The sequence below is a fragment of the Nomascus leucogenys genome, chromosome 18 (assembly GCF_006542625.1).
Source record: "Nomascus leucogenys isolate Asia chromosome 18, Asia_NLE_v1, whole genome shotgun sequence".
Lineage (NCBI taxonomy): Eukaryota > Metazoa > Chordata > Mammalia > Primates > Hylobatidae > Nomascus > Nomascus leucogenys.
Window position 1 is genome coordinate 40,925,091 of NC_044398.1, and position 71,523 is coordinate 40,996,613.

Sequence of the window (71,523 nt, forward strand, 5' to 3'; positions counted from 1 at the left end):
ACTGGGCGAAAAGTAGTTGTCCCAGTGACTGTTCAAGCAGTGCCTTGAGTGACCACTCTCAGTTCTATTTATGCAAGAATTCAGAAAGCTAGACAAGAGGGTGATTTAGAGGCTTGGCAGTTCCCTATTAGCATATACCCCCCAGACCAACAGGGGAATGTAGTGGCTACATTTGAGCCTTTTTCCTTTAAATTACTCAAAGAGTTTAAACAGGCTATCAATCAGTATGGACTAGGTCTATGCCCAAAGTGTAAAAAAGGGAAACATTGGGCTAATCATTGTCACTCTAAGTTTGATAAAAATGGGAACCTGATTTCAGGAAATGCCATGAGGGGCCCGTCTCAGGCCCCATTCCAAACTGGGGCATTTCCAGCTCAGGCCACTCCCTCACCCCTGTACAATATCTGTCCCTCACCACAGCTGGTAGTGCTGCAGTAGATTTATGCTGCACACAAGCTTCTGCCTGGGGAACCCCCGCAAAAAGTTCCAACAGGGGTCTGTGGACCCTTGCCAGCGGGGATGATAGGATTACTTCTAGGTAGATCTAGTTTAAATTTAAAAGGAATGCAAGTATATACAGGAGTCATTGATTCAAATTACAATGGGGAAATTCAAATTGTTATATCTACTTCTGTTCCCTGGAAAGCAGAGCCAGGAAAGCATATAGCACAGCTCCTGATTGTGCTATACGTGGAAATGGGGAAAAGTGAAATTAGGCAAACAGGAGGATTTGGAAGCACAAATAAACAAGGCAAAGCAGCTTATTGGGTGAATCAAATTATTGATAAACATCCTACCTGTGAAATAACTATTCAGGGAAAGAAATTTAAAGGTTTGGTAGATACAGGAATGGACAATTCAATCATTTCTTTACAGCACTGGCTATCCATGTGGCCAATTCAGCCTGCTCAATTTAACATGGTTGGAGTTGATAAAGCCCCTGAAAGATATCAAAGTAGTTATATTTTGCATTATGAAGGGCCCGATGGACAACCTGGGGCTATTGAACCAATTATAACTTCTCTACCTATAAATTTATGGGGAAGAGACTTATTACAACAATGGGGAGCACAAGTTCTAATTCCAGAGCAATTATATAGCCCTCAAAGTCAACATATGATGCATGAAATGGGGTATGTCCTTGGTATGGGACTAGAAAAAAAATTGCAAGCTTTGAAGGAACCACTTCACGAGGAAAGACAAAGTTCCTGCCAAGGTTTAGGATATCATTTTTTATGGTGGCCATTGTTAAGCCTCCAGAACCTATACCTTTAAAATGGTTAACAGATAAGCCAATTTGGATAGAATAATGGCCCCCGAGTAAAGATAAACTGGAGTCTTTAGAGGACTTAGTTACTGAACAATTAGAAAAAGGACACATAGCTCCAACATTTTCCCTTGGAATTCTCCAGTTTTCATAATTAAGAAAAAATCAGGTAAATGGAGAATGTTAACTGTCTTAAGAGCCATTAATTCAGTTATACAACCTATGGGGACATTACAGCCAGGACTGCCTTCTCCTGCTATGATTCCAAAAAATTGGCCTTTAACAGTCATAGACTTAAAAGACTGTTTCTTTACTATCCTCTTAGCTGAGCAAGTCTGTGAACGGTTTGCATTTACAATTCCTGCGGTGAACAACCTGCAGCCTGCTAGCCATTTTCATTGGAAAGTGTTGCCACAAGGCATGTTAAACAGTCCAACAATTTGCCAGACTTATGTAGGGCAAGCAATTGAACCTACTGGTAAAACATTTTCACAGCATTACATTATTTATTATATGGGCGATATACTTTGTGCTGCCCCCACTCAAGAAATGTTATTCCAATGTTATGATCACTTGCAAAACTGGATTTCTCACACTGGTTTAATTATCGCTCATGACAAAATTCAGACTACTACTCCCTACTCCTACTTGGGTACCTTAGTAAATAACACTACCATTGTGCCACAGAAAGTAACCATACATAGGGATCAACTGATAACATTAAGTTACTTTCAGAAATTACTAGGGGACAGTAATTGGATGCAACATGCTCTAGGCATTCCTACCTGTGCCATGAGTAATCTATTTTCTATCCTTAGAGGAGATTCTAGTCTCACTAGCCCTTGACAATTAACAAAGGAGGCTGAGGCAAAGTTACAGTGAATTGAAAAGCAAGTCCATAAAGCCCAAATAAATAGAATAGATCCAGAGAAGACTCTAGATTTGCTAATTTTTTCAACTCAGCATTCAACTACTGGTATTGTCCAGGAGCAGGACTTAGTAGAATAGCTTTTTCTTCCACATACTAATTCACAGACTCTAACTCCTTATTTGGATCAAATTGCTACTATGATAGGAAATGGGAGAACTTGGATTGTTAAATTACATGAATATGATCCTGGAAAAATTATTGTCCCACTCATGAAGACATAAATACAACAAGCTTTTATAAAATAGTCTTACTTGGCAAATCCATTTAGCTGACTTTGTGGGTATTCTCAATAATCATTTTCCTAAAATGAAACTGTTTCAATTTTTGAAATTAACTAATTGGGTTCTCCATAAAATAACTAAATTTAAACCAATTGAAAGTGATTAGAATGTTTTTATGGAAGGGTCTAGTAATGGTAAAGCTTCTTATTCTGGCTTGAAAGGTAAAGTTTTCCAGACGCCCTATACTTCAGTTCAAAAAGCGAAGCTTGTAGCTATAATTGAGGTATTGACTACTTTTAATATGCCTGTTAATATGATTTCTGATTCTTCATACATGGTTCATTCCACATAGTTAATTGAAAATGCTCAGTTGCGATTTCATACAGATGAGCAACTGATGACTTTATTTACCCAATTACAAACAGCAGTTAGGAGTAGAATGCACGCTTTTTACATCACTCACATTAGGGCTCATACGCCTCTTCCAGGACCTTTGACTGCAGGGAATCAAATGGCTGATCACCTAGTTGCTACCGCAATGTCTAATGCCAGGCACTTTCACAATTTAACCCATGTTAATGCCTTTGGTCTCAAATGCAGATACAGCATTACCTGGAAAGAAGATAAAGCTCTTATCCAGCGATGCCCAACTCGCCAAATGGTGCATTCTTCATCTTTTATAGGAGGAGTTAATCCTTGAGGATTGGAACCTAATTCTCTTTGGCAAATGGACATCAGACGTTTCCTCGTTTTGGAGACTAGCTTATGTACATGTATGTGTGGACACCTTTTCTTACTTTGTCTGGGCTATATGCCACTCAGGAGAGTCTTCTGCCTGGGTTAAATATCACCTTTTGCAGTATTTTGCAGTGATGGGCATTCCAGCTTCTATTAAAACAGATAATGCCTCAGGCTATACTAGCCAAGCTCTAGCTACATTTTTCTCAATGTGGAATATTAAACACATTACTGGCATCCCATATAATTCTCAAGGACAAGCCATAGTAGAAATAACAAATCTCTCCCTGAAACAGCAGTTGAAAAAGCAAAAGGGGAGAAACAGGGACTACAGGACACCCCATATGCAGTTGAATCTAGCATTATTGACTTTAAATTTTTTGAGCCTGCCTAAAGGCCAGATGGTATAGGCAGCTGAACAGCATCTACAGAAACCAACTGCAAAGGCAGAAGCAGGACAACTGGTTTGGTGGAGAGATCCAATAACAAAAAGTTGGGAAATAGGTAAAATAATAACTTGGGGTAGAGGTTATGCTTGTGTTTCTCCAGGACAGAACCAGCAGCCACTTTGGACATCATCAAGACACCTGAAACCTTATCATGAGCCAGATGCTGAGAAAGAGATTCTGGGAGGATCCTGAGGACCCCCCAGTTGCAGCCATGTCGAGACTGATGTGAGGAGGACCCCAACTGTCACAAGCAACACCTGTCGAACACAGCCACCTACCTGGGGACAGATCAGGAAGCTGTCACAGATGGTGGAAGAGAACCTGAGGAAAGTGTGACAACCAGTCATAATGAGTAATTTAATGATAGCTATGATAGCGATGATCACCATTGCCATGAACATTCCTTTAGCAAGGGCTGACACAGAGAACAATTATACTTATTGGGCATATTTATCAATCTTGGCTGGCAATAATGCCTGGATGTAATCACTCTATGACACAGTTACACGTGCTTTCTGATCTCAGTATTTACCATAATAAATCTGCTCCTATAATTGAGGCATACCGCCCCCAAAAACCTATTTGTAAACAGAATTGGACCTGGTCAGAAATAATGAATGTACTTGTTTGGGAAGATTGCATTTGCAGAACAGGCAGAGGTGCTGCTGCACAATGATTTGTATGGAATCATTATTGATTGGTCCCCTAAGGGGATGTTTAGCTTGAATTGCACCTCTCAATCTGCATACCACAGCCACACTCTGTTCAGCTGGTCTAAACGAAATGGTCAGATGGTAGAAATGGTAAGAAGTACGGCAAGAGTTCCTATTATCTGGAAACATGGTGGTATAGTGGCACCTCAACCTCAAATGATATGGCCCACTGTAGGAGCTAAACATAAGGATTTGTGGAAACTATTAATGGCTCTTAATAAGATAAAAATTTGGGAAAGAATTAAAAAAAAAAACATCCAGAAGGACACTCTACAAACTTGTCTTTGGATGTTGCAAAATTAAAAGAACAAATATTTAAAGCATCCCAGGCACACCTGACCTTAATGCCAGGAAGTGGAATGCTTGAAGGAGCTGCAGACGGATTAGCAGCTAGTAACCCATTAAAATAGATAAAAACACTTGAAGGCTCTGTGATTTCAATGGTGATTGTGCTTTTAATCTGTGCTGTCTTTATATAGTCTGCAGATGTGGCTCCCAACTCCTGCAAGAAGTAGCTCAGCGTGATAAAGCTGCCTTTGCTTTTATCATCTTGCAAAAACAAAAAGGGGGAACATGTTGGGAACAGGCCCCCAAATATGGTCACAAACTGGCCCCAAAACTGTCCATAAACAAAATTTCTGCAGGCCTGTGACATATTCGTGATGGTCATGATGCCCATACTGAAGGTTGCTGGTTTACTGGAATGAGGGCAAGGAACACCTGGCCCACCCAGGGTGGAAAACCACTTAAATCCATTCCTAAACCATAAATAATAGCATGAGCTTTCTATGCCTTAAGGACATGTTCCTGCTACAGATAACTAGCCAGTGCTTATCTCTTTGTTTTGGCTCATCTCTTTGTTTCTTATAAGAAATGCTTTTAGTTAATCCATAATCTATAGAAACAATGCTTATCATTGGGTTGCTGTCAATAAATATGTGGGTAAATCCCTGTTCATGGCTCTCAGCTCTGAAGGCTATCAGCCCCCTGATTTCCCACTCCACACTCTATATTTCTGTGGGTTTGTCTTTAATTCCTCTAGTGCCGCTGGGTTATGGTTTCCACGACCGAGTTGGTCTCAGCACGAGCAGATGTTCCAGTAGGCAGAGGCTGAGTCTCTAATACTGAGTTCAATGTTACCACTGCATACCTGGCATGTTGAACCCCTTCTAGCACAAAACTACTCCCATCTGTGAAGTACTTGACATCTGGGTCTCTGAGGGGTCTGTCTGTAAGATCTTTCCAACTGGAGAATACCTGCATCTACTGTTTTGACACAGTCATGGAGGGGAGCTCCTGGTTCAACTGAGAGCAGAGTAGCTGGGTTTAGGGTGTTCACTGTTTCTAAAATAATGTAAGCATTTTTACATAGAAGCCTGTGGTACTGAGTCATCCTCTGGTTTGATAACCAATGATGCCCTCTTTGATCCCTCAAAGTTATAACTGAATGTGGCACCCAGATGGTTAGCTGCTGTCCTAAAATTTATTTGCTAGCTTCTTCTGTTAACAAGATGGTGGCAGCTAATGCCTTAAGGCAAGGAGGCAATCCCAGCACCATGGAGTCCAGTTGTTTGGATAAATATGCCACTGGGTGATGCCATGACCCTATCACTTGAATCAGAACCCCTACAGCCATTTTTTTTCATTCACGAACATATAGAAAGAAAGGCTTAGTTATGTCTGGTAGTCCTAAGGCTGGGGCCTGAGGTAAAGCTTCTTTGATCTGTTTGACTGCTATTTCCTGATTAGTTTCCAAAAGGAGGGGCTCCTTTTCTCTCCCCTTTGTGGCTTCATATAATGGCTTAGCCATCAGTGGGAAATTTGGAATCCAGATGCGGCAGAATCCTGCTGTCCCTAAAAATTCTCTTATTTGATGTTGGGTGGTTGGGGTTGGAAGCACACAAATGGCTTGCTTTCACTCATAGCCAAGCTGGCATTCCCTGTGGCTCACTATGAAACCTAGATATTTAAGCTCTTCATGGCAAATTTGGGCTTTCTTTTTAGATACTTTGTAACTTGCTTTCTACAGGAGATAGAGGAGGTCCTGGTTTCCCTAATAACAGTGCTCTCGGTTTGGGGCTGCCACAAGAAGGTCATCCAAGTACTGTAACATGGGGCAGTTATCATTTGGTGGGGTATAGGCCTTGAGGTCTGAGGCCAATGCTTCCCTAAAGATTGTGGGAGAGTTTTTAAACCCTTGTGGGAGCCTAGTCCAGGTGAACTGTGTAGCTTCTTTGTCCTATTGAAAGGCAAAGATAGGCTGACTAATTGGTGCCAAGTGGATACAAAAGAAAGTGTCTTTTAATTCTAAGACTGTAAACCAGGTAGCACTTGCTGGAATGAGTCCTATTAAAGTACACAGGTTAGGTATCACTGGATGGATGGTTACTGTGGCCCGGTTCACAACATGCAAGTCCTGCACTGGTCTGTACTCATCAGACCTTTGTCCTGGCAGCAGCTTTTGTACTGGTAAAAGTGGAGTATTTTAGGGCGACTGGCATTGGACTAAAATCCCATGTTTATAGAGCCACTGTAAGTGTTTACAGATGCCCCATACAGCCTTTTGGGGAACTGGGTACTGATGAACCCAAACAGGAGTTTCTCCTGGTTTTAATTCTATTACTACTGGTGCCTGATTTACAGCTAACCCAGATGGATTGTCTTCAGCCCAACTCCAGAAATTTCTCCAACTAACTGAAACAATAATTTCTCTTCATCCTGTGTACAAGGCTGCATTGGTACCTGTAGTTTCTTTCTATAAAGTCTCCACTCCTCAGCCTGTGGGATGGTAAAGATTAACACCATGGCCTTTGGGTGACTTAGATTTAAAGTCGTATCTCCCTGCAGGCCAAAAGTAACCTGTGCTTGCAGTTTTTGAAGTAAGACAGTTTAGGAGGTATAGGAATTCAAGCTGAACTTTTCATCCTCCTATAACACGCCTCCTTGACTGGCAGAATGGCCTCTTCTCTGAGACTCCAGTAGCCCCTGCAATAGTTGTATAGTTCTTGGATAGTGGCCCTATGGGTTGAGTTACTACAGAGTGTTCAGCCCCAGTATCTACCATAAAGTCCATCAATTGTCCTCCAACTTCTAATATGACCATAAGCTCCTGGAGGCCCAATGAGAAGGATCCTGGTCTGTCCTAGTCTTCATATCCTTCAGCCCCTGCCAGCCCAATTAGATCAGTATCTGGTTCCTCTAGGGTGCAGCAGCCCCTGGCCGATGGCCTCTTTGTCTCACAGCCTTGGCCATTTCCCTCATTGCCTTCTAGACATTCATCCTTCTAGTGTTCCTTCTTTTTACATTGTGCACATTGATCCTTCTCTAGCCTTGGTTGGCTCTTGAATCCCTGTCTAACTAGACCTCTTTCACATCCACATCCGTGTCCATGACCTCTCACATTACTAGTCTCTCTTTCTATAAGGGCTGCTGCCAACAAATTAGCCTTTTTCTTAAGCCTCTGATCTGCTTCCTTCTTTTCCTCCTGGTCACAGTTAACATACATCTTAGTGGCCACTTCTATAAGCTGGGTGGCATTCATGCCTGAGAAGCCTCCCAGTTTCTGAAGCTTTCACTTTATATCACCCTGGGCCTGTCCTATAAATGATGTATTCACCATACACTGATGCTGAACAGCCTCAGGGTCAAATGGGGTGAAAAGCTGGTATACCCCACAGAGTCTTTCATAAAACTGGCTAGGGCTCTCATCACTTCCCTGAAGCACCTCTGAGATCTTTCCTATATTGATTGCCTCTTTTCCACCATCGCTTTGCCCTTGCAGAAGTGCCTTTTCATACCTCTGCAAATGCTGAAGCTGGGTCACGTCATCCAGGTCCCAGTTGGGATCTTGGTCTGGGAACTGGCCCTGAGTGTATGCCTGAGCATTCACTGTGTCTGCTGGTGCATGGGCTTCTAGCCAGTGGAGAGCTACCTGGGTTACTCTCCTGTGTTCCTCAGTGTTAAACAGTGTGAGAAGAAGCTGCCTGCAGTTTGGCCAGGTTAGATGGTCTGTCAGAAAGATGGACTGCATCGGATCTATAAGAGCTTGGGGATTCTCCATATAGGAGGGAGTATGGTGTTTCCAGTTTAAGAGATCAGTGGTTGAAAAGGGCTGATATATGCAAGTCCATTGCCCCCCACTGGACTTGGCCTTGATCATCACAATAAATGGGTCCTCATGTCTCCCTGAGAGGCACTTGCATAGCTGGAGCATGGCCAGATCTGAGACGGCCTGCTTGACTGTCTTGACTTCCTTCCCTGGCCTCTTGAGGCTCCAGTCCTTCCCTTTGGGGTGAAACCTGGGGGGTGCTAGCTCCTGAATTTCATTCTTGGGGGGCTGTTGGCTTCAGCAAAGGGTGGAACACATGGAGGAAGAATCTCTGCTCCTTCTGGCAGCTCCTGCAAGACTGGCTTCTTTTGCTTCCTCTGGGACTTTCCCTTTAACTTTGTGTCTGCCAGCAAAGCTGCTCTTACTTTCATTTTTGGCTCAGCTCAGGCCACAAGTGTTTTCCAATAAGCTGCTAAACAGGGCTGGATCCAGGCCGGTCTTCTTTGTACTATATTTAACCATGAGTCAATATAAGAAATTGATCTGGATGCCCAGGCTGTCCTCCAACACCTGTCATCACCTTAAATACATGGCCAATTATTTCCCTGTCTGTAGTTCCTTTGGTCAGCCATCCAATACCAAAAGAAGGCCATTCTAATTCACAGAGAGTTCTCAACCTTTGGGGGGTCAGCTTAACTCCATAATCCCCTGCAAAACCTTTCTTAAAGTTCTGTAACATGCACTCCAATGGAGTGGGTTTTGATGACTTTCCTTCCATTCCTCCCTTTGTGGTGCAGTACACTCACTCTTCCTTTTGCCTCAGGCTGACCAGACTGTCTCCTATTAAGGGAGTTTTCAGATGCCACTTGGCTTTGGAGGGGTTCTTATTCCCACCACAACCCTGAGCTGTGGGGCAGCTCCTATTAGTTGCATGCAGTTTACCACTAGTCCAGGTCAGCCCCACACTTTGCTCAGAGCACACAGTGCACGCTAAGAGATTTGTGACTCCTCACATCACTCCCCACATTGGTTCCTTCTGGAACTGTCTCTTTCACACACTTTCACACACCTCCCCACTCCCAGTTCCTGTGTTCCTATTTAGGGTAGTGAGCCACTCTCACCACCTCCTGTTTCATTTTCCTAACCAACTTTGTGGGCCACTCTCATGTCCTGTGTTGGTTGGGGTGTGAGTTTAATCTAAATTGGTGAGACACTCTCACTGCCCCCTACCTCTCTGGGTCGGATTATGAGTTACACCCCAGGAGGTGATCAGGCTCCCCTTCTGTCCTTATGGGACAGGTCCTGCCTTGGGCCCCAATACCTTACCGTGGTTCCTGAAGCGTGCTGCTCCTGGTAATCATCCTGTAGCCCCTCTCAGCTTCCATTGCACTGCTGGGTAGGGGCGCTGGGTCACAGAAGAGCCTATCACCCCTCTGGGCTGAAGTTCTCCTGGCCATGCCTGGGGTCACAGTTTTCCCTTGACCCGGAGCTCCAGCCCCACAGGCAAAGGAGATAGTAAGCCTGTCGTCTCCACTCCTGGCTGGCTTGCCAAAATGTTGTGGTAAACTGAGGACCAGAGAGATCGAAATGGGGAATATAGGAGGATGTTTATTTAAGGCATGCACTGGCTCAGTGGATTCACATTCAAAAAGCTGAGCATTGAACAAAAACAGAGTTTAGCTTATATAGGCTAGCATTCAAAAGCAAAACAAAGGCAGTAAGTTTTACAGTGACTAGTCATGTAATCCATAACATAACTGCTGACCTTGGCAATAACTTGTGGCCTTGCATAGCTAGTGGCTAGCAGCTGCATCAAAAGAAAAACAGGAACTTTGCAAATCCTACTAAATACAAGCATTGGCAAACATAGTCATAACTAATAGTACAATACAGGAGAGACAGTAAAGGAATTTGTTTTTCTTCTTTTAACCTTGCTTGGGGGTGTCTGGAGTTCATTTCTGCAGGCTAGGTCACCACGACCTGTCTATAGCCTTGCCTGCAGCAGAGAAAAACTTGTGTTTCTTACTTCACCTTTAATTACTGCATTTATTCACTTTTCTTGGAGTGAATAAATGCAGCACTTATTATTATTATTATTTTTAAATTTCTGTCTCATGCCTATTGGGCTCCATACTAAAATTGTGAGTGGATTGTATGCCACAATTACAGTATTAGAGCATTCTGGGTTTTTCTATGTATTTAATTTTACTAGTGTGTTTTATACTTCCATTTTTTTCACATTAGCGATTTTTTTTTCAGACTGAAGAAGTCACTTGAGCATTTCTTGTAAGATGGGTCTGGTGGTAGTGAATTCTTTCAGGGCTTTTTTCTTTTGAGACAGGATCTCCTTTTCTTGCCCAGGTTGGAGTGCAGTGGTGCAATGTTGGCTCAATGCAGCCTCAGCCTCCTGGGCTCAAGCGACCCTCCCACCTCAGTCTCTCTAGTAGCTGAGACTACAGGCATGCACCACCACACCAGGCTAATTTTTTTTGTTTTTTGTATTTTATTTTATTTTATTTTATTTTATTTTATTTTATTTTATTTTATTTTTTTTGTAGAGATGAGGTCTCACTATGTTGCCTGGGCTGGTCTCCAACTCCTGGACTCAAGTGATCCTCCTACCTTGGCCTCCCAAAGTGTTGGGATTATAGGTGTGAGCCACTGTTCCTGGCCTGGTACGTTAGAATCATATAGGGAGCAATGACAAATAAGAAATGATGTTTAGAGCCTGGGCAACATAGTGAGACCCTTGTCTTTACAAAAAACTAAAAAATTAGCTGGGTATGGTGGCTGATGCCTGTTGTCCCAGCTACTTGGGAGGCTGATGTGGAAGGATGGTTTGAGCTTGGGAGGTGGAGGCTGCAGTGAGCAATGACTGCCACTACAGCATGGATGACAGAGAGAGACCCTGTCAAAAAAAAAAAAAAAAAAAAGAAAAAGAAAAAGAAAGAAATGTTAACTTTCTTTGATTTGTATTTGCATGAATGTATGCTTTTTTTTTTGAGAGTCTCACTCTGTCACCCAGGCTGGAGTGCAGTGGCACAGTCACGGCTCACTGCAGCCTGGACTACTGGGCTCAAGCAATCCTCCCACATCAGCCTCCCGAGTAGCTGGGACTACAGGCTCATGCCACCACACCCAGCTAGTTTTTTGTATTTGTTGTAGAGATGGGGTTTCACAGTGTTGCTCAGGCTGGTTTCAAACTCATGGCTCAAGAGATCCTCAGCTTTGAACTCCCAAAGTGCTAGGATTGCAGATGTGAACCAGCATGCCTATATTAATTTTGTTTTGGGTGGGCAGTGGTGAGAAAATCACTTTATTCTAGTTAACTCTCAAACAATAAACTTACAACAGCTCGTTTAAGGAAACCACAGAAATATTTGTCCAGCCCAAAATTCTATACCATCTCGGTGAAATTCTACACAGTGAGAACACCCTCTTCCACTGTAATTCTGAAGCAGGAAAGATATGAATGACAGAGGAGAATTTTAACTGATGGTTTTATACTTTATACCTTTACTGTCAATTATATTTTGTGCTAAATTAACTTGGTCTTGAGAGCCATTTTCATTTCTTCAGTTTGGGTTTCTTGATTAGGCTATTCCATTTGCAAATCTGCACTGTTTCAGCACCTCATTGAAACCTCACAGAGCTTTATGTCATCCTGGTTCTGGGCAGGATGATGTTTCATCTCAAAAGCAAGGCTGCTGCTGCTGTGCTGGCTGGGTTCCCTGAGGTTCTTGGTAAGTGAGGCCAGGCCTTGGAGGCTCAGCATTATTTCTTCCACTAAAGCCCCTAGTGTGTGCCCAACAGTAGAGCCTGCAGCAATGCCAGCTGCAGTGGTTGCCATTTGGGCCATCAGAGCTAGCTACGAAGGTGCAGCAGCAGGAAAGCCAGTTGCAGAGGGTGGGGCTGCTGCTGGGGGCTGAGCTGTGGTGCTGGGTTGGGTGCAGTTCTCATCTCAGGTGCCCGGCTGGCTGGAGGGGCCGTGCAAGTGATGATGTGGCTTCCATGCAGCATTATGGCTGCACAGAGGCTCAGCCTGTGAAACCCTGCAAAGAGCCCAACACCATAAATATGTTACGAATATTGTTTCAAAATTGTATGAGATTTCTAAAAAGTTGATAGATCTTGGTACATGTAGTGAATTGCTTTAATCTGATGCTTTTCTGCATAGAGCCTTTAGCTCTGTGCAAATCCTAGAGTGTTATGTCTTCAAGGATATTCATGGAAAGGACCAGGAATTATACTCTTGAATAGAGGTTTCTGATAGCTTTGTAGATCATATCATTAGACTATGTAAAAACTTACAGAACACTAATAAAAAACTGGTGCGTTCATGAAGATCACTAATTGTGTTAGTCCATTCTTGCACTGCTATAAAGAATACCTGAAAGAAAGTGTAATTTATAAAGAAAAGAGGTTTAATTGGCTCAAGGGTTCTGCAGGCTGTACAGGAAGCATGGCTGGGGAGGCCTCAAGAAACTTTCAATCATGGTAGAGGGGAAGCAGGCACATCTTACATGGCCAGAGCAGGAGGAAGAGAGAGGGAGGAGGTGTTACACACTTTTAAACAACCAGATCTCATGAGAACTCACTCACTCTCATGAGAATAGCACCAAAGGGGAAATCTGTCCCCACAACCCAATCACCTCCCACCAGGCCCCACCTCTGACATTCGGATTACAACTTGACATGCGATTTGGGACACAGATTCAAACCATATCACTAACTCAACATCAAGCAGAACAAGAATTAATTACATGGGACTGAACTGATGGAGGAGTGAAATGATTTTTATGTCTATTTGTTTGAAACATTGCTGATTCTTTTCATATTTTGTTTTGTGGAATCAAGAAAACTTTATTTCTTTTGAGCTACTTGTAAGTCACAGAAATTGGGTAAAATATACTGTTTTTTTTTTGTTTTTTTTTTGAAACAGAGTTTTGCTCTTGTTGCCCAGGCTGGAGTACAATGGTGTGATCTCGGCTCACTGCAACCACTGCCTCCCGGGTTCAAGTGATTCTCCTGCCTCAGCCTCCCAAGTAGCTGGCATTACAGGTGCCTGCCGCCATGCCCAGCTAATTTTTGTATTTTTAGCAGAGGGGTTTCACCATGTTGGCCAGGCTGGTCTCGAAATTCTGACCTCAAGTGATCCGCCCTCCTTGGCTTCCCAGAGTGCTGGGATTATAGGCATGAGCCACTGCACACAGCCTAAAATGTACTTTTTGGAGCAAATTGAGACATTTACCTTTCTCTCTACCTGATTTCTCCAGAATTCAGAAACTGTTTGTGTGTATTCTTACATTTTGGCAATGTAGTTATTTGCATAAGCTCAGTAAGAATCCATTTTTTTTTAGACAGGACACAAGTGGAGACACTGTTTTCTTTTTTCAACCACCATTTAACTGGAATGACATATTTTCTGATATGATCAGACTGCTTTAAATAACTGAAGTTGACTTATAAAGCCAATAGACATGGGGAATGTCTGGCCTGGTACCTTGTCCACACAGTTCCCTTACAAAGTTCCTGACCTTGTGGTAAGAAAAGAATATCAGTTTCTGGCCTCATGTGGTGGCTCATGCCTGTAATCCCAGCACTTTCAGAGGCTGAGGCAGGTGGATCACAAGGTCAGCAGTTCAAGACCAGCCTGGCCAAGATGGTGAAACCCTGTCTCTACTAAAAATACAAAAAATAAGCCAAGTGTGGTGGTGGGAACCTGTAATCCCAGCTAATCTGGAGGCCGAGGCAGAGAATTGCTTGAACCTGGGAGGCGGAGGTTGCAGTGAGCTGAGATTGCACCACTGCACTCCAGGCTGGGTGACAGAGCGAGACTCCGATTTAAAAAAAAAAAAAAAAAGGATATCAGTTTCTGACAGGCACAGGAACCTCAATATATTTTGAGACCTAGAGAAGAGAGGAATTTAATCTAGTTTGTACAGGTATGACAGGTACAGTCTGATGCCAAATCCTTGGCTTGGTAACTGCACTCCAGCCTGGGTAATGGAGTGAGACTCTGTCTCAAAAAAATAAAAAAATTAGCTGGGGGTGATGGCGCACAACTATAGTCCTTGTTAATCAGTGTTCTCACACACACACACCTTTGGACACTTGGCTGATTATCTCTTTAGGATGAGCCCGTGGAAGGGCACACACTCGGTCACTGGATGTGCTCACAATGTGCTCATACCTTTCTGGCTGTGAGTCCCTTCCCTTAAAGTTCTCATTACCCCAGGCCCCCCAGGGTGATCTTTTGAGAAAAAGGCCTGTTCCTGTCTTATCCTGTGTAAAACTTTCCAAGGCTTCCCATTGCCTGCAGGGAAAGGTCCAAACTTCATCCTGGCCCAGCCTCTTGCCAGCCTTGGTGCGGCCCACTGGCTAGGGCACCACATCTCCACTTGGCTTTGAGTTCATCTGAAAAATTGGGACAGATTACACCATCCCCTTCACATTGCCAACTGGCTAAAGAAGTGAGGAAGTTAAGCATTTAGCACAGAGCCTGTCTCTTTGTAAGTTTTAGCTGGTAGTGATTGAAACCGTGAACTCCCCATTGCCGAGACCAGCTCGGTTGGGGAGACCCTAACCCAGTGGCGCTAGAGGAATTAAAGACACACACACAGAAATATAGAAGTGTGAAGTGTGAAATCAGGGGTCTCACAGGCTTCAGAGCTGAGAGCCCCAAACAGAGATTTACCCACGTATTTATTAACAGCAAACCAGTCATTAGCATTTTTTTTTTTTCAGGAGCAAATGTTAGATTTATTATTTAGGGAATTTAAAATCATCATTAGTATAATCAAGAAAATTTTTTAAAAAGGTGGAGAGCTTTGCCAGAAAACTGGTAACTATAAAGAAGAGTAGAATCAAATGAAACTTCTAAAACTTAAAAATATAACATCAGATATTAATTCAGCAGATTAAAATGGAATAAGAATGGATCACTAAACTGAAATATAGGTTAGTAGAAAATATTCATTTCTGATGATACAGAGAACAAAAGGATTGGAAATACAGAATGAATGTAAGTAATATATAGTAGATGGTAAAAAGTATTGTTTCTATAGATGTTAAATTAACTAAAAGTATCCCTTATGGGAAACGAAGGGATGGGCCGAATTAAAGGAACAGGTTGCCCTAGTTAACTGCAGCAGGAGCATGTCCTAAGGCACAGGTCACTCATGCTATTGTTTGTGGCTTAAGAATGCCTTTAAGCTGTTTTCTGCCCTGGGCGGGCCAGGTATTCCTTGTCCTCATTCCCGTAAACCCACAACCTTCCAGCATGGGCATTAAGGCCATTATGAACATGTTACAGTGCTGCAGAGATCTTGTTTATGGCCAGTTTTGGGGCCAGTTTATGGCCAGATTTTGGGGGGCTTGCTCCCAACACCCCATTTTGAGTCCTTAATCTCTATTATCAGTAAATAACGTTCTTTTCAAATGATCGATGTAACTCCTGCAGGCTCTGCCTACATCTATCCACTGGCAATTGACACTTTGTTCAAGCCCCACACAGGAGCACTTACAGTGGAGTGTACTAAAAGAGGATGTCTCTTAGTCTTGGGCCACAGAAGTGAAATTGATATTTTAGTTCAGATAGGAAGGATGGAGAGGAGTTGGCCAGGACAAGAGTGGGGGCCCAAGTTAGGCAAGCAGAAGGAAGAGCCCAGGGCAGCTCCTGCATGGGTCCAGCTCCCTAGGTGGTGTGAAGCTTGGTGAGCAAGGGGCTAAGGAAGCCGCTGGGGCAGAGCCACATAAGCAGGGTTGGCCAAGGGAGAAGTGAGGATGGCAAAGCAGGCAGGAAAGGGTGGAGGGCCCCACAGGTTAGGCAAGGAGTTCAGACAGTCGAGGAATGATGGAAAGCCAATGGGGGCAACTTTGCTTTGGGATCCAACAGTGACTGTTGGTACCCAGCTCTGCTATTTACTAGGTGAGGGACCAAAGACAAGTTACGTTCTCTGAGCCAATTTCTTCATCTGCAAAATGAGAATAATAATTGTACCTTCTTTGGTGGTCAGGGCTCAGTGCAATGATGTATGTAAAAGGCTCTGCATGTCCTCTGGACTCAGCAAATGTTAGCCATATACAAATAAATGCAGATTCTGGATCCAACCCCCAAAGTAAGGAAAGACTGGTCCCTAGGTGCCCTTGCTGGAAAAAGTGGGATGGAAAAAGTGGGATGGAAAAAGTGGGATTCTTTTATTTTTTGTAGAGTCTCACTCTGTCACCTAGGATGGAGTGCAGTGGTGCGATCTCAGCTCACTGCAACCTCCGCCTCGCAGGTTCAAGCAATTCTCCTGCCTCAGCCTCCCGAGTAGCTGGAACTACAGGCGCATATTCCACGCCTAGCTAATTTCTTTTGTATTTTAGTAGAGACGGGGTTTCACTGTGTTGCCCAGGCTGGTCTTGAACTCCTGAGCTCAGGCAATCCGCCCGCCTCAGTCTCCCAAAGTCCTAGGATTACAGGTGTGAACCACCATGCCTGGCCATGATTCTTGATAAAGTGGCTTTGTAGGATTCTTGGCTAAAACTTGGCTCACCAGGCCGAGACAAGGCATAGTTGAAAGGAGGATGCAAAGGAGCCTGACTCCACTTTAGTCTAGGAGGGACACTTGTCAGCTGTTCTATCCTTAGCATCCAGAAGTGAGTAGCACACAGTGGGTCTTTGGTCAATCATTGGTAAATTGGTAAATGAACGCACCATCCTGAGGAATTTTCTTAGGGCCCTAATTGAATGAGAGAGATACATTTTCCTCCCTTAGCTTTCAAATTCCTGGAGTTAATAAATAGAAACATATTTTTTTTCCAGAAAATAATACATTTGTTAAAACAGATTCAACCTGCTTTCATTTTCTATGTCAGCAAATGGTGAGGAAATAATGTTTTTAGTGTTTTAGGTGATGTACTTTTCTAACATGCTTTTTATTTGTATGAAATAAAAACAGGATTATTTGGAAACAAATAGCTATCCAAAGTCACATAAAATATGTCTCTCATACTTTTCTTATCAGTTTCTGGTGGCAGGTGTCAACTTAAGCAGTACATTAGAACCACTTGGGGGCTTTAAAAAATCCCAATGCCAGGACCACACTTAGGGCAATTAATTCAGAATCTCTGAGGCTGGGACCCAGGCACCTTCACTTTGCTTTTTTTTTTTTTTGGTATTTATGTTATTCTATTTTCTGTATAACTTTAAGTACATAAAGATTTATTTCCACAGGCCTCAGGAAATGGGTAGAAATCACAGGACAATCTCTCTTCCCACCAAAAAAGTTGCATATTTTGGTAAGTGTTTGTCCTAGGGGGAAAAAACTGAAATTTACATTAGCAGTGCTGTGCAAGATTCTTACATAAATCAAGACCTAAACGCAGCTTGCAGTGGAGGTTTTGGTCCCCCGTTCAGGTGCTTGGACAGAAGCCATAAGCTGGTGAGCATGACAGGGAAAAGGAGGCAGTGAAGACAGGTGACAGGCACCTAGCAGAGAAGGAGGATTCAGGAATCCCAGACTCCTTGGAATGGTGTGTTTTTTCTTTTTTTTTCTTTTTTTCATCTCTGTAGGAAGGTGCTGAGCAGGGATCCCAGAGAAAGAAAGCATCGAATACTCCTTTAACTGCCCTGGATGAAGGACACTGCTACAGCAGCTAGTACCGGAGACTCTCCTATCTCATGGTTGAGGCAGACCCAGGATAGAATAGTGAATAAAAGGAATGCTTATAGGAAACAATTTTGCGTGGAATGCTAGATGGCCAAGCCTCAGCCTTTGGTCCAGTGCAATCCTTGCCTCACTTGTCAATAGTGAAAAATTAGTTTGGTTAGAAGAACCATCTGGAAACACACCAGCTTCTGCTACCTTCATGCTCATTGTTAGAAAAGATTAACCAGTATGAACATTCTGATCTGTTAATTCCTGGGACTGTTTTCTTTCCAATGGACTGTTTGTTGGTAGAATAACCCCCAAAAGCTCAAAGCTAAAATGCATCATTAGCCCTGGTCAGCAGTTCCTTAAGAATGGACTGGTGGCATGATTGAGCTGATATGGAAAAGCTGCACCTTCCTGCAGAAGATCAACTGACCTGCTATCCCACCGCAAATCTCAGCCTGAGGTATATTTCAGTGAAGGCAGGTAGCTGTGCTTTTCAGAGCAGAGAAGCAGTTTTAAGAGCAGAAAGGTAGAGGAAATCTGGAAAAGAACCATTTTGATACAGATTTATCCCATGGTGTGAAGGGAGGGCAAAGAACCCAGTGGCACTTCGCTTATCCAGCAATTTCTGTCACTGTGGTGACCAACTTCTGCCCATTCCAGAGGGTCTTGAACTGCTCAGGAACTGGGAATTCATTAAAGTCACCGCCTTCTGTAGGAATGAGGACGTTCATCTCAGAAGATTTGGCACTGACTATTTCACAATCCAGGGAATTCTTGCTCAGGTAAGCATGGCAGCCATCTGTTTTGTTGATGGAAATGGTTGGCACTTTACTCATTACCTGAACTTTGACATCCCTACTGTTGATTATCTCCACAATGCCCACCATATCATCGAATACCAGACCAAGTTTCTTACAATTATCTACTGTAATGGAGTTAATTTTGCCCTTGATTTGCAACATCGTGTTGACACACTTGTATATGTAAGCTGCCTGTTTCAGCTCTGTCATCAATCACCAGGTTGGAAACATTTTCCTGATTTTCCACTCTCCACTTCCTGCCCTCCAGTTCAAGTACAGCTAGCTCCTTCTTTGTGGCTGGTTTGGGGTTTAGGTGCAGAGAATGGCTTGGGGCCACTGAGTACTGGACCACTCTGAGCCTTCAGGGTAGGGTTCTTGTGAGTCTTCATGTCATCAGATACATGTTTCAGGGCATGTGATGCTCTCCCGCTGATTAACCTGCGCAAACAGTGCTGAGAGGGAAGCGGACTCATCTGAGCCTGAACTGACAGAGACTAGTGGAGGAGGGAGGCTTGATGGTGGGGGAGGAGTAGCTGATGCAGCAGAGGGTCCAGATGGCAGTCCACTCAGTTCTTTTGTCACAGGCCCCGTTTTGCTCCAGGCAGTCTGGTGGTATGGAACTCATTAATGTAAGCCTGCAGCTCTGTGCATATACTTAAATAAGCTTTGACTCAGTCTACATGCTTCTTATCCACATCTTTGTACTCTTTAAGGACTCAGTTTGTATAAAACACGGCAGCATGATTCATTTCTTTCACATAAGGGCCAGGATTGGGAGCCATAGCCACCCAGCCTAGGGCCTGGATACTTTCGCTGACAGCTGACAGCTGATTAATCAACTTGCTGCCTCGGTTCTTCTCCCAAAAGGTTATCACTTCTTTGATCTGCTCTGAGATAGGTGCCAACAAATTGGAAAGCTTATTACCTGCCGGCTGTTGACACTGAGAAGCTGTAACCAAGAGAGCTCACTCCAACTTCGAACCTGTGTGGACCATCTCCACATCTTTCTGCATGTCTCCCCCAATCTCTTTACTGATCTTCAAGTGCTCCGCCACAGGGCAGGCAAGCAGCGAGTCAAATGCCTGTGCATATGGAGCTGCTCCTGCTTTTGAAGGACTATCTCCATATCCACGGTGCATGTCAGAGGTATGGGATACTGCCTCCAGGCGGCCCACTGCCCTGTCCAATTTTTCTACCAGATTTTGCATGTCAGTCATAATGTACCACCTCCCGACTGCGATCAGCCGCTCTCCACTTCCCGCACCTTCACTTTTCAAACATTCCCGGGTGATGCCAACCTGCTCTGCGGATGGAGCCCCTAAGACTCCCAAGCGGCCCAGACTACGTTTCCCAGAGGCCTCCGCGGCCGCAGCCACTTCCGCTTCCAGTCCAGCCTGTCTCCGCGTGGTGCGAGCGCTGCACCAGCCCCTGGCTGGGCGCTACTGTTGAAGCAGCGTGGTGTGGTCGCTGTCTCTCTGGGCGTGCAGCTCCGCAGCCCTGCCGGCTCGGTTCGGTTCGTGAGCGGCCGCGGTCAGGCTGGGTCCCTGAAGCCTCGGGCCCCTGGCGGGTGCTCCCCGCCTTTCCCAGGGGCGGGTCGAGAGGCTAGCCGGGGTGGGAGGGGAAGGCGGCGGTGGGCAGTGCCCACCCGCAGTGGCTGCACCGTGTGGAGCGACCGCTCGAGGCTGGTGCGTCACAGAGCGCTCCAGCCTTGCGCCCCGGCCGACAGATTGGGCCACTGACAAGGCCGTCCCCCGGTGCTGCCAAAAGTGCTTGGCGTGGAGCTGGCTGCAGTACAGGCCGGATTCCAGCAGCCGTTCCCTTTCCTTTCTTCCCGAGCGTACCCACCTGGACCTGTCTGCCCACCTGTGGAGGGAACGGGCGGGCGGGGTCCTGGTTCAGAGGGCAGATTCTAGCTAGGCTAGGGCACAGAGGGACTTCCTCGTATTTCCTCTCTTCTTTCCCAGATTGACTTACGCAGGATTCTCTGCCCTTGCCTGGAGAACAGTTCAGGAGACAGATGGCCCCAAGAGCCCAGATCCAGGCAAGTTTGATTTTTCCATTTCTTGAGAAACCCCAGCGAGGTGGGGTTTATGCCTCTTGCCCAGACAATGCCCTGCCCTGTGTGTGGACCAAGCTACCCGAACCAATCTTGGATGGGTCCCGCGATTTCCGTCCTCTCTACCCATTAGTCATTCATCAAGTAGATTATTGCTACCCATGTTTTCTAGAGTGCTAGAAACAGAAAAGTGCTTTGCAAACTGGCAGACAAAAAAAATACACGTTAGCATATAAAGACGTAGGCCACAAAGACATAGGGTGATAGCAGCGTTCTCTTGACCTTTAGTGTGTGGTAGGGTGGGAGGGGTGGAGTAGTGGGCGCCTTAGTTTTTCCTGAAGAATAAATGAGATTTGCATAATCGCAGAGGATACTAGGGGAAAGCGCTGCTTGAATGAAGTCATTATGGCGGGACCATGAACAAACTGGTCTGAGAAAGTTGGAAACATTCATGGTCTAGAATCCCAGACTGGAGTTTGCTTTTATCCTGGAGAAAACTAGGTTTTGAAGGATTTTGAGAAGCTGATTAAATAGTTGGTATTTTGAAAGGAAGTGGTAAACATTTGAGTATCTATTATGCAAATAAAATTAAAAAAATTAAAGATAACCTACGTTTCTACTGCTCTAACAAGTCAAGTAATTTCATTTGAAACACCTTTTTCATTTTTTTAGGCTTACTCATTTTTTCTTTAAATATTTCATAGCCACTCCAATTTGTTTTTGTTTCATTACCACTTTTTATAGTTTCCTTTTATACTGTACCTTCAACCAGCCCTGGGACCTTGAGCAAGTTCTTCCAACTCTCTGAACCTTTGTGTCTTTAGCTACAAAATAGATTTTACTTTATATAGTTACGGCAGAAATTTAGAGAGATGATATATATCTCAGGGTTTAGCACCGTGGCTGGTATATAGTAAGTTGTTACTGTTATGAAAAGCAATTTTTTTTTCTTTTTTAAAAATATTCTGCCCCAGAGTCAGATCATACTCCCTGTAAATTCTCGGATAAAGCTAATCACTTTCCATGTCTTTTCAAAGTTTCTGCTCATTTGTTGATTGAATAAAGCCTGAACACTTCTGTGTCAGGCAGTGTTTTTGGCTGGGAGGCAGCAGTGACCCACACTGTCCCCCTGGAGCTCACATTAGAGAGGATGCTGACAGTCAGTGCAAACCTCTCCTGCCCGGTGGTGAGAAATCCTGTGAAGAAAAGTGAAGTGGATTTCAAGACAGAGTGGCAGAGGATGGGGTGGAGAAAGAGAAGACCTTTTTGATGAGGTGACATGAAGGGTGGGGTGAGCAGAGGCCAGGCCTGGAGGAGGGAGCAGGACAGGCATGCAGGAAGAACCCGCTCAAGGGAGGAGTCGCACATCCCCTCAGTCCTTAGCTTTTACTTGTTGGTTTCCATGAGCACTGTTGGAACTGTCAGAAGCTGGCTTTGACCACCTTGCTTCCTTCTCTTGGGATGCCTCCCTCAGGGGTTCCCGAATGAGCAGAATTGGGTTTGGTTTTGCAGGGACCGCTGACATTTGGGGATGTGGCCGTGGCCTTTACCTGGATTGAGTGGAGACACCTGGATGCTGCTCAGCGGGCCCTGTACAGGGATGTGATGCTGGAAAACTATGGGAATCTGGTGTCTGTGGGTGAGGATGGCTTTCTCCTTGACTCAGGATTGGTCTACTGGGAACTGTGTTTTCACAGGGTGAATGGTTTGGGGTACTGAAAACATCTTAAATGATGTGCTTTTTGTTTTGTTTTTCTCAAGTATGGGCTTAGAGGCTGGAGTTTATGCCCCTTACACCTCTCAAGAAAGGGCAGAGCCATACAGAGTTAAGATGGGTAGCTTTGTGGTGCCAACTAGCCCAGTTCTGGAACGTTTCTGTGTCATGATTCATCTGCCTCCCAAAATAGGAGTTTCTCGTCCTCCAGGAGGACCTGGTTTTCTAGTTGACTTTGCCCCCTCCATTTGCTTTACTCCATGAGTTGGACATCCTGGGTGCCACCCTCTAGGCCTCTCTGACCTGTCCATGCTCGTTGCAGATGCTCAAGTTGACACCGAGGTCTGGGGTGACTGCTTGTGCTTGTAACCGCCATTGCATTCCTTTTCATTCATTTTTGTTTTCTTCCTCTAAGATCCTTTTTCTTTATGAACAGGGCTTCTCTCTTCCAAACCAAAACTAATTACTCAGTTGGAGCAAGGGGCAGAGCCCTGGACTGAGGTGCGAGAGGCTCCATCAGGCACACATGCAGGTGAGTGGGTGGGGAACATCCCAGCAGCAGCTGAGCACACAGAACAGTACGGGGGCTCCTGAGTGGAAAGCTCATCTTTGAGTGCCCTGTTGGTGCAGAAAGGCACTGGTTTCCTCTTTTGATGTCATCCTCCTGTCAAGTGGCTGGCCACTTTTCTCCCCAGTCTTTCTGCACTTGGGAGGGCTGCTGCCTTCCTGAGGGCCTCAGGCCCATCTGTGCTATCTCCCAGCCTTCTGAAATCCTCAAGCTCTTTATGTGATTTTTCTCTCTCTCTTTCTAGGCTATCTTTTCACCAGGCTATCTTTTGTTTCTTTCTACTTCTGGTCCATTTTCTTTCTTTCTTTTATATTTTTTGAGACAGAGTCTCGCCCTGTCGCCCAGGCTGGAATGTAATCGTAGCTCACTGCAACCTCAAACTCTGGACTCAAGCCATCCTCCTGCCTCAGGCCCCTGAGTAGGAGTAGCTGGGACTATAGGCGTCCACCACAATGCTTGGCTAATTTTTAAATTTTTATTTTATGTAGAGATGGAGTCTCGCTATATTAGTCACGGCTGGTCTCGAACTCCTGGCCTCAAGTGGTCCTTCCACCTTGGCCTCTCAAAAAGTGCTGGTATTACCGATGTGAGCCACCACGCCTGGCCCATGTTCATTTTCGATTTTTTACCCACTCTCTCTCATGGAAGCTTGCTAACTCACTATATACCACTTCCTGGTGGTAGTCACAGATTCCAAACATAAGCATGGTTTTTTAGCTCTCAGGTAATTGCGATTTTTGGCAAACATATTGTTGGGGAAGCGTTTTCTTTCCTTTTCTTATGGATCTCCTTTTATTTCTCTTTTCTACTGTCCTTTGCTCTTGGCTCTCATTTTTTTCTGTGTGTACTTTGTATACGTTTCTGTGTGTCACTTTCTCTGTGCCATAGTTCATTTCTAAATCTCTAAGCCTGAATATTTCTCTCACCTAAAATATTTATCCTGCCAGTATTTCTTCTTCTAAAACTCTAATTGTCATTTTGCCTCCATCATCTTCAGGAGAATGTTTATAACTGTATTTCATGTAAAATACCAGTAATACATAGTCTTGCTTAACCTAGGTCTTTGCTGGTTGTGGGTGGGATGCTTTTGAAGTAATTCCTTTAATTCTTACTATGTTTAACATTTCCCCCCTAAATTCTTGTGTAGATTCTTTATATAGTAACAAAAGTCACTCAGTCTTCTTTATTCTTTGTTCTTTCTGTTTTAATTTTGGTTGTTATTTGAAATAGAATGTTTAAAACTTGGATGTAATGAAAACAAGCAATGTTTCCCCTAATATTTCTTTCATCTGCTTAGAGGACTAGTAAATCTTTCTACAAAGACTTCACAACCAGTCAGTATTTTATGTTTTTTTTTTTTTTGTGTGTGTGTATATTTCCCTTTCTGTTAGTTGTTAGACATGCTTGTGGTACCACATTCAGATGGTTCAAATGGTATGCAGTCTCCTTCACATACCTTTCTCATCACTCAGTTCCCCTCCCCAGAGGCATCCCTGTGTCAGTTTCTTGTGGAGATTTGCAGATGTGATGTATACTCTGTGAGAGTATCCATGAATTCTTTAAACACATGGTAGCATGCTCTTTTGCCTGTTACTTTGGCATTTATGTCTTAGAAATCATTTAACGTAACTATATTGTTTAGAGCTTCTCTCTCTCTCTCCTCTCTCTCTTTCTTTCTTTCTTTTGGAGACAGAGTCTCACTGTTTCCTAGGCTGAAGTACAGTGGCATGATCATGGATCACTGCAACCTTGACCTCCTGGCTCAAGCAATCCTTCTGCCTCAGCCTCCTGAGTAGCTGGGACCACAGCAGCATGCTACCACACCTGGCTAAATTTTTTTATTTTTAATTTTATTTATTTATTCTTAAAATTTTTTTTGTAGAGATGAGATCTCGCTATTTTGCCCAGGCTGGTCTGGAACTCGTGACCTCAAGCAGTCCTCTTGCCTCAGTTTCCCGAAGTACTGGGATTACAGGCGTGCGTCAGCGTGCCAGCTTATCTTTCTTTTTGATGCCTGCATAGTGTTCCACTTTATGGATGTCCTATAATTTATGTAATCAGTTCTCTTTAGTGGACATAATAACTCTGAACAGTGTTGCAGTGATTATCCTCATACACATCAATTCTCTTGTGTACAAGTAAATCTATAGAATAAATTCCTATAAGAATTGTTAAAGGTTAAAATTTTTAAATCCACTAAATTTGGTGGGTATTTCCACTATTAATAAAGATAATACATGTTTATACTCCTAATGACAACATATGAGTGCCACTCTTAATAGCTTGTCAACAGTGTCTTACATGCTTTGATCCTTGCCAATCTGAGAGGTGAAAGTATTTTACTGTAATTTTAATTTGCCTTTCTCTTATCAGGAGTGTGATTTAGCATGTTTCAACATTTTCAGCAACCCTTGTATTTATCTTTCCTGAGAACTGCCTGTTCAGCCCTTTGCCCATTTTACTGTTAGATTGTTGGTCTTTTTATTGTCAGTGTGAAGGGTTCTTTATACATTCAGGAAATTAATTGTATATCATATATATCACAGATTTTTTTTAAAAAAGTTTGTTTTATATCAACTTTATATTAACAAAGGTAATGATGGATATTCTTGTCTTTGCATCTTTGCATTGTGTCTGGCCTTCTCATTTGAGCTGCCTGTTGAGTTGGGATACACATACATTGTTATTTAAAGGAAGTATTTCATTCACATGTTTTTTTAAGAAATTTTAGTTTTTTAAATCAAGCATGATTGCTGAATTTTATTAAACGCCTTTTCAAGATCTATGGAAATATCTGACTTTTCCATTTTGATCTTTTTCTGTGGTAGATTTTATTCTCAATTATCTTGGCCATGACACATTATATCATTCTCTGAATATGACAGTGGATGATTCTGTTTGCGAATCTGTTATTTAAGTTTTTCACTGATACTTAAATGTATTTACATTTTCTTTTTCATCTGCCCATTTTCATTGGGCTTTTATTTTAATTTTGTAATACTTTCATAAAACTTTTTTTGGTCTTTCATATTTTTATCCTTTAGTCTAGTTTAACTCACATGATAGCTGTTCCCTAAAGGTTTGGGTCCTTTGTCCCGTTTTTGCTTATTTATTGTGATGGGGAGCAGAGGGGAGGAATTGGGGGTACTTTTTTTGACAGTGTTGTCAATAGTGACTTGTCCAAATAGATTTTCTCTCTTTAGGAAACAGTTTTAGTAATTTATAATTTCCTAAAAAGCATCCAGTAATTCAAGGTCATAAGTTACTTGTGTTGAACAAAGTAGCTTTTTATAACTCTTTTAGTAATATTCTCCGCATCTTTGGTTACTTTTCCCTGATTTCTTACTTTGTCTTTTTCCTGTTTCCTATATTTTCCTATTTCCCCTTTGTTAGCTCTGTTTTATTTTTTTGAAGAAGAGTATTTGGATGTATTTATTAGTGTTACTGTTTTCTGTGTTTTGAATCTTAAGTTCCTTTTCCCTTTTGCTTTCCTTGGGTTTATTTATTTTCTCCTAAACATTTTAGTTATTCATTCATTGATTTTTCTTCTTTCTTATTGATGTAATATAACTATTTAAAGCCTTAAACTTTGTCTATGTAATGTTTTAGTTATATTCAGTAGGTAACAATATGTAGAGCTTTCATTATCATATTTTAGATATTTTGCAATTTGTGTTTTGATTTCTGTGATTGAAGTACTAAGAGATTGATAAGCTAGACTCTTCTTTCTTAAAGCTTTAAAAAAGTTAACACACATATATAGAAAAGCTGATAAAATATGTATACAGCCTAAATTAGTATTTTAAAACTCTGTACCCATGTAACCAAAACTTAGGTTAAAAAATAGAACTTTGGCAATACCCGAGTAAATCACATCATAATTCCTCCCAATTATTATCCATTCTCCTCCCCTTGAACTAACACTATAGTTTATTTTTGCCTATTTTTAACTTTATGTGAATGGTATCATATCGTACATATAATTTTTGGTCTGGCTTATGCGTAACATTTTTTCAAATTCATTTTTAGTTATTTCTTTGCTGTGGATCAATGCTTCTGAAAACTGTAGCATGCCTCAGAATGCATGCTGCAGTACAGTTGCAGGGCCCCCTGCAGAGTTCTTTATTCAGCAGGTTCTCAGGCATGCTGATGCTGGTGCTGTGGGGCTGGAGCCCATGCTTGGAAAATCACTGTTCTAGAGTGACTCATTGTGTGACTCTACTGTAGTTTCTCTCTTATATTCAGATGCATATATGGCATTTTCCAGCTTTTGGCTATTACAAGTGCTGTAAACATTCTTATACTTTATTTTTTGGTTCCTATGTGGCTACATTTCTGTTGGGCATGTATTCAGCTTTAGAATATAATGTCAGATAATCTTCCAGAGTTTTGTACCCAGTTATACTCCTTTATCAGTGTGTGAGAGCACTCCTTGTTCCATGTCCTGGCTAGCACTTCCTGTGGTCAGTCCTGTGAAGTTAGTCATTCTGGTGGATGTTCTGTGTGACTCATTGTGGTTTTCATATCCATGTCTCTATATCTAATGAGGTTAAAGACATTTTAGGGCTGGGCACGGTGGCTCACGCCTGTAATCCCAGCACTTTGGGAGGCTGAGGTGGGCGGATCACCTGACGTCAGGAGTTCGAGACCAGCCTGGCCAACATGGTAAAGCCCTGTCTCTACTAAAAATACAAAAAATTAGCTGGGTGTGGTGGCACGCACTTGTAGTCCCAGCTACTCGGGGAGCTAAGACAGGAGAATCGCTCGAACCTGGGAGGTGGAGGTTGCAGTGAGCTGAGATTGCGCCACTGCACTCAGCCTCGGTGACAGAGTGAGACTCCGTATCAAAAAAAAAAGACCTTTTAGAATATTTATTGGTCCCTGTAGAGCATCTCTGATTGGGTAACTATTTGAAGAGCCTGTTACTGATTACATGTATTGTACCATCCCTCTCTCTGTTGTTACTGACTGTTAATGGTCTTGATGAGTAGCAGTTCTTCCTTTTTCTGGGCTCAAGCAGTCCTATCTCAGCTTCCTGAGTAGCTGGGACTCTAGACACATGCCACCATGCTCAGTTAATTAAAAACATGTTTTTTTTTGTAGAGATGGAGACTTGCTATGTTGCCCAGGTGGTGGGTCTGGACCTCCTGGCCTCAAGCCATCCTCCTGTCTCAGCCTCCCAAAGTGCTGGGATTACAGGCGTGAGCCACCGTGCCCAGCCCAGTTCTTCCAGTTAATCAATCCCTTTCTTTTTTGTCAGTGCTTTTTTGTGTCATGCTTTGTTTAAAATGTTTATTTTAAATTATATATTAACAATTATTATTTTTGTGATTTTAATATTTTTTCTTTTCCCGAGATCATGAAGATATTCTTCTGTGTTAATTTCTAGAAGCTTTATTATTTGGTTTTTATGTTTACATTTACCATCCTCTTAGAATGGATTTTTGTGCATCATATGAGGTAGGGTTTATATATTTTTTTCTCCTAAAATGTACTAATGCAGAGCCTCCTCTTCCTCACTGCTTTGTAAGACCACCTTTTTCATAGAACAAGTGCCCATATGTGTCTTCACGTTGCCAGCTTTACAATCAGTATCTTGAAATTTTCTCTAGTTTGATCATAATACATTAAACACATATCCCATCAAAGGCCATTGGAAGAATCTGGGCTGTTTCTGACTGGGCTTCACCTTCAACTTGCATTTCCTTGAAAAAATAAGTCTTAGCTCTAATATCCGTTGTATGGAATTTCTCCCCAGACTACTAAGTATAAATACATATAAATATATGTATGTGTATATATCTTTAGGTATAGATAGATACAACTTATGTTTATAAGAAAAGTGCATTTAGTAAAATAATTGGTTGGTGATTGTTAATTTTACTACAAGTTTGGCTCTATTAGTTTTTCAGAATGTTTTTGTCTGAATCATTTTGCTCTGTCTGTCTTAGGTCTTGTGTCTGTACTTTGTAAAAAGCTAGAGAAAATTCACATAGTACACCCATTGATTGGTAATTTTTTTTTGTTTTTTGAGACAGAGTCTTGCTCTGTCACCTAGGCTGGAGTGCAGTGGCATGATCTCAGCTCACTGCAACTTCTGCCTCCCGGGTTCAAGCGATTCTCCTGCCTCAGCCTCCCGAGTAGCTGGGATTAAAGGCATGTGCCACCATGCCTGGCTAGTTTTTGCATTTTTAGTAGAGATAGGGTTTTGCCATGTTGGCCAGGCTGGTCTCGAACTCCTGACCTCAAGTAATCCACCCGTCTTGGCCTCCCAAAGTGCTGGGATTACAGGCATGAGCCACCGCGCCTGGCATAGGTATGTTGTTTTTTAGATATGTTAAAAATTTAGTTTATAGTAAAATCTTACTGGCCTGAGAACTATTTTTGTTCCTTGAATATTTTTTCTGTTTTCTTTTTTCCACTGAGTGATTAAATATTGGTTCACTCTTAACTCCTCACAGAGAAATATTTTTCTCAAGTTCTTGGTGACATCATAATGTTCTCAAATATACCACCTGCAGAAATCTGCCCTAGTAGTGATTATAGCTTGCTTTGTGACTCTGGGCTTTCTCCTCAATTTTGTATTTATTCTCACATTGTCTTTTTTCTTTTTTAGCTGTTTCCTGTGTTGTCTTCCTAACTTGGCAACTTCTTAGACGCTCACTGCATTCTTTAAATGCAATGTTTATAGTACAGATTCTTTTCTTTTCTTTAAAATCATACTTCCTTTTCCTGCCCTTAGTGTGGCCATCTTTTCTCAGCAAGAATCACAAGTGGGACACAGTAATAATTTTTCATAACCTTTAGTTATGTAGAATAGAACATTATTCAAGTCCTTGCACAACTCTCACTTTCAGCATTTCAACATAAAGAACATTTGAATTTTTAAAATTTTCTTTCAGTCCAGGATTACTGGTTTGAAACAAAGATGTCAGCCCTAAAGCAAAGCACTTCTGAAGGATCCGTTCTGGGAGGGCGAATGAAAAGTGTCATGATGGAAAAAGGCCTGGGCTGGGAGGGCAGAAGCTCCACAGAGAAGAACTATAAGTGCAAGGAATGTGGGAAAGTCTTCAAATACAATTCGTCCTTTATTAGCCACCAGAGAAATCACACCAGCGAGAAACCACATAAATGTAAAGAATGTGGGATCGCCTTTATGAACAGTTCATCCCTGTTAAATCACCATAAGGTTCATGCAGGCAAACAGCCTTATAGATGTATTGAATGTGGGAAGTTCCTGAAGAAGCACTCAACGTTTATCAACCATCAGAGAATTCATTCTAGGGAGAAACCCCACAAATGCATTGAATGTGGAAAAACTTTCAGAAAGAACTCAATCCTTTTAAGTCATCAGAGAATTCATACTGGCCAGAAACCCTACAAATGTAAGGACTGTGGGAAAGCCTTCGCTCAGAATGCAGCCCTTACTCGTCACGAAAGAATACATAGTGGAGAGAAGCCTTTTAAATGTAACAAGTGTGGGAGAGCTTTCAGGGATAACTCTACTGTGTTGGAACATCAGAAAATCCATACTGGTGAGAAGCCATATCAGTGTAATGAATGTGGAAAAGCCTTTAGGAAGAGCTCAACTCTTATTAGTCACCAAAGAATGCATACTGGGGAGAAACCCTATCACTGCAGTAAATGTGGAAAATCCTTCAGGTATAGCTCATCCTTTGCTGGTCATCAGAAAACTCACAGTGGAAATAAACCGTATCAGTGTCATGACTGTGGGAAGGCCTTTACAAAGAGCTCAACCCTTACTGGACATCAGAGAATTCATACTGGAGAAAAACCCTATCATTGTAGGAAATGTGGGAAAGCCTTTCGGCACAGCTCAGGCCTTGTTGAACATCAGAGACTCCATACTGGGGAAAAACCTTTTAAATGTAATGAATGTGGGAAAGCTTTTCCCCGAAGTTCAGCCCTTAAACAACATATGAAAATTCATAATAAAGAAAGAGCCATGAGATGTAGTTAGTGTGGCAAATTGTGCAGAGTAGTTTATTCCTTCTGACCATCATAGAGGAGACATTAAATAAATTACGCATTTAACAGAAATACTCTGTGTACTTCTGAGAGAACATATCACTTGTGAGGATATTCATTGTGGGGTTCTACTAGTGAAACATTTGAAGAAACTAAATGTATGTCAGTATGGAAGTAGTTATAGCATACTGTGTGCTAATTGAAAAGAATGAGGTGGAGCTGTAAATACTGTAGAAAGCCAGGCATGGTGGCATATGCCTGTAGTCCCAGTTACTTGGGAGGCTGAGACAGAAGGATTGCTTAAGCCCAGGAGTTTGACTCTGTAATGCACTATGATTGTGCATGTGAATAGCCACTGCACTCCAGCCTGGGCAACATAGCAAGACTCCATCTCTAAGTAAAAAAATGCAACAGTAGAAATATACCCATGATAATATACTCGATATACGCTTGTTAAAGAAGCAAGTTTCAGGAAATCTATATTATATGCATTCAGAAAGACCTGGAAAGATAAAGACCAATCTTAACAACAGTTATCTCTCTCTCTCTCTGTTTTTTTTTTTTAAAGAAACTAGCTCTTACTCTGTCACCCAGGCTGGAGTGCCATGTGATCATAGCTCACTGTAGTTTTGAACTTGGGCTTGAAAAACCTTCCCACTTCAGTCTCTGGAGTAGCTGGGGCTACAGGCACGTACCACCACACTCAGCTAACAGCAGTTATCTTTGATGAGGATGTAGTATAGGTTGAGCATCCATAATTGGAAAATCTGAAATCTGAAGTGCTCCAAAATCCAAAACTTTTCTGAGGACCAACAGGTGCAAAATTCTACACCAGACCTTATGTGATGGGTTGCAGTTAAAATGCATCCCCAAGATTCCTTATTATGTGCATGCAAATATTGTAAAGTCCAAAAAAGTCTGAAATCCTAAATACTTCTGGCCTCACGCATTTCAGACAAGGGATACTCGACCTATATTGGTATGATGAAGTGAAATTTTGACTTTGGCTGAGTTCTTTAAAATGAAATATTTAATCAAGCATCATTCATGTATCTTCTGTAACTTAGTATAGTTATCTTCCTATATAGGAAAACTTAGAAGTCATAAAAATAAGACAAATGCCACACAGAAAACTAAAAGCTTTTAGTTTCTGCAACTAGAGGCTTTGTAGTATTAAAATACAAAGGGCTGGACTTGGAGAAAATATTACCATCATCATATTTAACAGATAACACTTAGAATATTTAGAGAGTCCTTAAAATACATAAATATAAAAATTCCAGTGGATAAATGGTCTTGGATATGAATGTACAGTTGTCAGAAAAAGAAATATAAATGATTATGCCTACCAACTTTGACCCTTTGACCTAACATTTCTACTTAAAAGTAAAGGTGGTCTTTACAGCATTGTAGTAATGAAGAGGTGGAGTCACTGTGATATCTGTCATCAGAGGAATGTTTAAGATACATGCAATCTTTGGACTACCATGTAGTCACTCAACATTTAATTAAAAGACGGTCCTTTAATTAATTAACATTTGGTGAGTTAGACTTTTTTTTTTTTTTTTTTTTGAGACGGAGTCTCGCTCTGTCACCCAGGCTGGAGTGCAGTGGCGCAATCTCAGCTCACTGCAAGCTCCGCCTCCCGGGTTCACGCCATTCTCCTGCCTCAGCCTCTCCGAGTAGCTGGGACTACAGGCGCCCGCCACCACGCCCGGCTAATTTTTTTGTATTTTTTTTTAGTAGAGACGGGGTTTCACCGTGGTCTCGATCTCCTGACCTCGTGATCCGCCCGCCTCGGCCTCCCAAAGTGCTGGGATTACAAGCGTGAGCCACCACGCCCGGCCGAGTTAGACTTTTATGAGCTGACAGGCAAAGCTGTCTATGACATTAAGTTGAAAAAGACCCAAAGTAAAGAATAATGGTATAGTACTTCTTTTGTATAGTCAATGCATTGCCTGAATATTTTATGATAAAAATATATCATGGATATAGTTCAAAATGTAAAAGCAATAAAGCAAACTTAGGAATGTTATAAAATAGAAAAGAAAGGATCTAAGTATTCAATTCATGATTGAAAAGGGCCAGATTTAATCAAAAGAAGCACGGTTGCACACAAATAGATGATTGTTGGTAAGAACTGGTTAAGCTGCTTTGGATAACAGTTTGGCAACATGAATGTAAATCTAAATGTATGTTCTCATTGACCCAGAAATGCCACCCTCAAACATTTAAGGAAATAATTTGACTAACTTACAGAGCTTGCATTGCTCATCATCATTGGTTATACTAATATCCTGGAAAGAGGTGGGAGAAACATCTAAGTAGGGAAATGTTTAAATAAGTTATGAAACTTTCATAGGCTAGCATCCCAGTTACTACAGATGTATAATGAACCATCACACACTTAGTTGCCAGTATTTATGTTCACAGATTTTGTGAGTCAAGGATTCAGAAAGGGCACAGCAGGAACAGCTTTGTAACTCCATGATGTCTGGGGTTTCAGTTGGGAAAACTCAAGGTTGGAATCGACAGTTGGTCAGTGGGGTCATTTGAAGCGGCCACACTATGATAGCCACAAGTGGCTACTGAGCAGTTGAAGTGAGGCCAGTCTGAATGGAGACTAGTGTGTTGATTGAAAATAGGACTGTAAGTATAAAATGTGCATCAGATTTCGAAGACTTTGTATAAAAAAAGAAACTAAACTATCTTAATGGTTTTTATATTGATTATATTTTAAATAGGTTAAACTCAATGTATTAAAATTTTAATGTGACTACTAGAAAATTTAAATTTACATATGTGGCCTACGTGTCTGGTTCGCATGTTTCTATCAGACAACACAGCTGAAGGCTCCATCACAAATTGGGTGGTTGATGCTGTTGGCTGGGACCTCAGCTAGGGTGGTTGCATATGAACACCTACATGTGATCTTTTTATGTGGCTGCATAGGCCTCCTCAGCTTGGTGCCTGGGTTCTGAAGAGTCAGGCAGAGAAACTGTTATTGCCTGTTGTGATCTAGCATCAGAAATAACAGCATTTCGGCTGGGTGTGGTGGCTCATACCTGTAATCCCAGCACTTTGGAGGCTGAGGTGGGTGGATTGCTTGGGGCCAGGAGTTCAAGATCAGTTTGGGCAACTTGGTGAAACCATGTCTCTACAAAAAAATACAAAAAAATTAGCCAGGCCGGGCACGGTGGCTCACGTTTGTAATCCCAGCACTTTGGGAGGCCGAGGCGGGCGGATCACGAGGTCAGGAGATCGAGACCATGGTGAAACCCCGTCTCTACTAAAAATACAAAAAAATTAGCCGGGCGTGGTGGCGGGCGCCTGTAGTCCCAGCTACTCGGAGAGGCTGAGGCAGGAGAATGGCGTGAACCCGGGAGGCAGAGCTTGCGGTGAGCCGAGATCGCGCCACTGCACTCCAGCCTGGGTGACAGAGCGAGACTCCGTCTCAAAAAAAAAAAAAAATTAGTCAGGTCTGTGGCACGTGCCTACAGTGCTGGGGAGGCTGAGGTGGGAGGATTGCTTGAGCCTGGGAGGCAGAGGTTACAGTGAACCAAGATTGCACCACTGCACTCCAGTCTGGGCAACTGGAGTGAGACCTTGTCTCAAACAAACAAACAAACAAACAATAACAACAACAAAAAACTCAGTGTCTCTTTCTCCATAGTCAAGCCTGTCCAAACTCAAAGGGGAGGGAACATAGACCGTACTTCTTCGGAGGAGTATCAGAGTCACATTGTCAGAAAATTATATTTGATGGAATATATTATTGCAATAATTTTGGAAAATATGATCTATCATGGAATATGATACAACCATTAAAAAGGATAAAGTGGATATGTTGGATGAAGAAATAGGTTACAGGACAGTATCTGAAAGCTTATGGCAGCAACTTAGAAGTATAATCTTTGGAGTCAGGGTGCAAGATGCAGCTTACCTCTTAATATACTTTGTGAAACTACTGGCTAGTTATGTAGCCTGTTGAATTGTCTACCATGTTCAGATAAAAAAGAACTAGTTTTATTAAAGGAGGTAATTTTATAAAGTGGTTAGCTGAATACCAAATGCAAAGTGCAAGGTAAATGTTAGCTGGTGCTGTGTTAGTGATACTCATTTCTGTTTTTTTTTTAAAATGTATAGTATGTATATATGTACACACACATATATATGTACACATGTATATACATATATTTTTCATATATTTTTTAAAAATATAAAATTATAATTTCTGCATAAAAATATAAAATAAAAAAATTTCTCTCATATATATATATGAGAGAGGTCTTTTACAGAATTGATTAAAGATCTCAAAAGAACATGCTCCACCATCATCTATATCGTGTGCACAAGGCTCAAGAGGGGCCAGTGATTTTACCCGTTGTCAAACACCATGAACAAAGCCTGGGTATTGGCTTGTCTTATTGAGGAAACCTACTTTAACATGTGAAAATGAATAAAATATTTCAAAATGGTAATGATAATTATGGGATTTTTGGTAATGTATTTCATTTAAGAAGTTTTCATTTAAAAGAATAGGGTGTTTATTCAAAATGGGACAAGACAGGACAATAAAAGAAAGCTGACCAATATTCCTTATGAGCATAGAAGCAAAAATCTTGAATAGAATATTAGCAAATAAAATCCAGCAATATATAGAATTAATAATATAGAATCATGATCAAATGGGATTACAGCTAGTTCAGTGTTTGGAAATCAATCAATGTAATCTACATTAAAGAAGATTAAAGGCCAAAGAGGAAAAACCACCTGATCATACCAACTGATGCAGAAAAAGCATTTGACAATATACAATATCCATTCATGATACAAGCTCTTGGCAAGCTAGTAGAAGGGAAGTTCCTCAACTGCATAGAGGCCAACTATGAAAAACCTACAGTTAATCTCATACTTAATGGTGAAAGACTGAATATTTTCCCTATAAGGTGAAAACAAGGTTAGGATATCTGCTGTCACTACCCTTATTTAACATAGGACTGGCAATCCTGGCCAGTGCAATAAATCAAGAAAAGGAGATAAAAAGCATACAGATTGTAAAGAAAAGACTGTAACTGTCTGTTTACAAAGGACATGATTGAATATGTAGAACATACAAAGGAAGCTATAAAAAGCAAAAACCTGGCCAGGCATGGTGGCTCAACGCCTGTAATCCCAGCACTTTGGGCGAGGCAGGTGGATCACATGAGGCTGGGAGTTCAGACTAGCCTGGGCAACATGGTGAAACTGCATCTGGATAAAATTACAAAAATTAGCCAGGCATTTAAGTGCATGCCTGTAATCCCAGCTACTTGGGAGGCTGAGGCAGGAGAATTGCTTGAACCCAGAAGGTGGAGGTTGCAGTGGTCTGAGATTGCGCCACTGCACTCCAGCTTGGGCCACAGAGCAAGACTCTGTTTCAAAAAGAGAAAAAACAACAAAAAAACAAAATCCAATAACTAATAAGTGAGTTTAGCAAGATTATAGGATCCAAGGCCACATACAAAAATTGTTTCTACACACTAGCAATGTACAATTGAAAGCTGAGATTAAAAAGTGTCATTTGCAATAATTCATAAAATAATGAAATCCTTAGGTATAAATCAAAACATGCATAGGACCTGTACACTGAGAACTATAAAATGCTGATGAAAGTAATAAAAGACCTAAATAAATGGAGAGACATGTCATATTCATGGATGGGAAGATTCACCATAGCCAAGATGTCAGTTCTCCATAAATTGATCTTCAGATTTAACAAAATATCAGTCAAAATCCTGGAAGGATTGTTTTGTAGATGTAGATAAGTGGATTCTAAAGTGTTATCCAAGGCAAAGGAACTGGAATAGCTAAAACAAGTTTTCACAAAACTAGAAAAAACTTTGACTCACTTTACACAATTTAAGACTCTAAAGATACAGTAATCAAGACTATGGTATTGGTGGAGGTATAGAAGTATACATCAGTGGAACAAAATAGTCAAGAATGGACCCACAGAAATATGACTAGTTAAAAAATTTTAAACGTGGGTGCAAAAACAATAGGGAAAGCATTGCCTTTTCAACAAATGGTATTGGAGCATTTAGACATGTATTAAAAATGATCTTTGACCTATACTTCACACTTTACACATAGATTAACTCAGAAAGGATTATAGACCTGAAAGTAGAGCACAAACCTGTAAAAATTTTAGAAGCAAACATAGGAGAAAATCTTCATGATCTGGGTTAGGTACAGAATTCTCCGACATAACACAAAAACCATAATCTGTGCAGAAAAATATTGATAAACTGCAGCTCACAGTTCTGGAAGGTGGGAAGTCCAGTATTACGTTTCTGGCATCTAGTGAGGAACTTCTCGCTATGTCATCCCATGGTGGAAGGTGAGAGGGTGAGAGAGAGAGAAAGTGAAAGTGAAAGTAAAAGGGGTTGAATTCCCTCCTTTTATAACAAACCCACTGCCATGCTAACAGCATTAATCCATTCACTGTACCCACATGGCCTTATCATCTCTCATTAGGCCCCACCTCCCCAAACTTGCATTGGGAATAAATTTCCAACACATGATTTTGGGGGAACAAATTCAAACCATAGCAACAATAAAATATTTGAGATAAATTTAACGAAATAAGTGTGAGACTTGTACACTGAAAACTACAACCATTCCAGAAAGAAATTTTTAAAAATCTAAATAAATGCAGGGACACTCTACATTAATGGAGTTGAAGCTCAATATTTTAAGATTGCAAAACTCTTCAAACTGATCTATAGGTTCAATGCAGCACCTATCACATTTGCAGCAGGGTTGTTCTGAACAATTGACAAACTGATTCTGCAATTTATACTAAAAGAAGAATTGAGAATGGTCAAAACAATCTTGAAAAATAACAAAGAACAAAATTCATCCTAGTTTCAGAGCTTACTATACAACTACTAAGGGGAAAAAACAAACTTTTCCATCTGCTCTCACACCATGACGACAATCAACACAGAAGACTTCTGTGACCAAATGTGTGGGGATTTTTCCTGTCTGACAGATAGTGTCAGATCCCACAGGTTGAGGGCTCAGCCCTATAAGACTGCCTACACCCTCTCAGATGCTAGGTGCATCTGGAGGCATTCTGGAGGTAAGCCCTGGCCACCAGAACTTCTGACCCACCAGCTTCAAGTTGGGGCCCCCACAATCACCTCTTTGGGTTCCATTTACATAACTGCTGTCACCACACAATGTGCTAGAATGGGTCACAGAACTCAGGGAAACACCTACTTACATTTACTGGTTTATTCTTAAGAATATTACAAAGGAAAGTGATGAGGAGGTGCCTACAGTGAGGCATGTGGGAAGGGGTATGGAGCTTTCATACCCTCCTGGAGTGTGCCACCCACCAGAACCTCCATAGGTTTTGCTATCTGGAAGCTCTCTGAACCCTGTCCTTTAGGTTATTATGGAGGCTTCATTACATAGGCATGATTGTTTAAACCATTGGCCATTGGTGACCAACATAACCTTCAGCCCCTCAACCCTCTCCAGAGGAGGTGGGCCTGAAAGTCTCAACCCTGTAATCCTCCCTTTGTCTTTATGGTGACAGCCCCATCCTGAAGCTACCTGGGGGGCTGTCAATGCATTAACATACAATAAGACATCGCTTTGGTGTTTCTAAGGGTTTTAGGAGTTGTATGCTAGGAAATGATTTATATATTATGTATTTTGCAGTGTCACAGCTACTACATTAATCAAGACAGTGTGGTCATAGCATAAAAGTAGACATATAGACCCATCAAACAGAATAGAGATTCTAGAAATAAACCCTTATGTTTTTGGTCAGTGGATTTTTTTTTTCAGACAGGGTCTCACTCTTTTGCCCAGGCTGGAGTGCAGTGGTAAGATCATGGCTCACTGTAGCCTCAACCTCGCAGGCTCAAACGATCCTCCCACCTCAGCCTCCTGAGTAGGTGGGACTACAGATGTGCGACACAACACCGGCTAATTTTAAAATATTTTTGTAGAAATGGAGTCTCCCTATGTTGATCAGGCTAGTCTTGAACTCCTGGGCTCAAGCAATCCTCTTGCCTCAACCTCTCAAAGTGCTGGGATTACAGGTGTGAGCCACTGCATCCACCATCATTGGATTTTGTTTTTTAATGGGCTCAAGTGATCTCTGTAGTCCCAGCTACTTGGGAGGCTGAGACGGGAGGATCACCTGAGCCCATTATCAATGGATTTTTGACAGATGTGCCAAGGTAATTCAATGTGGAGAAAGGATAGGTTTTTCAACAGATGGTGCTGGAATAATTAGATATCCTCATGTAAAAAATATAAATTTAGTCATTTCCCATCATATATAAAAATCAAGAAAGATCATTGACCTAAATATAAGAGGTATAACTCTAAATTTGGTTTGGGATGTAGAGGTGAAGGGAAAACTTCCCCATTGCCCTCTGAAAGTTTGCTGAAAATCACTGACAAAAGGCAGGTTAATAGAAAAGGCATGCACATTTATTTGATCATAGTTTTACTTGAAATAGCCTTCAGAAGGAAGACTCAAAGATACAGGGGATAGGGCCCATTTTTATGCCCAGGTTCAATAAAATATGTACAGCCATGTAGAAATCTGATGGGATGAGAAGGGTGTGATCCGATACTGATAGACTGAATGGGGAAAGGGGAAACCCAGCAGGGCCTGTCTGTCTAGATTGTTCGTGGCCTCTCTAAACATGCATTCCTTCCTTCTGGCTCTGAGGCAGGGCCCTCTCTGGAATGGGGGTCTTAGGACATACAGTTAAACAAGGTAGGTCTGATAATTTTTTTATGGGCTGTTTTTACACAGAAAGATATGGGAAAGTTAGAGACATATTTTTAGGTTCTATTGCTGGCTTTGGAGAAAAGGGGTTCTGGTTTCTATGACTTGCTGGGGAAGAGGGATTCTAATTTCTATGGCTAGCCTAAGGGAAGAATGGGGGGCCAGAGGCAGAAAGGTTAAGAGAAAGTCAGAGCTGCTTCTGTGGCCTTCATTTTTGGGTATCATTTTCTGAGACCCTACAAGACAATCAATTCTTAGATATGGCATCAAAAGTAAAAGTGATAAAGAAAAAAAGAGATTGATAAATTAGACTTTATTAAAATTAAAATCACTTGCATTTCAAAAGACACCATTTAGAAAGTCACAGACCAGGAGAAAATATTTACAAATCATACATTTAATATGGAATTGTATCCAATAATATATAAATAACTCTAACAACCCAATTATTACTATTATTATTATATATATATATATATTTTTTTTTTTGAGAGAGTCTTGCTGTGTCACCCAGGCTGGAGTGCAGTGGCGAAATCTCACCTCACTGCAACTTCCGTCTTACAGGTTCAAGCGATTCTCCTGCCTCAGGCTCCTGAGTAGCTGGGATTACAGGCGTGTGCCACCACGCTTGGCTAATTTTTGTATTTTTAGTAAAGACGGGGTTTCGCCATATTGGCCAGGCTGGTCTCAAACTCCTGACCTCAGGTGATCCACCCGCCTCAGTCTCCCAAAGTGCTGGGATTACAGGTGTGAGCCACTGTGCCTGGCCCCAATTATTATTATTATTAAACTAGACAGATAATTTAAAAATAGTTAAAAGATTTGCATGATCAAGGAAGTGAAAAGATGGCCCATAGAATGTCAGAAAATACTTGCAAATCATTTATCTGATAAGGGACTTGTATCTTGAATATATAAAGAACTCTTACAACTCAGTAATAAAAAGACATTTTGCTGGGAGCGATGGCTGATGCCTGTAATCCCAGCACTTTGGAAGGATGGCTTAAGTCCAGGAGTTTGAGACCAGACTAGGCAACATAATGAGACCCCCACCCCACCATCTCTACAAAAATAAATAAATAGAAATTAAAGAAAGAAAAAAAATTAGCCAGGTGTGGGGTGTGGTGGCAGGGACTTATAGTCCCAGCTACTCAGAAAGGTGAGGTGAGAGGATTGCTTGAGCCCAGGAGGTCAAGGTTTCAGTGAGCCATGTTCTCACCACTGTACTCCAGCCTGGCTCTGACAGAGCCAGACCCTGTCTTAAAATGATAATAAACCCCCAAAGACATTTTCTTTTTGAAACAGAGTCTTGCTCTGTCACCCACGCTGGAGTTCAGAGGTGCAATTTTGGCTCACTGCAACCTCTGCCTCCCAGGTTCAAGCAGTTCTCTGCCTCGGCCTCCTGAGTAGCTGGGATTACAGGCACCTGCCACTACGCCTGTCTAATTTTTGTATTTTTAGTAGAGATGGGGCTTCGCCGTCTTGGCCAGGCTGGTCTTGCAACCTCGTGATCCACCTGCCTCGGCCTCCCAAAGTGCTGGGATAACAGGTGTGAGCCACCGCACCTGGCCCACCCCAAAGACATTTTAAGAGTAGTTGTATTAGTAGTTGTATTAGTTGGTTAGGGCTGCATAACAACGTGCCATAGACTGGCTTAAACAACAAAAATGTATTTTCTCATAATTCTGGAAGGTACAAGTCTGAGATCTACCTGTTGGCAGGATTGGTTTCTCCTGAGGCCCCTCTCCTTGGTTTGTGGATAGCATCTTCTCCCTGTGTCTTCACACGGCCTTCCCTCTGAGTGTGTCTGTGTCCTCGTCTCCTCTTCTTATATGGACACCAGTCATTGGATTAGGGTCCACCTGAATGACCTCATTTTACTTAACCATCTCTTTAAAGATCCTGTCTCCAAATAGAGTCACATTCTGAGATATTGGATATTATGACTTCGTTATATGAATCTTAGGGGACACAATTCAGCCCATAACAATGAGCCAAAGATCTGAACAGGCATTTCTCCAAAGAAGATATGCAAATTGCTAATAAGCACATGACAAGACGCTCAGCATCAGTAGCTGTCAGGGAAATGCCAGTCAAAAGCACAATGAGATGCACTTCACACCTACCAGGATGCTGTAACCATAAAGATAGATCATAGAAGTGTTGGTGAGGATGTAGAGGAATTGGAGCTCCCATACATTTAGTGAGAATGTAAAATGGTCCTTCCAGTTTGGAGAATAGCCTGGTAGTTTAAAAAGGTATAACGTACAGTTACCATATGACTCAGAATTTCCACTCCCAGGTATACATCAAAGAGAAATGAAAACTTTCCCCTGCCCCCAAACTTGTACACAGATGTTCATAGAGGCATTATTCTAACAGCTGCAAAGTAAAAACAATCCAAATGTCCACTAATTGGTGAATGGAGAAATAAAATGTGGTCCATCCATAGCAATGGAATATTGTTCAGCAATAAAACAAAATAAAATACTTATACATGCTACAACATGGGTTTACTTTGAAAACATTATGCTAAATGAAAGAAGTCAGTCACAAAAGACCACATATTGTATAACTGAATTTATATGAAATATCCCCAAGAAGTAAATAGGTAGAGACAGCAGGTAGACTGGTGGTTGCCAAGAATTGGGGAATGGAGGATGGCAGGATGGGGAGTGATTGGTAGTGGGTACAGGTACTGGGTTTCTTTTTTGGGTGATGAAATGTTTTAAAATTGACTTAGTAGTGATGTGGTGTGGTGATTTACATTTCTGAATATACGAAAAGCCTTGTATTGTACACTTGAAATGGGCGAATCATATGGTATGTGAAATATATCTGAATAAATTTGTCTAAAAAATATATGCATTGACATTTAACCAAAGAAAACACAGTCATTTGTCACTTAGTGATGAGGAGAGGTTCTGAGAAATGCATTATTAGGCAATTTCATGGTGTGAACATCATTGAGTGTACTTATACAAACCAAGATGGTATATCCTGCTACATACCTAGGCTATATGGTGGCCTATTACTCCTAGGCTACAGACCTATACAGCATGCTATTATAGTGAATACTGCAGGCAATTGTAACACAATGGTAAGTGTTTGTGTATCTAAACATAGAAAAAGTACAGTAAAGATACAGTATTATAATCTTTTTTTTTTGAGATGGAGTCTCACTCTGTCACCCAGGCTGGAGTGCAGTGGCGCGATCTCAGCTCACTGCAACCTCTGCCTCCTGGGTTCAAGCAATTCTCCTGCCTTAGCCTCCCAAGTAGTTGGGACTACAGGTGCCCACCACCACACCCAGCTAATCTATCTGTCTATCTATCTATCTATCATCTATCTATCTATCTATCTATCTATCTATCTATCTATCTATCAATCATCTATCTATCTATCTAATTTGTATTTTTAGTAGAGATGGGGTTTCACTGTGTTGGCCAGGCTGGTCTTGAATGCCTGACGTTGTAATCTGCTCGCCTCGGCCTCCCAAAGTGCTGGGATTACAGGCATGAGCCACCATACCAGCCTTTCAGTATTATAATCTTATGGGACCATTGTTGTATATGCAGTCTGTCATTGACTGAAATGTCATGGTGCATGACTGTATATGAAAGTTCAAATTAGCTGGGCATGGTCTCGAACTCCTGGGCTCAAGCAATCCTCTTGCCTCAACCTCTCAAAGTGCTGGGATTACAGATGTGAGCCACTGTGCCCACCATCATTGGATTTTGTTTTTTAATGGGTTCAAGTGATCTCTGTAGTCCCAGCTACTTGGGAGGCTGAGATGGGAGGATCACCTGAGCCCATTATCAATGGATTTTTGACAGATGTGACAAGGTAATTCAATGCGGAGAAAGGATAGGTTTTTCAACAAATGGTGTGGGAATAATTAGATATCCTCATGTAAAAAAAAATAAGTTTAGTCATTTCTCATCATACATAAAAATCAAGAAAGATAATTGACCTAAATATAAGAGATATAACTATAAATTTGGTTTGGTATGTAAAAACAAAGGGAAAGCTTCCCCATTGCCCTCTGAAAATTTGCTGAAAATCACTGACAAAAGGCAGATTAATAGAAAAGGCATGCACATTTATTTGATCATAGTTTTACTTGAAATAGGCATGCACCTGTAATCCCAGTTCCTTGGGAGGCTGAGGCAGGAGAATTGCTTGAACCTGGGAGGTAGAGGTTGCAGTGAGCCGAGATGGCGCCATTGTACTCCAGCTTGGGCAACAGAGCAAGATTCCGTCTAAAAAAATAAATAAATAAAAAAAAAAAAAAGAGGCCGGGTGTGGTGGCTCACGCTTGTAATCCCAGCACTTTGGGAGGATGGGGCGGGCAGATCATGAGGTCAGGAGTTTGAGACCAGCCTGGCCAACATGGTGAAACCCCATCTCTACTAAAAATACAAAAATTAGCTAGGTGTGGTAGTCCCAGCTACTCGGGAGGCTGAGGCAGGAGAATCGCTTGAACCCAGGAGGTGGAGGTTGCAGTGAGCTGAGATCGCACCACAGCACTCCAGCCTGCTGACAGAGTGAGACTCTGTCTCAAAAAAAAAAGAAAGTTCAATAAGCACATGAAAACATCATTATATATTAGAGAACTGTAAATTAAAACACAATGAGATGCCACCGATGCTTTATGCCTCAGGGAATGTTGTCTGTAATAAAAATCCACTAGCAAGTGTTGGGGGATGGTATAATTTGGATATTTGTTCCTTCCAATTATCATGTTGAAATGTGGTCTCCAGTGTTGGAGGTGGGGCCTGGTGGGAGGTATTTGGGTCACAGGAGTGGATCCCTCATGAATGGCTTGGTGCACTCCCTGTGGTAATGAGTTACCTTGAGATCTAATTGTTTAAAAGAGTCTGGGACCTCCCCCACTGCCACCCCACTCTCTTTCTCACCATGTGATGTGCTGGTGCCCTCTCACCTTCTGCCATGATTGTAAGCTTCTTAAGGCCTCACCAGAAGCTGAGCAGATGCTGGTACCATGCTTGTACAGCCTGCAGAATTGTGAGCCAAATAAACCTCTTTTCTTTACAGATTACCCAGCTTGGGTATTCCTTTTTAGCAGGGGTGTCCAATCATTTGGCTTCCCTGGGCCACATTGGAAGAATTGTCTTGGGCCCCACATAAAATACCCTAAGGCTAATGATAGCTGATGAGCTAAAAAAAAAAAATTGCAAAATTCTTATAATGTTTTAAGAAAGTTTATGAATTTGTGTTGGGCTGCGGGTTGGACAAACTTGCTTTATAGCAACACAGGATGGACAAATACAGGGGAGAATGTGAAGAAACTGGAGCCCTCATACATTGTTCGTGGAAATGTAAAATGCCATTTTGACAACAGTTTTCCAGTTTCTTAAAATGCTAAATAGAGTTTTACCATATGACCCAGTGATTACACTCTGAGATATACCCAAGAAAATTAAAATATATGTCCACATAAAAACTTACATGTAAATATTCATAGCATCATTTTTCTTTCTTTTTTTTTTTTTTTGAGGTGGAGTCTTGCTGTGTCACTCAGGCTGGAGTGCAGTGGCGCGATCTCGGCTCACTGCAACCTCTGCCCCCAGGTTCAAGTGATTCTCCTGCCTCAGCCTCCCGAGTAGCTGGGATTACAAGCATGCACTATCATGCCTGGCTAATTTTTGTATTTTTATTTGAGACAGGGTTTCAGCATGTTGGCCAGACTGGTCTTGAATTCCTGACCTCAGGTGATCGACCTACCTCGGCCTCCCAAAGTGCTAGGATTACAGGCGTGACCCACCGCATCCAGCCGTCATTTTTCAAAATAGCCAAAAACTGGAAACAATCAAAATGTCCATCAACTTATGATTGGATAAACAATATCTGCTATATTCATACAATGAAATATTACTCAACAATAAAAGGAATAAAGTACCGATATGTGTTACTATATGGATGGACCTCAAAAACATTATACTAAATAAAATAAGCCATATATTGTAGAATTCCTTTTATATGAAATGTCCAGAAAAGGCAAGTCTATAGAAATAGATACTAGATTTATGGTCCCGTGGAGCAGAGGGTAGCAATAAGGTATGATTGTAAATGGAAATGAAGTTTGTTAATGGTGTAGTGCAAATGTTCTAATGATAGATTGCAATGTTAGTTGCTCAGCTCTGCACATTTTCTAAAAATAATTGAATCGTACACCTAAAATAAGTGAGTGTTATTGTATGTGAATTATGCCTTGATAAAACTGTTTTTAAAAATAATAGCAAGGTATGGGAGTTGAGGGTGTTTGCAAGTAGGTGATTAAAAGAGGGACCATATAATGTAAGCTGGTAAGGAAGGATGAAGAGTAGTGGGAGAGTAGCAGGATCCATGAATTATTTGATGCAGCTGACAATTTATTGGCTTTAGTTCACTAGAGGAAGTGAGATGCAAAGACAGGAGTTGATAATCAGAAAATGAGATGATTAAAGTTGAGACCATTGTTAGATTGATAATGCAAAAGTTGCAAATATGATCATGGATGGAGGTGAGTGGCTCTGGTCTTTTGGAGAGGAACTTCATTGGAAGTAAGGAGGAAAAGTGATGAGTCATTTATAAGCACTCCAAGTGTGATGACAGTAGAGCTGGAGTGAGTGATAATGATACAGGAACTAAAATCTTCAAGGAGCAGCCCAGGTGATAGATGACTGCTGCAAAGAGGAATAATGTGTACAATAGCTTTAAGGCAAGAGACTCAACGTTGGAGTTAAGAGGGAGGGAGAGACTATTGCCTTGAAGTAAGCAGAGAAGGGTCACAACAGGCTATAGTCAGGATTATATGAGATGTTTATATAGGCAAAACCCCAAGAAACTTCCTGAAAGGTTATGGTAATAGTAAAACAAGTTTTTCCATCACATCTGTAGCTTGTGTTGAATGAGATGTGTTGATTACAGTCACCATCTCATACTATGGCAAAGCTAGGGAGGTTAGTGGCCTGAAAACATAAAAGGAGTATAATCAGTAAAATCAGGAAAAACTAGGCAGGCTGGCCAGAATTACTGGGAAGAGATAGAAATTAGAAAGCAAGCAGAATTGTGGAGTGATTTGCATTCTTTAATCAAAGGAATGAGGCTCTCTAAGAGTAAGGTGAGATTCAGCACTGCAGAAACACAAGTCTTGGTCATGGCTGGATTGTACATTCTGTTGTCACTAAGTCCCTGACCCTATGGCAACGACATCATAACGACCCCAGATGCAAGTAAAGTAAACAAAATCAGGGCAGGGATGCAGGTGATCTGGTGAACTGGACTTGGTGGATGGTGTGGAAGGGACTTTGGGAGAGACCTGTGCCCACGATAAAAGGGAAGATGGAAGTGTTCCTTTGAGTTTGCATGTGTGGGGCCTTTTGGCATGGTTGACTTGTCTGTGCTCCTTCCTGTAACTTGATGTCAAAATTAGGTAAGAAATCATGTATTTATTCATCCTTGTTGACTTTTCTAGTCTTCTGTGGCATTGATTCTTAAATGGAAGCCCTAGCAATGAGGAACTCGGCATGGAAAAGGAGGACAGATAATGCACTGTCTGAATGCCCTGTGTAAGGAGTAGGGTAATCCAGGCTACCTGCTGCTTGGAATTTTCTTCCTGCTCTTTTATTGCCCTGAAGGGAGTTTTGGGTCTGCCTAGAGAATCTGGTAGGGTTGAGAGTCAAACTGTGCAGCTGGTAAGAAGAATGGGCTGCAGGCTTGTTAAAACACAGTGTGCTGTCTCTCCCTCCCTTCTCACCTATCTTCGCAGTTTCTGGGTCAGTAGGTCTGGGATAGAGCCTGAGGATTTGCATTTCCTGTAAGTTCCCAGGTGATGCTCATGTCCTCAGGAATCACTAGGTTGGATTTATATGTATTTCTGCAGAAGAATGTTTTTGATACCGTGGAGGATACACCCCAAGTGTTACGGGTTCAATTCTGTCCTCCAAAAAGATATGTTGAAGTCCTAACTGCCAGTACCTCAGACCATGTCCTGTTTGGAAATAGGGTCTTTGCAGATGTAATTAGTTAGGATGACATCATAGTGGCATAGGGTGGGCCTTTAATCCAATGTGACTGGTGTCCATATAAGAGGTGGAGAAATGTAGAGACACAGACACATGGGAGAAGGCCATGTGATGGCACAGGCGGAAAGTGAAGTCCTGCAGCTGCAAGCCAAGAGCACCAAGGGTTGACAGCAAACCACCAGAGCTAGGGACAGGCAAACAGGGGCTCTCCCTACAGTTTCAGAGGGAGCATGGCCTCGATTTTGGACTTCTAGCCTCCAGAACTGCCAGATAATAAATTTCTGTTATTTAAGCCACCTGGTTTGTTGTACTTTATTATAGAATCCTTAGAAAAGTAACACACTAAAGTTACCCTCAATGAGTCACGCCCTTGTGTAACCTCTCCCTTTGTGGGAATAACCAGATTTGCCTCTGATAGAATATGGCAGAGGTGATGGGACGCCACTTGTATGGTTGTTATGTTATATAAGACTCTGGAGACTCTTAGCAGACTTGGAAGATAAATTCTCTTCTGTTGGACTTAAAGAGGCAAACTGCCATGTGGCGGCAGAGAAGTTTAAGTGGCCTGCAGGACCTCAGGGCAAACTTCAGCTAATAGTAAGAAGCTGGGACCCTTAGTACTACAGCCATCGGGAAATGCATTGTGCCACCATCTGAATGGGCTGAGGAGGGATCTTCTCTAGTTGAGACCAGATGGACACGGCTTGGCTGGCACCCTGATTTCAGGCTGGTGAGACACTGAGCAGAGTTCCCAGCTTGGCCCCTCCTGAACTTCAGAACCACGCAAAATTGTGAGATAATATATTTGTGTTATTCAACCTGCTAAGTTTGCAGTAATATGTTACTAGAATGTAAAGATAGATATGTTTATTAATGAAAAAAGAAAAACTAAACTTCCAAACAATGTGTATAGGGTGGTCCTTTTTTGTTTAAAAAGAATGAAATAAGAAAATATGTTCAAATTCCATGGTTTGTGTAAGTATATATATCAAATAGTATATAGAAATACAGATGACCAGTATACTGTGGGGTGTGTGTGTGTGTGTGTGTGTGTGTGTGGGTGTAACTTTGGAGTGATGTTATTTGGAGTGATGTAACACTTGGGTTTTTGGAGTAGGGAGATTATTGGCTTTTTTTAGTATAACTTTTTCTTTGGAAGTGGTAAGGAGCATGTTTAGCTTTAATGGGAAAATCAGATAAAGTATATTAAAGAGAAAATTAATGTATGTTGTTGGTCATTTTTGGTTACAAAAATAATGTATGTTTATTGTAGAAAAACACAGAAACAAGAAAATAAAAATTTATTATGGCCCTTTTGGCCAGAACCACCGTCTTCCGGCAATTCGACAAAATGACAAACACAAAGGGAAAGAGGAGGGGCTCCTGGTAGATGTCTTCTAGGTCTTTTAGGAAGCATGGAGTTGTTCCTTTGGTCATGTATATGTGAATCTATAAGAAAGATGATATTGTAGACATTAAAGGAATGGGCACTGTTCAAGAAGGAATGCCCCACAAGTGTTATCATGGCAGAACTCGAAGAGTCTACAGTGTTACCCAGCAGGCTGTTGGCATTGTAAACACACAAGTTAAGGGCAGATTCTTGCCAAGAGAATTCATGAGGGTATTGAGCACATTAAGTGCTCTGAGAGCTGAGCTAGCTTCCTGAAACTTGTGAAGGAAAATGATCAGAAAAAGAAGGAAGCCAAAGAGAAAGGTACCTGGGTTCAACGGAAGCGCCCGTCTGCTCTGCCCAGCGAAGCGCACTGTGTGAGAACAAATGGGAAGGAGCTTGAGCTGCTGGAACCTCTTCCCTATGGATTGATTCATGGCATAATCGGTGTTAAAAAAAAATAAAGTAGAAGACCTCTGGACTATAAAAAAAAAAAGAAAATTATGAGCACCCCTCCAGAAGATAAACACTATGTAATCCTTGCTTTTAACAGTTCACCTTTTAAACATTATATTTAATAATATATTTAATATTTTATATACACAAACATATATAACACAACACATGTAAACTACGGAACAGTGGAGTAAGTTGCGTGTTGATGTTTATGGACTTTAGCAAAAGTGTCGGCCCAGTTTGTGTTTGGTCTCAGAGCCTCTTTGGGGTTGATGGAAGTCATATTCACAGTGCTGAACGGTCGCAGCCGCTGCTTCTGAATTTTGTCCCACCTTGTGTTTATTTCCCTCCCTTTCTGAATTCTCTGTTTCTATCTGTGACCCTAACCCCTAAGAACTCTCAGGAACAGTGCTCCCTGACTGTTTAAGCTAAAATTTCTACCCTGTGGCAGAGGAGATCCAGTGGTTCTCTTCTGGATTTTACTTGTCACCACCTTTTATTTCCTGGGAAAATTTGATTATGAGGTTGGATAGTTTGGTAAAAAAAAGTCTGTTAATGTTTAATCCACACTTTCAAGCCTAAGGAGCTCTGGAAATAATTTTTTAAATAGAAAAAATTTTAATATGAAACAATTAAAGGGCCAGGCACGGTGGCGCACACCTGCAATCTCAGCACTTTGGAAGGCCGAGGTGGGAGGATGGGTTAAGTCCAGGAGTTCGAGACCAGCTTGAGCAACATAGGGAGACCCTGTCTCTACAAAATATACAAAAATAGCTGGGTGTGGTGGTGCATGCCTGGGGTCCCAGGTATTTGGAAGGCTGAGGTGAGAGGATCGCTTGAGCCTGGGAGGTTGAGGCTGCGGTGAGCTGTGATCGCACCACTACACTCCAGCCTGGGCGACAGAGTGAGACCCTGTCTCAAAACAACAACAACAACAAGAACCATTAAAGTGTATATAATTTAATCTAGCAATTCTACTTCTAGGAATGTATTTTATGTTTAACTGTTCACAGTTACATGAAAAGATATGCATAAAGATGTTCCCTGCAGCATCGTTTGTGATAGTAAACACTTATAAGCTAATAAATCAACAGAGAAACTTGTAAATGAATTATAACCTGTGATATTGTGAAATATATATATTTAATCTTTGTCCTCATTTCCTGACATACAGCTCATAATTGTCAATTAACAATCCAGGCAGATCTAGATGAAGTAATGTAGAAAATCAGAATATTTTAAGGGGAAAAAGTAAATGTGTAGATCAAGCTTGTCCAACCCATGGCCCATGGCCCATGCCGCATATGGCCCAGATAGCTTTGAATGCGGCCCAACACAAATTCATAAACTTTCCTAAAACATTATGAGATTTTCTTTTTGGCGATTTTTTTTTAAAGCTCTTTAGCTATTGTTAATGTTAGTGTATTTTGTGTGTGGCCCAAGGCAATTCTTCTTCCAATATGGCCCAGGAAAGCCAAAAGACTAGACCCGCTTGATGTAGATCATTATGTGTGGTTTGATCCTGTTAAGGAAATAAACCATATGTGTACCTCCAAGCTCCCTTCGTCACTATTTTATAGTGAAATTGCTCTGAATGTTTCCTCTGCACACATTGAGAACCACATCAGTGTTATAGTTATTGCTTCAGAAGCCTAACATAGTTTAGAAAACTTAAGTGAAGGATAATCTATTATATCTACCCATATTTCTACTCTTTCTGTTTTTTTTTATTTGTTTTGTTTTTTGAGACAGTCTCAGTCTGTTGCCCAGGCTGGAGTACAGTGGCGCGATCTTGGCTCACTGCAACCTTTGCCTTCCAAGTTCAAGTGATTCTCCTGCCTCAGCCTCCTGAGTAGCTGGGATTACAGGCGTCTGCCACCATGCCAGGCTAATTTTTTTTTGAGATAGAGTCTTGCTCTATTGCCCAGGCTGAAGTGCAGTGGCGTGATCTCAGCTCACTGTAGCCTCTGCCTCCTGGGTTCAAGCGATTCTCCTATCTCAGCCTCCCGAGTAGCTGGGATTACAGGCACACACCACCACACCTGGCTAATTTTTGTATTTTTAGTAGAGACGGGGTTTCACCATTTTGGCCAGGCTGGTCTCGAACTCCTGACCTCAGGTGATCCACCCAGCTCGGCCTCCCAAAGTGGTGGGATTACAGGCATGAGCCACCGGACCTGGCCTCTTTCTGTTTTTATTTCTTATTTTCTCATGCTTCAAGTTTCCTTGTTTTATCATTTTTTTCTGCTTGAAGAACTTTTTAGCCATTAATTTGTCTGCTGTTGACAAATTCTGTTGGTTTTCTTTCATCTGAAAGAAATGATTGATTTCTCCTTCATGTTCCTTTTCATACTTAAAAAAATTAACTTTTAAGTTTGGGGTACATGTGCAGGTTTGTTATAAAGGTAAAATAGTGTGATGGGGATTTGTTGTACAGATTATTTCATCACTCAAGTATTGAGCCTAGTACCCATTAGCTATTTTTCCTGAACCTCTCCCTGCTCCCAACCTCCAATAGGCCCCAGTGTGTGTCATTCTCCTCTATGTGTCCATGTGTTCTCATCATTTAGCTCCCACTTATAAGTGACAACATGCAGCATTTGGTTTTCTGTTCCTGCATTAGTTTGCTAAGGATAACAGTCTCCAGCTCCATCCGTGTTCCTGCAAAGGATGTGATCTCATTCTTTTTTATGGCTGCATAGTATTCCATGGTGTATATGTACCACATTTTCTTTATCCAGTCTATCACTGATGAACATTTAGGTTGAGTCTATGTCTTTACTATTGTGAGTAGTGCTGCAGTGAACATATGTGTGCATGTGTCTTTATAATGGAATGACTTATATTCCTTTGGATGTATACCTAGTAATGGGATTGCTGGGTCAAATGGTATTTCCGTTTATAGGTCTTTGAGGAATCATGATATTGTCTTCCACAATGTTTGAAATAATTTACACTCCCAACAACAGTGTAAAAGCATTCCTTTTTTCTATCTACACCTTCACCAGCATCTGTTACATTTTGACTTATTAATAATAGCCATTCTGAGTGGCGTGAGATGGTATCTCATTGTGGTTTTGATTTGCATTTCTCTAATGATCAGTGATGTTGAGTTTTTAAAAAGTGTGATTGTTGGCCCCATGTATGTCTTCTTTTGAAAAGTGTCTGTCATGTCCATTGTCCACTTTTTCTTTTTTTTTTTTTTTTGAGACAGAGCCTCACTCTATTGCCCTGGCAGTGCAGTGGCATGAGCTTGGCTCACTGCAACCTCTGCTTCTCAGGTTCAAGTGATTCTCCTGCCTCAGCCTCCTGAGTAGCTGGGATTACAGGTGCATGCCACCATGCCTGGCTAATTTTTCTATTCTTAGGAGAGATGGCCAGGCTAGTCTTGAACTCCTGACCTCAAGTGATCCATCTGCCTCAGCCTCCCAAAGCGCTGGGATTACAGACATGAGCCACTGTGCCCCATCCGTTTGCCCACCTTTTAATGGGTTGTTTGTTTTTCTCTTGTAAATTTGTTTAAGTTCCTGATAGATGCTGGATATTAGACTTTTGTCTGGTGCATAGTTTGCAAAAATTTTTTCCCATTCTATAGGCTGTCTGTTCACTCTATTGATAGTTTCCTTTGCTGTACAGAAGCTCTTTAGTTTAATTAGATGCCATTTGTCAATTTTTGCTTTTTCTGCAATTGCTTTTGGTGTCTTTATCATGAAATCTTTGCTCGTTTCTATGTCCAGAATGGTATTGCCTAGGTTGTCTTCCAGGGTTATTATAGCTTCGGGTTTTACATTTAAGTCTTTAATCCATCTTGATTTAATTTTTGTATATAGTATAAGGAAGGGATTCAGATTCAATTTTCTGCATATGGCTAGCCAGTTATCCCAGCACCATTTATTGAATAGAGAATCCTTTCCTCATTGCTTGTTTTCATCAAGTTTGTTGAAGATTAGATAGTTGTAGGTGGGTGGCCTTATTTCTGGCTTCTCTATTCTGTTCTATTGGTCTGTCTGTTTTTGTACCAGTACCATGCTGTTTTGGTTACTGTAGCCTTGTAGTATAGTTAGAAGTTAGGTAGCATGATGCCTCCAGCTTTGTTCTTTTTGCTTAGGATTGCCTTGGCTCTTCAGGCTCTTTTTTGGTTCCATATGAATTTTAAAATAGTTTTTTCTAGTTCTGTGAAAAATGTCAAGGGTAGTTTAATAGGAATAGCATTGAATCTGTAAATTGCTTTGGGCAATATGGCCATTTTAATGATATTGAGTCTTCCTATTCATGAGCATGGAATATTTTTCCATTTGTTTGTGTCATCTCTGATTTCTTTGAACAGTGTTTTATAGCTCTTCTTGTAGAGAAAGATCTTTCACCTCCCTGGTTAGCTGTATTCCTAGGTATTTTATTTTATTTTGTGGCAATTGTGAATGGGACTGTATTCCTGATTTGGCCCTCAGCTTGACTGTTGTTGGTGTAAAGGAATGTTAGCGATTTTTGCATATTGATTTTGCATCCTGAGACTTTGCTGAAGTTGTTTATCAGCTTAAGGAGCTTTTAGGCTGAGACTATGGGGTTTTCTAGATATAGGTTCAATTGTCAGCAAACAGGGAGAGTTTGACTTCCTCTCTTCCTATTTGGATGCCTTTTATTTCTTTCTCTTGCCTGATTTCTCTGGCCAGGACTTTCAATATTATGTTGAATAGGAGTGGTGAGAGAGGGCATCCCTGTCTTGTGCTGTTTTTCAAGGGGAATGCTTCCAGCTTTTCCCCATTCAGGCTGTGGGCTTGTCATAGATGGCTCTTATTATTTTGAGGTATGTTCCTTCCATACCCAGGTTATTGAGAATTTTTAATATGAAGGGATGTTGCATTTTATCAAAAGCCTTTTCTGCATCTATAGATGATCATGTGGTTTTTGTCTTTAGTTCTGTTGATGTGATGAATTACATTTATTGATTTGCATATGTTGGATCAACCAACCTTGCATCCCAGAGATAAAGCCTATTTTGTTGAGGATTTTTGCATTGATGTTCATCAAGGATGTTGGCCTGACGTTTTCTTTTTTTGTTGTGTCTCTGCCAGGTTTTGGTATCAGGATGATGCTGGCCTCATAGAATGAGTTAGGGAGGAGTCCCTCCTTCCCCTTTGTTCTTGAATGATATATTTTCACGGATATAAAATTTAGGGTTGAGAGTTCTTCTCTTTGAAAAATGTGTACCAATTCCTTCTGGTCCCCGTAATTTCTAGTGACATATCCATTGTTACTCAAATCATTCATCTGCTATAGATTATGTTTTGTTTCTCTCTAGCTGCTTTCAAGATTTTTTCATCATGATTGATTTAACGAAGTTTGATAACGATGTGTCTTGCTGTGTGTTTCTTTGGGTTTATCATGTTTAAAGTTTGCTCTGCTTCTTGAATCTGGAAGTTTGTGGCTTTCACCAAATTTGGGCAATTTTCAGCCGTTATTTTTTTCAAATACTTTCTCAGCCTTACTTTATTTTCTCTTCTAAAACAACAGTGGTACCAATGTTATCTCTTTTGTTATTGTCTCACAGGTCCCTGATAATCTGTTCATTTCTTTTTAGTCTATTTTCTCTCTCATTCAGATTGGGTAATTTCTATTATTCTACTTTCAAATGTATTGATTCCTTGCTCCTATTGAGCCATCTAGTGAGTTTTAAATTTATTTTCCAGTTCTAAAATTTCCATTTGATTCTTTTTTATTCACTACCTGCATGACCTTGTGTAAGTTTGTTAACCCCTCTAGACTTTAGTTTCCTGAATTATAGTTAGCACTTACCCAAGTTTGCTGTAAGAGCCAAGGATATAAAGCTTAGCTCAGCACCTAGCAAAGCCTAAACATTTCAAAAATGTTAGTTCTCATTTAAAAATCATTTTTCTACAAACTAATATCAAATATTTCTGGTTTTCTGGTGTATAATTTTTATTGTATGGGGGTCAGTCCCACCTTACAGACACATTAATATTTTACAATGAAAGTCAGTGGGAAGCTAGATTCTCATTTTACCAGAGCAAAATTCTGCACTTCAGTGGAATATGTTTACTCATTCTTAATGTACCCATACATTAGGAACTTTAGCCTAAAATTTTAATTTAACATTTTGATATTTTATGATTTGTTTTAAATATATTTTATGTGTTATACATATTATACAAATATATGAACATTTATACAGATATATGTATTATATATACATATATAGATACATAAATATATACAGATGTATGTATTATATATACATAGATAGTTGATTCTCATTATTCACAGTAGTTATGTTCTGTAAAGTCTCTGTGAACATTGATTAGCAAATATGGAACCATTGTTCCTAGGAGAAATACAGGGTTAGGTTCCTACAAGCTTCTGGTCACAACATTTTAATAATCTGATCAACATATAACCTTGTTTTATGAATGTTTCTGTTTAAAGAAACCTAATTCAATATATATTGTTGATTCATTTACTTTAAACTCATTGCCAAGAGGAGTATAACTCATCCCTGAACGAAGTTTATGTAACACATGTGTTTTCTCCCTCCACAAGGCACATCACAGCTTAGGAACAGCAGAGAGCACTTCAGCACTACATTTGAAGTCATTTTAAACAGCAAAATCATCAACAAAAAGCACAAACCTGTGAAAAACATAGCACTAAATATATTGTGAAAAGGCCACTTGTTTATAATATGAGAATTGAAACAAGAAGACAGAATAATACTTTGTTTGACCTTAGCTGGGAGTGTGCATGTTGCATGACTCAAATTTCTCACTGTCCTCTGCGTGTCTGTGAGTGACTGACCACAAAAGCACAGTGAATTGATTTGGGGGTTACAAATAAAACTTAGCAAGTAGGTATATTTGTAAGAATAGAATCTATAAATAATGAAGATCAGCTGTACAGACACACATACACACACCCCTACATATATACATTTTCTTAATTATCGAAATTCCAGGTAGATGAAACAGATTCGGGTATTTACTTGGACATAAAATATGGTGCTGGGATGGGGAAAAATTTTAGACTTGCAAGGCATATTAATTTTACAAACTACACTTTATCATGATGTATTATGTATTTTATATATTGTTTGATTAGATTTGCTAAAATATTAAGTATTTTTGTGTCAATGTTCATGAGGGATGCTGATGTATAATTTTCTTTTCTTATGATATCTTTGGTTCTAGAGTCAAAGTAATACTGATTTTATACAATGACTTGCGGCATATTCTCTTTTATTTTCTGAAAAATGTGTAGGAATACTTTTTTTTTTATGTTTTACGTTTTATCAATGAAGCCATTTTGGCCTGCAGTTTTCTTTATGTGAAGGTATTTGAATTTCTTTATTAGATATAGGGATACTTGGATTTTCTATTTCTTTTCTTTTCTTTTTTTTTTTTTTGGTGGAGACAGGGTCTCAGTATGTTGCCCAGGCTGATTTTAAATGCCTGGCCTTAGGCGATCTTCCTGTCTTGGTCTCTCAAAGTGCTAGGATTACAGGTGTGACCCACTGCACCCAGCTGATTTTTTGTTTCTTCTTGTGTCATTTTGGCAAGTTGTGTCTTTTAAAGACTTTGTAAACTTCATTTTTGTTGTTGAACTTATTGACATAACATTGTTCATAGTATGCTTTCATTATTCCTTTAATATCTTTGTAATTTGTTGTGATGTCCTTTCTTTTATTCCTGATATTTGTAATTTGTGTTTTTTTTTTTTGATTAGCCTTGGTATGAGTTTATCAGTTTTATTAACCTTTTCAAAGAGCTAACTTCTGCTTTGCTGATATTCAGTTTCATTGATCTATTCTATTATGAACAAATATCTTCTTACTTTGGTTTTGATTAACTCTTTTTCTAGCTTCTCAAGTGGGTAACAGATCAGTGATTTTATGTTTTTTCTTTTCTAATCCAGGCATTTTAAAGCTACACAATTCCCCTAAAGAGCTGCTTTAACTGCAGCCCTCAGATTTTGACATGTGTTATCATTCAGTTCCAAATATTTTCCAATTTTCTTTGTGACTTATTCTTTGAACTATAAGTGATTTAGAAGTGTACAGTTTAATTTCCAAACAATTGGGGGAATTTTCTAGATATTTTATTATTACTGATTACTAATTTAATGCTGTAGTGGCCAAAGAATATACTCTGTACAATTCAAATGTTTTAAATTGATTGAGACTTGTTTTGTGGCCCAGCATATGGTCTATTTTGGTGAAGGTTTCATGTGCACTTGAAAGGAATGTGTATGCTGCTTTTGATGTGTGTAATGTCCTACAAATACCAATGGCATCAAGTTGGTTGATAGTGCTATTAAAATCTTCCATATCCTTACTGTTTTTTTTCCCCTAATTTTACCAGCTGTTGAGAGGGGTGTCAACATCTCTAACTATGGGATTTTGGTGGTGTCTGTATTTCCTTTGTTCTCTCAATTTTTGCTTTATGTATTTGGGACCTGTGATATTGCATTATATATATATTTTAATTTTAATTTTTATTTATTTTTTTGAGACAGAGTCTCAGTCTGTCACCCAGGCTGGAGTGCAGTGGCACAATCTTGGCTCACTGCAGCCTCCGTCTCCCGGATTCAAGTGGTTCTCCTGTCTCAGAGTCCCAAGTAGCTGAGATTACAGGTGTCCACCACCACTCCTGTCTAATTTTTGTATTTTTAGTAGAGATGGGGTTTCACCATGTTGGCTAGACTGGCCTCGAACTCCTGATCTCAAGTGATCCACCCACGTCAGTCTCCCAAAGTGCTGGGATTACAGACATAAACCACCGTACCCTGGCCTATATATTTGGTTTTTGTCTCCATTTCCTGACATAATAGCTTCTAACTCTCTTGAAATCTCCTGAGTGATAAGAGTGTCTTTTTTATGCTAATGAGATGACTATGGCCAGGGGCCCCAAGGTAGCTTCAGGATGGGGCTGCTCACCATAAAGACCAAAGTAGGATTAGGGGATTGGAACTTTCAGCAACCCCCTACCACAGGGAGGGGAGGGGGTCTAAAGGTTTAGTTGATCACCAATGGCCAATGATATATTTTCTGACCTCTTTACTCTTTGTTATTTACTCATTCCTTTTTGCAGAGCTATGCTTTTAAGATTATATATATCTATATAGCTCTTTATATCTATCTATATATACACACATATATTTTTGAGGTTCTGAAAGTATAAGTATACATATAGGCATATATTTTTACATTTCTTATAGTGCAGTACTGCTGGAGTCCAGCATCTACTTCTTCATTTTATACCTTGGATTAGATCTCAGTTAACTAACCTATACCATGCCTCTTATTTTGTCAAAGAGAATGTTTATTTTTAAACCTTAAGCTTTCTGGTGAATCATAAACCATAATTTCCTGTTTTGATTTAGCCAGTGAGGTAATATCAAGCTGCTTCCCCAGCTTTTTCTTTTTCTTTTTCTTTTTTCTTTGAGAGAGTTTTTGTTCTTGTTGCCCAGGCTGGAGTGCAGTGGCGTAATCTCAGCTCACTGCAACCTCTGCCTCCTGGGTTCAAGTGACTCTCCTGCCTCAGCCTCCCAAGTAGCTGGGATTATTGGCATGCGCCACCATGCCTGGCTAATTTTATATTTTTAATAGAGACAGGGTTTCTCCATGTTGGTCAGGCTGGTCTTGAACTCCCAACCTCAGGTGATCTGCTCACCCTGGCCTCCCAAAGTGCTGGGATTACAGGCATGAGCCATCGTGCCTGGCCTCAGATTTTGCCTATATATAAATTTTACAATGGCTTATCCTTAAAAAGTACTTAAGTTATTCTATTATTGCTGCATAACAGATTACCTGAAAATTTAGTGGTATCCACCCATAATGTTTCATTTTTCTTATGATTTTGTTTGTCAGGAATTAGGTGAGGCAGTCTCATTTTGGAGTCTGTCATGCAGTTTTGGCCAGATGTCAGCTGGGGCTGCAGTCATGTGAAGGTTCTACTGGGCTGGAAACCTACAATGACCCTCACACATGGCTGGCGGGCTGTTGGGAGCTCAGCTGAAACTGTCGGCTGGAGCATTTATATGCATATGTCCATGATAGTGATTTCAAGATAACTGGACTTTTTACATGGGCTGGTTTCACCTGAGAGGAAGTGTCTCAAGTGAACAAGGCAGAAATTTTTCAGACTTTTTAAGGGCTTTTCAGAACTATACTTGATGTAGTATCACTTCTGTTGTGTTCTATTGTTTGAAGCAGTCACAAGCCTGTCCAGATTCAAGTGGTGGTGACATAGCCCCCCATCTCTTCATGGGATGAGTGTCAAAGAGCTTGTGGGCAATACATTTATACTGCTTCATGGTTACTGAAGTGTATCTTACATATAATAAAATGCACGGATCTTAAGCATCGAGTTCAATGAATTTTGGTAATTGTTTAGACCCCTGCATCAACTGCCTGACGTCAGGTATAGAACATTGTTTTCACTCTGTAAACTTCCCTTGCGTGCCTTTGAAGTCAATCCTCACACATAGTTTTTCCTGTTCTGTGAAGGCACATAAATGGAACTATACTGTTTGTGTATTTGGCTTCTTCAACTCAACGTGAAACTTTCAGATTCATCTGTATTGTTGATGTATCACTTGTATGTTCTTTTTTATTGCTGAGTTGTATTTCACTGTATGGATATACTACAGTTGCTTTATCTCTCACCCATTGTTGGACATTTCTAGTGTGTGGCTATTATAAATGAAGATATGAACATTCTTGTATACGGCTTCAAATGTTATCGTGGTATCTTTGGAATATTTTTGTATTATTAAAATCCAGTGTTTCTAAATTATTTCAGTGCTCAAAGACCTTTGAAATTTACCTCTCTACATGGTAAAGATTTACTATTACAAGCTTTTTGGGATTAAGGAAGCAATAATTTATAGCAGGGGGTTCCCAACCCTGGGGCCATGGATCAGTACCAGTCCATGGCCTGTTAGGAACTGGGGCACACAGCAGGAGGTGAGTGGTGGGAGAGCAAGCGAAGCTTCATCTGTATTTACAGCTGCTGCCCACCGCTCACATTACTACCTGAGCTCTGCCTCCTGTCAGATAGTGGCAGCATTTGATTCTCATAGGAGTGTGAACCCCATTGTGAACTGTGCATGCAACGGATCTAGGTTGTGCACTCCTTATGAGAATCTAATGCCTTATGATCTGTCACTGTCTCCCATCACCTCTAGATGGGACTGTCTAGTAGCAGGAAAACAAGCTCAGGACTCCCACTGATTCTACCTTATGGTGAGTACCTTATAATTGTTTCATTATATACTACAATGTAATAATAATAAAGTGCACAATAAATGTAATGTGCTTGGGTCGTCCCAAAACCATCCCCCCACCTTCCCCCTCTGTCTGTGGGAAAATTGTCTTTATGAAACTGGTCCCTGGTGCCAAAAAGGTTGGGGACCACTGGTTTATAGGATCCACTAGAAAGGATGGAATGGTGTCTTACCAAGAAAACCAAAATCTCTATCATCCATCATTTCACTTACATAAATGCTCAGCATGAAAAATTATAGAGATGGCTAAGATTTTAAAAAATGGAAATGGAAACTTCCCCTCAAAACCAATTTCTCCTCTGCAGCCTTCTTCAAATCTCATCCCCTGGAGGTCAGAAAAAAGGATGGGTTAGAATTCCAAATTTCTTTGTCTGTGTGCAGGAGGAAGAGGATAGTATTGTTTGAAAGTGGAAGTTCATTATTGACTACAAACTACAAGTCTGGGTTTGGTAATAAGAACACTTATATCCTTTCTAGATAACCCAACCCCAAGATATTGCTCCTGTTACCAAAGAGGGAGTGAAGGTCTCTGAAAATGTAGGAGTCCCTTTAGTAGATGCAGAGAAATGGGTTAAAGATTTTAAAAAATTGCACAGACAGTAGTTGTTTGCTCTTTGGTTATAGGTGAATTATCTCTATCCTAGTTAGAAGTGGAGGACTGAAGTATGTCTCAGTGCACAAACTAAAGCTCTGCAGGCTTGGAAAGAAATTTTCTTTTGTAATAAAAGGCTAGGCCCCTTGCTACAGACATGAGTGGTTAGTTACAATAGGTTATTGGGGGTATCATCCAGGTAATGAAATGTTCAACAAGAAGATTATAAAGGTAACTAGATTTGCCCCATGGATTTTGCCCAGTGGTTTTGAAGGCAAAACAAGATTAATCTGAATACGTAGGGAAGAAAAATAACTTGGGATTGATGAGGGGCTGATTTTTTTACATTTATAAAAGTCTGATGGTGTCAACTATAAATTTAAAATCTGTATCGGGTATACACAGAACAACCTCTAGTGTGGCACCAGATTAATGGGGGTACCTTTAAAAATCAGGTCAAAATAGAGTGACAGAAATTATAAAACATACATGATAATGATAATAAACAAGACATTTATTTTTCATATTCTTTTGGGGGAAAGGAGAAAAGTCAGTTTGCCCTACCCGATGGTCTTTCTGAAAGATTCTCCATTCATTCCATAGAACTGGATAGGTTGCTTCATCTCAGAGGATTTTGTACTCTTAATTCATAAAGAGAACTTCTCTTCAAGAGAGTGGTCAAAGGGTGAGCCTCTGTGAGCAGCTTCGCTGGTGCACGGCCAGACTCCCTCTCTGGGTGAAGCTTTTTCCACATTGGCCGCACAGATAGGGTGTCTCTCCTGTGTGGATTTTGCCATGCAGGATGCAATTCCCCCTGGTGTGGAAACTCTTCCTGCACTGGGTACAGGCATAGGGCTTCAGGCCCGTGTGGACTCTGATGTGAACAATTAAGCTTCCTTTCTGACTGAAGGCTTTTCCACACTGATCACATCTATAGGGCTTCTCACCACTGTGAACTCTCCTGTGAACAGCAAGGTTACTCTGATTCCTGAAGCTTCTCTGACAAATAGCACACTCATAGGGTTTCTGTCCAGTGTGGAGTCTCTCATGGACAGCGAGGCTACCTCGTTGACTGAAGCTTTTCCCACACTCCTTGCACTGATAAGGCTTCTCTCCCGTGTGTATCCGCTGATGTGTAACAAGATTGCCTTTGGCCCTGAAGCTTTTTCCACAGTGGGTGCACTCAAAAGGCTTTTGACCAGTGTGGATTCTCTCATGTAATGTTAGACTACCTTTTTGCCGGAAGGATTTTCCACACTCCTGGCACTCATAGACCCTTTGTCTCACTCCAGGTGAATCTTCCTGTAGTGTCTTCGAATCTGGGGATTTTTGTTCCAGCTTCTCTCTTCTGAAAGAATTTTGGATATCCCAGCTTGAGGATCCTGTAGCCTCAGAGTGGTCATATTTGTGGTGGGCTTCAGTCATCACATCTGAGAAAATGAGAGGGAAGTCATGTAAGAAGCACCAATAATGCTGAGTTAGAATAGGGAAAAAGAAACATAATACTTTGAGTGCTTATGATGTGCCAGGCCTTATTCTTTGCATAGACAATGCAATCCTGAAAACAATGCCATGAGATTGATACAGATAATGGGAGCAAAGGGAGACTGTCAAAGGTCACAGAGCTAGGTAAGTTAGAGCAGACTCAAATAGGCATTCTCCATAGCAGTGTGAGGCCTCTAAATTTAATTTAGACCAACAAATAACCTTGTAAGATAAACATGGTTTTCTCTATTTTACAGGTCAGAAAACAGGCTCAGAAAATTTAGAAAACTATACAGAATCACACAGAGCCCCATACCCAACTTTTATCTGACTCCAAAACAGGTGTGGATCCAGGCTGTATAAGGCCTAAAACTTTCCCATTTTAGAGGCACCCTTTTAAGAAAATGTATAAAATTAAGCACAGGGTCTTGGAGAGACCAATGCAAGTGAGGGGTCCTAAAACTGAAGCTGCATTTGCTTCTTCAGAAATCCACCTCTCTCCAGTCTGTTCTGACAACAGAATAAGCACCATGACCTCAGAAAATATGTAGCACAATCCTGGGTACTTTACATCTATCATTGCTAATCCCTGCAACCCTACAAGATAGAACTTATTGTCCCATTTTACAGACGAACCTGGAGCTTAAGGAAGTTAAATAATCTGTCTGATACTGCAGATGTAGCCATGGCAATTATAGAATCTGATCCAAGGAATTTTTCCCATTAAAATCCTTGCTATTTTCAGTCTACTAAGCTATGGCAAAACTGAAATCAATTTTGGTTTGGAAGTTATTCTCTATGCAGATATTGACTTTTTTTTTCCTAATACTGCCCTGCATCTGAGCCTCCCGGTGCACTTTAAATATGGGTCCATTCATCACCATTAACAGTTTTCTTGGTGTCACTCCAGGGTAATTTTCTCCTTGTTCCCTTGCCTTATTCAGAGACAGTGCTGAGATTTAAGCTGCTCATTCATTCTCAGAGACTACTTCAACACTACCTCCATATCAAGATGGTTCTCTTGCTCTGTTTCTACTATTACTTCTAACTCCAGCTCACAGGCTTTTCTTATAACCCTAGGAACAGCGAGCTCTACCAAAGCAAGGTCTCCTCTGCTTCCTCAGACTGCCGACCAGTGCTGAGAACAGGGACACTGAATATCTGTGAGCTGAGCGCATCCAGCCATCAACTGACTCACTCACTGAAGAACGCTACATTCTGGGCATATCTTCCATGACAGTCCAGCAGGGTAGCTGTTGGAAATCCAAACATGTCCACTCCTGCTTACGACCTCAGTCACCACCTCTTCATATGATTCTTCCATGGGCTGTTCCTGAGCACCTGAGGGAGAAAAACAAACAGAAACAAACAGGAAAGGGCAGAATAATTGATACGTGAGAAGGAAAAAGTCAACAGTTGTTGAGACATAAATGAATGTAAGAAACCTAGATTGCTTGACATAATGTCAGTTACTAAAATGTCACTGCAAAATGGGCCCAAAGGTACCAGGACCACACACAAATGAGTCTAGGAGGAAGCAGGATGTGGGAAAGCAGAGAACACATAAACATATATCTCTTCCTGCCAATCCCAAGTTAATAGTCACTCCTGTTTACACTTTGGTCTTGGTGTGTAACTGGGATCTTCCATTTTGGTTCCCCACCTAACCACCTACTACTTTCTTCCCTCCAAACCCCAGAGGAATTCAGAATTTAAAAAAACAACATTTCAGCCTTCACAATTGGTTGGAACCAATCGGCTCTCCAGTTATCTGTAGTTACAAAGACTTAACAAGAGAGTCCATTTGTTACCACTGAACAATTCTTAGGAGGCTCCAGACCCAGACTCACCTTTCTCTTGCTCTTGAAGATACAAGAATACCAGTTCTGACCAAGTGTAAACACTTGTCAATTCTTGGAAAAGAAAGACCTACTCTGGACTCCAAGCCCAAGGCACTCCAACTAGGTTAAGTAACTTGCCCAAAAACCCACAGAAAATAAGAAGTCAAGGTGGAGCAAAGGTTCAAATCCAAGACTTTCTGGATCCAAAGTGTATGCTCTTACATTAGACAGTTGTCTAGTTCCTGATCACTAAAGAGCTGGTCAGAATGCTTATAAAATTGAACAGAAAGGAAGAGAGTTTGACCAGACTGAATTACTCTTCCAGATCCTAGGAATCCTCTTGTATGTGCTCTAAATTATTTTTTAATTTTTTTTTAAATTCTGAGTCAAGGTTTTGCTCTGTTGCCCAGGCTGGAGTACAGTGGCTCAAGCATAGCTTGCTGTGACTTTGAACTCCTGGACTCAACGGATCCTCCCACTTCAGCCTCCCAAATAGCTAGGACTACAGGTAAGCACCACCAACCCTGGCTAATTTTTAAACATTATTTAAAATTTTTTTTTGTAGAGATTGGGTCTCATTATCCTGCCCAGGCTGGTCTCCAACTCCTGGCCTGAAGTGATCCTCCTGCCTCGGCCTCCTAAAATGCTGAAATTGTAGGCATGAGCCACTACACCTGGCCCACATGATCTATTTTTTTAAAAAAAATTTCTTCTTACTTCAGGATCCTAATTACTGAATTCCTACTTTTAAGAAATGCAGTGGTTCAATGCATATTCCTTGTTTCCCTCTAATATGTCCTATCAAAATGCTGGCTTTCTTATTTAATGAAATAATAGTATGATGCTACCATTATTTGTTTTGTCAACCTAAGCACCTGGTTCTTCTTGACAACTGCACATTCTGCTACATGCTGTGATGACCAGGAAAGGCATTTACATTTTTATTTGGAGGACTCACTTCCAACTTGGAACACAAGCTACAAAGGAATTCCCTACCAGCGTGCCGGCACATCATTTGGAAGTTCAAGGTATTCTTGCTCAACAGCTGCACACACATTAAAAGTCCCTGGAGTACATGGCGCCTGCTGCCTGGGGTTGGACTCTGTCGCTGGGGATTCCAGAAATTAGAGTAGAATTCACAGCTCTGCCTCTCCACCTGCTGTGAGGTCTTCAAGTTACAACTCCGCCGCCTATCAGGGACCTCCGTGATTAGTAAGGGAGAAATTGTCCTATTTTTCTCCCTAGATCACAGGTCTGAGGAAGCAGTTTTCCCAAGATTTTGTAAAAGTGGCTTTATAATTAAAAACATTGATTTTCCTATTAGAAAGGCTATTATATCCTTTGGGAAAAGCTTAGAATTAGTCCGTGAGAGTCTTGGCTTCTTGCTGTGGCTCCCCCAGGATATGACCTTGGGCAAGTAACCCAGCAGCCCTGACTCTGTTTCCCCACTTACTAAACAGATTACTAACACTGTCCTATCAGATAGGACAATGAGAAGGAAAGAACCAAACAGGAGGGGTATCTGACGAGACCAGCAGACTTAAGATCTAAAATCCGGCGTCCTCTGGAGGGCGGATGAGAAGAGGGGTACACTTGGCGGTCTGGAGAATGTCCTGGGGCCAGTTTCAGGTGTAGGAGCTTATGGGTAGCGTGGTTTCCCACACACTGCCTGGCTTCCTACTCTCCCCCGCAGGGGCTGCCTCTCCTCCCACCCCGGAAGGCCGGCACCGGCTTCCCGCACTCGCTGAAGCCCGCACGGAGGCCCGGGGAGCCTGCCGCGGCCTCCCCCTCCCACGCCGTGACCCCATGGTCCCTGCTCCTTTCCGCAGACGCTGCCCTCCCGCCTCGGGCCCCGGGCCCGCCCTGCGTCCTGAACCTCGGCACCCCGCTCTCCGGTCCACTGGACCCTGCTCTGCGGACCGCCGACCTCTCCGCTCGCGGCCGGCCACCCTCGGGGCCCGGGCCGGCCAGGCCTGCTCATTTTCGTGGCGGCCGCTGGCATAAGGCGGCCACACGGAGGGCCCGGGACAGCGGCCTGATGGCGCAGCCCCGCCTTGTCCCGGCGCTCTGACCCGGCCGGCGGCCTCACTCACCGCAGCGGCGCGTGCCCGCAGACAAAGGCCGGCGCCGAGCCCGCAGCAGCGCCAGCGCCGGCGCCGGCGGAACGGACTACAACTCCCAGGAGTCCCCGCGCGAGCCCCCCCGCCGGGCCGTGGATCTCGGCGGCCCCGGCTCCCCAAGAGCACTGTGGGAAATGTAGTTCTCTGGCGCGCCCTGCGCTCGGGCTCCGCGGGTCCCGGGGGCGCGGAGACCTCAAGCCGTCCCGTTTGGACTGGTAATCCGGCGACCCACAGCGCTGACCTGTCAGCGGACGCGGAGCCGGGACGGAGCCACGGCCGCTCAGATTAGCAGGATCTGATTGACAGCATCGGGGTAGCAGACGCTGAGCCAGGGACTCAGGAATCCAGGGTTCTTGCAGGGCGTCGCGGAAGGAAACGAAGTTTTGGGAAGAAATCCGTTGATAAAGCCTCGAGTTCATGTGTTGAGCCGCTCGCTGCATGAACAAAGGCGAAGCCCGCTTTCATGGAGCTTCTGTGAAGAGCAACAGGAACACAGGCAGTCCAGTCTTCCTGAGATACTGGGAGGAGCATGATTGCTTTTGAACACGTACGAGATAAAGCCTCTCTAATAATGTCTGTTTTTTTTTTCTTCACTCTGTCTCCCAGGCTGGAGTGCAGTGGCACGATCTCGCCTCACTGCAACCTCCGCCTTCTGGGCTCAAGTGATTCTCCTGCCCCAGCCTCCCAAGTAGCTGGGACTACAGGTCTGTGCCACCATGCCTGGCTAATTTTTTTGTATTTTTAGTAGAGACCAGGGTTTTACCATGTTGGCCAGGCTGTCTGATATGCCTTAAGCCTCCTTTAAACGCACTTTTCCAGGATCAGGGCCACATCCTGGAGCTCTTCTGCGCCTGGCAGAGCGTCTCTCTGGGTCCCTGCCTCTGGAGCCCCTCTCCGTAGACGTGTCTGTCCATCCTCTTTCGTGAAGGACTAATAAAGAATGCTTCCTCTTGCTATGTTCTTGTCCTCTACCCCAAAGCCACACATATGTTAAACCAAACAACTTAATTTCACTCACTATGCAAAGGTGTCGTGTGAGTAATAAGTTGGTTCCTAAATGTTAGCTTTTACTATTGCACATCATTTCTGAATTTCATTCAACACTTATCCGTTGAACCCATTTTAAGTGCTGACACTGGCGACACGAATGTGAGCAAGACACACTCCGTGCTCCTAGGGAGGGGCTGACAGTCTAGTGGTGAAAACAAACACCACCTTCCTCACATGGGGGTCAGGGGTGTTGCACAGCTAAGTCCTAGAGTGTGTGGTGCAAACTGTCCTGAAGCTCCCCACTCCTGAACTGCCCCAGGTGGCTCCTCCCCTCGCTCCTCCCAAGTCTGAGAGAGAAAGGGGTGGAGGGCGGCACACAGCAAAGGCCAAGGCTCAGAGGCCTAAGGCTGCGTCCGCTGCTTCGCACAAGGGTACATAGGTTCTGTTGAGGTCAAGGCCGGCTGTGGACACTAGGACAAGTTTCAGATCCTGCCGTGAAGGTACATGACAAAGCATTGGTGGGAAAAGGTGGCTGTGAGGGGAGACCACCGTCGCTTTTATAAATCTGCATAAACTCCCTTAAGGCGTCTCAGGAAAGTGGACACATTGAAGGGCCCAAAGCAGGGGAGAAAGCTGTTAGGATTGGGGTTGATGTGACCCCAGCCTCCATAGACAGACTGCCCGGCTGCAGAATGGGGCACATCCTCACCCACCACCTGCATCTTAAGGCAAATACTCAAAAAAAGGGAGGGTATGGGGTGAGGGTGAAAGGGAAATCATCGTCGGCAGTGTAGATTAGAAAAATTGCCGAAGAACAATTTCCTTACTTTGCAGGCATTTCAGAATATTAGGGGAAGGGCAGATAATTCAATAAATGGTGTTATGACAAGAGCTAGACATTGGTTGGGGGGGGAGTTGAATGTTTACCTAACTCCCATGCCAAGAGAACCTCCAGATAGATTAATGTAAAATGGGAGACACAGAGCCACAAAGGCCCAGAAGAACACATGGATTAATCTTCTTATAATCTTGGCATAGGGAAGGCTTTCTTTTTTTTTTTTTTTTGAGATGGAGTCTCACTCAGTCGCCCAGGCTGGAGTGCAGTGGCGCTATCTCGGCTCACTGCAAGCTCCACCAGGGAAGGCTTTCTTAACCAATGTAACAAAGGCAGAAACAATAAAGAAGAAGATTAAAATCCAGCACTTCTGTGTGGCCAAAGCACCACTAAATGAAGTTAACATGTGACAAGCTGGGAAAATATTAGCAATTGTCATACTTAAAGACACCATACAAATCAATAAGAAAAAGACAGTTCACTAGAAATGTGGCAAAGGACAGCAACTCACACACACACAAATGAAAGGAAAATACATTCATTATTCATTTTATAAAATTTCCAATTGAAACAAATGAAAATTACCTCCCAAGTACTAAATGGCAAAGATTGCAAAGGAGACTGGGGAAGTGGACATGTCTGTCCGTGTGTAAATTGAGATGACTGCTCTGATAGGACATTTGGCAGTGCATACCAAAAGTCCTAAAAATGCACATATTCCTTCTAGAATTTTTTCTTCGGGGAAAAATAATCAGATAATTGCATCCTAATTGTGGAATGAAAGCCTTAGGGTCCAGGTTGCTGAAGTGAATTATTGGCTTTGAAAGGACTTTTAGTTCCTTTGAAAGGATTGGCTGCCCTTGAAGTTTCCATGAGACTGTGAAGCTCTAGGGAAGCTGAAGCCTTCAGTTGCTGCCATAGTTCTGAACAAACACAGTCATTTGGTGCTTAGTGATGGGGACACCTTCTGAGAAACGCATCGTTAGGTGATTTCATCTTTGAACATCATAGAATGTACTTACACAAACCTAGATGGTACCTCCCATTACACACTAGGCTCAGTGGTTTAGACTGTATTCAGTACAGTCACACGCTAGTGACTGTACTGAATACTGCATGCAGTTGTAACACAATGGCAAATATTTGTGTATCTAAACATAGAAATGGTACAGTAAAAATATGGTAGTATAATCTTCTGGGACCACCGTTATATATATAGCCAATCGTTGACTGAAAGGTTATAATGTGGCACATGACTGCACCTGGGTCTAGAGTGGTAGAATGAGAGCCCACCCTCCTGGGCTGGGGGGTTGATCAGAACACTTTCCATCGTGCTTACCATCTGTGTCTACTCCAGTCCCTGTCAGAAATGCAGGCCTCTTCAGTCCCCACTGGCTGTGTTCCTCCTTCCTCAGTGCTCTGCACACTCACTGCACTGTGCAAGCCTTCTGTCCACTCCACATTCTCCTCTTACTCTGTCCATTATGGAGCACTTGGGAGAAAGTCAGCTTTCTTGCAGACCCCTCCGTCTTGGTGGCCAAGCTTGGGCAGCTGGACCCCCAGGATAAAGGGATCTGTGCTTTAGTGTGATTCTTTGGAAAGGTTGTTGAACCTGGGCCAGAGCTGTCCAAGCATTTCCTGATGTGCTAGCCATTTCTCAGGGCTGGAAGTGATCATGGATTCTCCTTGGACAAACTGTTCCTTTTCTCTGAAGCCGCCTTTGTCCTTTTGAGCAAATGTGTCTTGTGTTTGATTTCACTAGCACCTGATTTATAAACTCAGGATATGAAGACTTTGGCCTTCATGAGCCTAGTGTGTGCATCATTACTCTTGTCCCTTCATAACTCCCACAACTATTCATATAAAAATCATACTGATGGAAGCTATCTCTGCAGGCTTCGGGCAGATTTTGGGTCTTGCCTTTCATTTGTACCATTTAGCCAGCTATGCCCTTCTTTAACCTCTTGATGGAATTGCTTATAAGCCAGAAAGTGGGAGGGAAAGTGTGGGGTGGAGCAGATGACCCATACCTAATACAAATTTGCATTTGTTTTCAGCACTGTGGGCTAAGCCAACATTTCCTGCAGAAACTCTGATGCCCAGATCTGATTACCCTGTTTGGTGACACTTAGTGGGGCTGCAGTCAGGACCCCTTTAGGATGTATTCATGGTGCTCCTCAGCTCACAAAGACTATGTGCCCTGTATTGTGTGTGTGAGTGCTGTGCTTTCATAATGAACCTTTTGAGGAAATGTCATGGAGGAGCATGAAGTCCTGCATTCCTGTCTTCCATTTTGTAGGAAGGTCTCCCACGTGGCCAGAGGCTGAAGACATGAATGTGGCTGTGTAGCAGGATGAGCTGCAGACAAAACCCCTCAGACACCGAGTTAAAGAAGGAAGGGCTTTATTTGGCAGGAAGCATCGGCAAGACTCACGTCGCAAAAACCGAGCTCCCCGAGTGAGCAATTCCTGTCCCTCTTAAGGGCTTACAACTCTAACGGGGTCCGTGTGAGAAGGTCATGATTGATTGAGCAAGTAGGGGATACGTGACT

The 71,523-nt window shown here is 41.8% G+C and overlaps 3 protein-coding genes and 2 pseudogenes across 5 annotated transcripts; 1 reads left to right on the forward strand and 4 right to left on the reverse strand.

The window, feature by feature from the left end:
• Window positions 1-11,960: 11,960 nt before the first annotated feature.
• On the reverse strand, window positions 11,961-12,387 carry LOC115831153 (annotated as a pseudogene).
• Window positions 12,388-18,570: 6,183 nt separating this feature from the next.
• LOC101177151 lies at window positions 18,571-20,028 on the reverse strand (annotated as a pseudogene).
• A 2,260-nt stretch (window positions 20,029-22,288) lies between these two features.
• On the forward strand, window positions 22,289-31,670 carry ZNF485 (zinc finger protein 485). Its single transcript, XM_030798095.1, has 3 exons — window positions 22,289-22,506; window positions 23,018-23,113; window positions 30,052-31,670. Exons 1-3 carry the CDS (start codon window positions 22,473-22,475, stop codon window positions 31,128-31,130), a joined length of 1,209 nt encoding a protein of 402 aa, XP_030653955.1. The 5' UTR covers window positions 22,289-22,472; the 3' UTR covers window positions 31,131-31,670.
• Window positions 31,671-62,191: 30,521 nt separating this feature from the next.
• ZNF32 (zinc finger protein 32) lies at window positions 62,192-67,784 on the reverse strand. 3 transcript variants are annotated; one of them, XM_030798578.1, is made up of 3 exons: window positions 67,121-67,784; window positions 64,389-64,527; window positions 62,192-63,131 (listed from the first exon to the last, which is right to left on the reverse strand). In XM_030798578.1, the coding sequence occupies exons 2-3, from the start codon at window positions 64,456-64,458 to the stop codon at window positions 62,380-62,382; spliced, it is 822 nt and encodes a 273-aa protein (XP_030654438.1). In that variant the 5' UTR covers window positions 64,459-64,527; window positions 67,121-67,784; the 3' UTR covers window positions 62,192-62,379. The 3 variants fall into 3 exon arrangements, with proteins under 3 accessions (XP_030654438.1, XP_030654440.1, XP_030654439.1); XM_030798580.1 differs by having other exon boundaries at window positions 62,194-63,131; window positions 64,385-64,527; XM_030798579.1 differs by lacking the exon at window positions 67,121-67,784 and adding an exon at window positions 65,037-65,443 and having other exon boundaries at window positions 62,194-63,131.
• On the reverse strand, window positions 65,501-67,112 carry LOC115831229 (cuticle collagen 14-like). The gene has a single exon (XM_030798581.1). It carries the CDS (start codon window positions 67,027-67,029, stop codon window positions 66,667-66,669), a length of 363 nt encoding a protein of 120 aa, XP_030654441.1. The 5' UTR covers window positions 67,030-67,112; the 3' UTR covers window positions 65,501-66,666.
• Window positions 67,785-71,523: the final 3,739 nt, after the last annotated feature.

What these genes read in the sequence shown, in the direction of transcription:
- ZNF485 (XM_030798095.1), top strand. Translation starts at nt 22,473, where the DNA reads ATGCTGGAAAACTATGGGAATCTGGTGTCTGTGG. An exon ending in TGGGAATCTGGTGTCTGTGG is followed by an intron (nt 22,507 to 23,017) that starts GTGAGGATGGCT and finishes CTTTATGAACAG; the next exon opens with GGCTTCTCTCTTCCAAACCA. An exon ending in TCCATCAGGCACACATGCAG is followed by an intron (nt 23,114 to 30,051) that starts GTGAGTGGGTGG and finishes ATTTTCTTTCAG; the next exon opens with TCCAGGATTACTGGTTTGAA.
- ZNF32 (XM_030798578.1), bottom strand. Translation starts at nt 64,458, where the DNA reads ATGTTTGGATTTCCAACAGCTACCCTGCTGGACTGTCATGGAAGATAT. An exon ending in CCAGAATGTAGCGTTCTTCA is followed by an intron (nt 63,132 to 64,388) that starts GTGAGTGAGTCA and finishes TCATTTTCTCAG; the next exon opens with ATGTGATGACTGAAGCCCAC.
- LOC115831229 (XM_030798581.1), bottom strand. Translation starts at nt 67,029, where the DNA reads ATGCCAGCGGCCGCCACGAAAATGAGCAGGCCTGGCCGGCCCGGGCCC.